The following is a 72,089-nucleotide window of genomic DNA, read 5'->3' on the forward strand; positions in this document are numbered from 1 at the left end:
TGACCTTTTCCTCCTTTTCCTCCTTTAATATAACTCCAAGTGACTTTTGGGTGATCCAAGTGACTTTTGGGTGATCTCTAAATCCAATGGCTGAAATAGATTTAGATCAATAGCTGAGATTAAATGCTCATTTAAATCTCACTTTCTATTTTTTAATTCACCCCACTTTAATAAAGACCCACTTAGTCATTTATTTCCAAAGTCACTTTTCCTTTCTAATTTTTCATTTACTTTAAAATTAGACTTAGTAACTTTATCACTTAAAGTCACTTTTAAATTAGATTTAACTTTATAAAATTATAAAGTCACTTTAGGAGAAAAATTAAATTATTTTGGACACTTTTCCTTAGGCCAAAGATCAAAGCCTAAGGGAACCACCTGTCCTCCGGTACCAAATTTCAACAGAGGAAATGGACGAGCCTCCTTGGGGAACTCGTTGATCCTTATAGATGCCAAGTGTAGAGCTAGTGGAGTTAACTTGGAGACAAACCTCCAACAAAATCTCATTCAAATATCCATCAAAATATTTCCAAATGTGCATTTACTTCCAACTAATTTTCTTTTCCTAGTTAGCAAATTGAATTTCCCTTTTGTAGCAAAGTGACTTGATGACGTCATGTGCCAAATAACTTTCCACTTGTACTTTGACTTAACTCTTTACTTGAGATAATTTTCCAGTCATTTTCTCACATGGATTTATTTATTTCTCTCTATTTATTTAATTTATGGGCTAATTTATTCCCACATTTTCCACTAAACTTAGGAAAGTGGGTTTTGAGGGTCTAGAACTTATTTTTTACGCCTCAAAGTATGTCTTGGTAGAAAGTTGGTGAGTAGAGGTAATTTTGAGCACACATACCCCATACAAATTCTCTAGACTATACTTGTTACAATTTACATTCAGAGTTTATTAAAAATCTCGTCCCACGAGAAATTTAAAAAATAAAAAAACTAACCCCTAGACCTAATCAAATTCTACGAAATTTTGCGAGTGATCTAATATGGTAATATACAATGACTCTAAATAATAGGATTTGGGGTTATCCTTGGACAAAAAAAGCTCAATTAATTATTAAGTCCTCTAAAGTACCTAATAATTAACCAAGTGAAAAAAACCTCCCAGAGTAAACTCACTTCATGACAATGTCCCAAGTTACCTAGGGCTATTACATGACTCAATTCATCACACTAGCATCACTTTACGTCATCCCCGCAGGGCTTGTGGAATTTGAGTACAACATGAGAAGAAGACGAGAAGAAGAAATTAGAGTTAAAAAAATTTGATGATGTAGTGAACTCTAATGGTACATGAAGCGTCTGACATATCCTTGGGCATGGGGTCTTCCAAAAGAATTTAAGTAATCTTCAATGGTCAACAGGGCTCATCACTAGCCCTAGTTTGGAATTAGCTTTAACTTGGGGGCTTCTTGAGGGTTTCATGTGCCTTGTTATTGTTGAAAATAATTGTTGGAAACCCTTATCCTTTCCTTGGCCTTTGGCCACCCCGTCACTCAACCCATTAAACAAACCCTAGGTCATGGGCATCATTTAATAGACCTTTATAAAGAAAGTGAATTGTCTCCTATTAGAGCCTTGAGCATAAATGGTGTTTTTCTTGAAGAGGGACTCATGAAGTCACCCCATACCCTAACCTTTGAATATCTATTAGGTGACCTCCACACATACCAGGACTCCTATTGCTGAAAATCCTAAAGAGCAGGGGGTTTTGGTTGTGGTGACAATTAGCCACTACCCCATTGTTGTCTCTTGGTCTAGTTCTAGCCTTGTAGGGTGTCCCTCTCCAAGGCCTACAAGATTTTGTGGCAACATTAGGCACATTACAATTTTCAGAGATAAATGAGGGAGGGAGATTCCACATGGGCCACCTCCAAGAATTTGATGAAGATCTTGTTGAAGGAAGATAATGAGATAAAAAGATCAACAATTACTTTGTTAAATTTTTAATAACCATTTTCCATCAACATAAACAAGATGAAGAAGAACAAATCAGTTAGTTTAGCATGCATGCATCCAGGTTCCACCAATAGTCATCCTAGAAAAGAGAACCGTCCACATTAACAAGTCCTCTTTAAGGGTTTGTTCTAGTAAGAAATTTATAATGCATAAAACAAGAGATATATAAGGCAAGAGAAAATCAGTCTCCATAATGTGCAATGACCCAAATAAGGTATCATTTCTTCTCTAAATAGGAGGAAACCAAGTGCTAGCCTCTAGAATATCCCAAAGGAAGTAAAATCCCTGAAATGCAATAAATCCATGATACAAGGTGAATAGATTAAGGTTGAACCCCAAATGAGGCTTCACGAATGAGTAAAATATGCCAAAAATGCCCGGCGTCCTGCATAATTTCCCTCCAAAAGTCACACATGTGAGTGAGTGAGTGAAATATGCATGACATTATCTTCCAAAGTGGTGTGTAATGCTCTAAAAGTCATGTCTCTCCATGAAAAGGTGCAATGTCTCATCAAAGGGCATGTTTCATCATCCAAAAGTCACATCTCATCATGGAGGTGCAAGTTTCTCATCATACTAGGTTGGCTCCAAAAGTAACCATGCATCATCATCAAGTGAAATGTGTCATCATAAGTGCAACATCCTCAAGTTACGGCATGATGTCAGTGAGGGAGAAGGTGCCATGACCCCTTTAAAAGTGTGTGTTATCAATATCATGTCCATCACCATCAAGAGAAGGCTCAACATCCATTAAGAAGGTACAATGTCACCATGTGCATGCCATGCCTTCTCCAAGGGTTGTAAGGTCACCAAGAAAGTTGATTTCCCTCAAGAATGATCCAAATAAATCATCACTAAAATTGGAAAGTGTTTTCAAGAACCATGTAAGGAGAGTGTAGTCTTCTCCAAGGGTTGTAAGGTCACCAAGAAAGTTGATTTCCCTCAGGAATGATCCAAATCATCACTAAAATTGGAAAGTGTTTTCAAGAACCATGTAAGGAGAGTGTAGTCGTCATCATTATGCTAAGAAGATCCTCTCCATCATAGTGTATAATTATTTGTTTGTGCTGATATCATAAATACATTTAGGGAACACACTCCACAAACAACATAACAAGTGTGGCATGTCATATACAACGGTCATTAGCTTAGATACACCAAGAATCCTCATTAAACTTCACAATAGCTTAATATTCAATACAATTTACCAATTCTAGATAAGGTACAACCATCACCTACCCTTATCACATGCAACAAAACCCAAGGAAGGAAATAGGTTCTGAAAAGCACATTAATGAATCTTTGAAGTCTAAGACGAGTATAGTAGATGGGGAAGAGAAGATTTTCGTTGGTTGTCTTACATAGTCAAGTAAGGTCAATGAACATTCATCCCATAGGTGGCTTTGTGGAAGATTTCCCTAATGTTGTCAATTACCCTTTCCTTGGCACCGTTTCTTTCCATGCATTTACTTTGCCTTTTAATTTTCCTCGCCCTTCCAAGTTTGATTTGGGCATCTTGCTTTTCATTTCATAATGATTGTACATAAATATACATTTATAGTCCGGTTTACTAGGTTCATTGTTCATATGCAATTTATTTCATGGAGTATCAGAATACTTCATTAGTCCTTTTTTCATAGATGCATTCAATGCATAGGACTAGGGATGGTGGACTCACATGAGGAGGCATTACTCAATTTGCCTTGGATTTTGTGGCATTATCTATCCATTTTATTACTCTTTTGCATTTGACATTCATAATTGTTCTTAACTTTCCTTTCATTAGCATTAGCGTCAAGCTTACTGGCCCCAATGAGATTGCAATTAGAGTTACTCAAATTGGATAGAGATGAAAAACAACGTGTGGCATGGATCAGGAAGACAAAAGAATACTGTGAAATACATGATGTTCACTTTGGGCCAAGTTGAAGGTGAGCTACTATAGTTGGGCCAAGTTGAAAGATGATTCCTTTAAGAGTTTTCAAGTTATGATAGAGAATGATTTGCTTGCAAAAATTACTACAATTCAACAAAAGGTTGATGCAGATGGGTACACTCACAAATGGGAAGTGTTACACAATCATATTGCATGAGGTTAACTCTCGTAATTTTCATCACAAGAATGAGCTACAACACAATGAGGTTAACTCTTGTAATTTTCATCACAAGAATGAGCTACAACATAATACCGATGGAGCTTTTGATGGATTAGGGATATGTATCTTCAATTTTCTCTTCGATATAATACTATATTTGGTTGAGTAGATTGATGTTCATGCTTGATGATCACCCAGGGGGCTTCACTAGGGGAGCAAAACCATATCACGTGCATTCATATTGGGGGATATATATGGAGGAAAAAATGACATAATATATTGAGCATATAATAGGGGGTAAAGGGATTTATATTAGAAAGTATAAAAAATGGAGCTCAAAGTTAATAAAAAAATATGAAGGGGTACAAAAAATGTTAATGAAAAATGGATACCTACAATATCTAATGAAATAGGGGTTTTATAAATTGGGAAGGTGTATTGGGTTTGTATTGGTAGGAGTTTAAATAATTTGATTTTTAGAGGTATTTTACAATATGTAATCAAATTGAGGGTATTTTTTAGTATGCCACGAATGCACATGCTATGTCAAAGGTTCATTGAGTGAAGCCCCTGTGTGATCACCCTTTTGGTGCACTTTTTTTATGGTCATGGAGCTCGTTACCTCATCATTTTGTATGGGTGTACTTGTTTGTTTTGAGTAGAGGATGTTACAGTTTGTTCCATGTATGATGTACCTATACTTGTTCATTTTGACTAGAGAATGTTACAACTTGTTCCATGTATGATATTTCTAGCCCCCAAGGCTTGTATACTTGGAATGAGTAGTGGCTTATGTAGTAAATGGTCGTCATACGTGGTTCTCTCTTCATGGTTGGATATCTTTGATTGATGAAACTTTGTAGTTATGAGTTTATAATTTCACTCGATAGTTGTGAGATTGTCTTCTGTGCTACAATATATCATTGTGATTAATTCATGATTATATTGTTTATTGTAACACTCACGATTTTGATTGTCTTATGGTAGGGGTCACTAAGAGTTACCATTTGTATTTTCACAGTACAAGTTTTTATGAGGTATACTCCTTTTTGAAACAAAATACATGTTAAGGCACTTTATACTATTTTATTTTGTAATGGCAACATCCCCTTCTATATAATGTATTAACATCCTATTGAAATATTACTTTATACCATGGTGGGCACATATGTGGAGATGATGTAATATTATTTAAATTTTTTAATAGAGGTCACCCCTTATATTAGTTGGAATAAGCATATGGTGATGGCATATTAAATTAAGCATTATTGATGGGCCATCCCCTTCATGTTAGGCAAGATAATATATTTTATTCTTACATTTGCCGGAATCATGGAGCTCTCATTTCTCATGCAAAGGCAATGACATACGATATGGCATGAACATTAATATCATGTGAACCCAAACATGTAACTACCTTGTAGGAAGTTGTGGGATGAGTCAATATTTGTATGTCCTATCATTGGAGGGAGGTGAAGTCACGGTTTTGGGAGAAAATGTATGGAGTAAGCCGCTTCCTACTCTTTGAACCATGGCATATCATAATGACCCCTTTTTTTACTTTGGGGCTGCCTTCATATTGAGCCGTAGTTGCTTGCCTTGGCCATGCTTGATGCCTTGTTCCTTACCTTGTGTAAACCATATCAAGGGTGCATGGCATTTATACCATTTACGAGGATTCAATTCTATGTTGGGATTAGTTGATATTGGTCATGACCCATGTTATGAAGGTTGTCATATGATCATGAAAGGATGAAATTATTTAAGTCGCCTTCTCAATTATGTGAGCTTTGTTGACTTCTTTGTTGGCTTGAATTGGTTGGCATTCGTGTTATCTATCCTTGTGAGCCTTCATTTCAAGTGGGCCAACATTTATTTATTAAACGTTCACTGATGCTATGATGTGGTTTTGGATGTCCCATTATGTGGATATTCAAATTTATACATAGTCAAACTTTAAAAGATGGAGATTATATTCCACTGAAGGAGGTTGTTACCTTCCTTACTATTTTGGAGGTGGTTTTTAGTTAACTTTATTATATTATTATTGTTGAATGGTTTCATGGAGTTGGTTAAGATGAGACATTATTATATAGTTTTCAACGGGGATGATGATTATTTTATTGTTTTTCCTAGGAGAGAAGTTGATCCCAACTATTCATTTCTTTACTTATAGAAATATAATATTTTACTTAATTTCTTGGAAAACTAATGGATTTATGAAAACAATTGTTTTGTTTATTGTAAAAAGTGTTGAGCTGAAACCTTATATATAGGTTTGCTCTCTCCTTCATTTTTCTAGTTGGAGAAGGGGGTTTTCCTCTTGAACATTTGTTGAATATCTTGAGGATGTTCCTTTTCGATATTAATTTTCTGAATATGGAAGTTGGATTACAATTACTTCAGGTGTGTGATGAAGGCTTAAATATGATAACTTTAATTTTTATCTATAAGAGTTTTAGTGGAAGAATTTAATTGTGATTAATTTTCCTTTCAGAACTTTTATGTTTACTATTAGAAAGTGTGGGAATGAGTGCTATGTCTTCTTAATTAGAGCTTGAAATGCACAATGAGAGAGTCCAACCACCTGGGTTTTTAAGCATGGCTAGATATACCTACTCACACTGAAAGAACCTAAGGATTCTACCACTTCTATGTTGTCATCACATTTTTTATCTTAAAGAATCAACCTCTTGACACCTAGGTAGCCAATCTCCATTCTCTGAGAAATGGAACTTGGTTCCAAAGCATTCTGCAAGCATAAACCTGATGGAGAGTCTTAAACATCTTCTCAAGTTTCAATTTCTTCATGGATTTAGTTTCAAGTTTTGATATAGATGTATGTAAACCACTTTTGCATCCCCATTCGTCCTTTGAATTTCTTGTATTTCACAGGAATTATGTTTCTTTGATCACTTTCTTAATTAGCCATCAAATTCTTGGTCAATCTTAATATCCTTTCTACCAAAGTCCATGGTATCCCATTTCTTAAAATCCTAGTGGTAAGAAATTTGATGTCCAAACTGGAACCAAAAAGATGGATGAGATTATCAGTATAAAAAATCTAGCCTCTTCTCAGCTTCAGTCCCTTGATGAATGTAATCATGCCACTGGGTTCTCATATTGCCTCATAAATGAGGATGCTCCATGCAAAACTCTTCATATACCAAGCTTGCAAAGGAACCAACATTCCCCTTTCCTTGAGATATATATTTAGGTTTAATCCCATTTCAGATAGTGATAATATTATATTGAAAATGGCCCATGTGCTATATTTTGGAATATGGCCCACATGGTACCAAATCTGCCATAATGGGCACAAAACCCATGTTCTAAAATTTTCAGATTCATCCTCGTTGCCTCGTAAATCATGCCTGAAGTTGAATGTCTAGAAACTTTGTCCACAGTTGAGGGGCCCTTTCCAATCTGACTAACACTGCGATAAACAATCAAATCATGCTACAGTGATGCACCAAAGTTTAAGAATAAGCAACCTTCATTAGATCAGCTCTGTTTACAAAGGGCAGCACACAAAGTTTGTTGCCATCAGCTATCTATCCCAAGCCAATTACAAAAATGACTGATTAACATCCCCAGCTCTTTTTTAAGTCTGAATATTTGTACAGCTCTGTTCTAACTCTGAATATTTGTACAAAGAGAGCATTGGGTGGATCAAAACCAATCCCCCAATATCATATTTGTATAACTATGTGATACGTTCAAGATAGAAAAATTATAATATGGAAAAACAAATTGGATCTCCTGCTTCCCAAGAATACAAATACAACTTAACAAATGGTTTCTATTATTCAAGGTAGCTGATATTTGCTTTCCCTTGTTGTCTTGACCACTGATATGGTGTTTTCCTCACATTTGTGTCCTATTTTTTTTTTTTTGGTTTTTTTTGTGCATTTTGGGCAAATTGGCGTTAAAGAACCAAGCATATCTTTCAAACTGTTCAGTATTTTGGAAAATGGTTCACGATGTAACCAATTTGCCTTACTAGGAATAAAAACCATGTTCCAGAATTCTCAAATCTGCCTTCAGCACCTTGGAAATTGTGCCCAAAGTTTACTCTCTGGAAACTTTGACTTGTAACATTCTTATGTTTGACTGGGTGTGATCTGAATAACATACAATTATTTTAATACCTTTGGCTTCAAAACCCATATCACAAAATTTCTTCTAGAAGCGCACACATATGCTAACTGTGATCAGGTACCAGAATTGAGCTGTTGGTACAGGAACTAGACTAAACAATTCATCATAAGCATAATCAACTTAAAATTCATTTAATCTATTAGAGGCTTAGGAATTAATGAAAACGAAAAACTTTTACCATGAAATACGTACTAAAAGTTTTACGTTCAAAGGGGTGAAAATATATGATAAGATGGTTAATGTGCGCTTATGAGTGTGGGTCATAAGCAATATCATTTGAAAAAGGATACAAAATGGGAGCTCAACAGTCCCATATTTCATTTCCTCTGTGAGCCCCATTAGAGTTATGTTCAAGTCCCTTTTTTAGAATAATCTTTTTATATTGAGCAGAGATCTATTGGCTTTTTGAAGGAAGATTCGGCCTGAACAATTGTGCAACTTACACAAGTTGGCGGATATGCAGACAATGCTCTTCCTTCATGAAAGTTCGCAGTAACTTGCATGCCATCTGTCAAATATATAGCTCATTTGCCAAAAATGTCCTTCGGAATCCGTGTCCCCTCCCTTCCTTCGTGAAAGCTCACAGTAACTCGCATGCCATCTGTCAAATATACAGCTCCTTTGCCAAAAATGTGCTTTGAAAGGACCCCTCCCCTCCCGTCTCGCGACCCCAAAGCCCTCCCCTCGATTTTATTTTTCTGCAAACTAGTGCTTTGCTGCATCACCCAATCCAGACAATCTTGAAAAACTTCCACTGGGTTGTCAAACTCTGTTTTACTGCTATAATGTGATGGGTTGTTTTGATAGAAAATCCCACCCGGCCACGAACTTTATCCCAATGGTGACCCTCAAATGAGCGGAACATGTTTTTCTAATGCACTTCTTCCTATACCTAGCATCACTAAATGTATACCTTGTTGAACCATCCAAGGCATCAACTCTGCAGTAATATCTGCCCTTTCTAATGGTCTAGTCGTCCAATGAAGCCAATGAGTTGCACATCAGGGCACACAGGCAAACTAAGCTCTTTTGGCAATGCAGTTTTACTTGCAGTCTTTCCAATTTCAAGTGTTTCTATAGGATAGTTGACATAACCATCATTCTCCAGATGGACATCTAGTTCTGGGTTCCAATCATTATTGTCAATGTCATTCATGATTCCATTCTCCTTTACTACTTCATGTAAGCCACACCACCTTCTATTGTTTGGCATTCCCAGGCATAGCCATGGCATAATGCAACAATTTGATGGGCAGTTTTTAGACCAGCCATGAAAATTGTAAGATTCCCTAATTTACTCATACATGAATATAAAGCTCTAATTTATTCAACAAGAATGTAAGGTTCTGATTTACTCATACATTTTCCTTTAACAAATATGGAAACTATTTTGTGAACTTAAAGAGAATTCGTAACATCAAAATTTCATTGCTTCACTGTTGAGTACTCACCTAGCTTACTATGGTTGAAGATGCCTCAGAATTTGCTCCTGTTCCCGTTCCCGTTACCAAAAGACCAAAACCACCTAGCCAAACTGGGTACAACCTAGGTACTCAGTCCCAAAGTGCGGCTCAATTGACGCAATCTGGTCCCCCGTGCCCAAAAACTTAAGAACAATTGAACTCTTCCTCTCAATAAGTAAGATTCTCAGAAATTTCCCTTTCTCAGCCTCCTCCCCTTCCTCAAGATTTTCTTCCCCCTTTTATTTCTCTGCCCACCGCCTTCTTCCCATCTCCATGTCATTATTTTTGTTACGTGTAACTTTTTATAAAAATCAAATCTCATTTGATTTTATGGATTTTATTTTATTTTTAAATATAATTTGTAAATTAAAATTAACATTTTCTTTTAGTTTAAGGATATATATATATATATATAAGGTGGTATACATATTACCTACATAATTTGATATATATGATATTATGGTGAGGTATTAATTCATTACCTTAATTTATATCTCTTCCTGTAGTAACTAGCCTATATATAGTGCGATACATGCAGGTCCATGCATGCATAGCTATCGTATGGAGGTGTCGTATGTATGCTAATATTCGTATTTTATTTATAGTTGTAGATGGGTCATTACAAAAATATTCAGGTGTTCTCCTCGAATAGGATCATAGAGCTTAAAATAGTCCATATAGTGCTTTGGAAAGTCTAGGAATTTATAATCATCCGATGGCCCACATCCCTGGTGTCCGATGTGATGAATCACAAGGATAGATCAGGTGTACTTCATAAGGCCATGATCCTGATAATATGCCTGAAGATAGATAGGAAACAACGCAGTGTGCCAGTCATTTGTGACGAGAACCAAGTCACCCAAACCACCAGTTTTATACCAAGGAGCATACTCTACAACTACCACTATAATATTCATAATGTTTGTCCCAGCCATTGGAGGGGGCTTTGCCTCTCCCTGACCAGATGCTGTAGTAATTTTAGGTTTAGAATCAGTTTGAAAATCTGACTTTCGTCCTGCCTTTTTCTCAGAATCATAGATATCTTCACTCTTTGTTCCAAGCACGCTTGGCATCATCAAAGTTGTTGACAAAAGTGATTTTGGTGAACTTCTGGAGGACGACACAGAACGCCGTCATGAAATTTCCAATGCATTAAACCCCTTCATGCCAGGTATAGACAACGGCAATGTCTGGTATTCATATAAAAATTCTGCAGATATTGTATTTGACAAATTTTCCAAAGACTCTTCAGAAAACAATTCTTGCACCTAAGTCATTTCTTCATTTTTCCGAGTACTTGGTCACCCTCAGAACTATTATCCTCATTAAAATATTGGGTTTTCTTGGATGAACCACTTAATTTATCTTTAAATGACGAAACAAGTTTCCTCCATTCTCCAATCTACCAGAGGAGCTCCTTCTGCAATGCCAACACCTTCTTGCTCTGTTGTATGGTAGCTTGCAAGGATGCTTCCGAAATCTCATCTTGACTACTGGGTCCTTCATTTTGAGCATTTATGATAACCCCAACTTTGTTCTTGAAGAATTTTGTTGAATAAAGTGGTGAGGAGAGAGCCGCCTTGAATGTCTGCTAGAAAAAGCTCAAACTGATCCAAAATTGGGGAATTTTCCGAAAGTGCTAAAACCATCCAGTGGATCAAATCAAGAAAGTGTAGATATGAAACTACAAGGTCTATCTAAAGGCACCATGGTTTTTGGAACGCGGGAGAAGAAAATGAGAGTGACCCACGAGGAATGAAACTGAATTTGAACAGAAGGAGAAACATGCAAAACAATCAGAATGTGTAGGGGCAATCTCAGATAAGTTGGGCAGAATGTTATTTGAAGTGTTAGCACAACAGCTTGCAATATAGCGAGGAGGGAGGTGAGAAGTAGAAGAACCCACTTTAAATGTGGCTGAAGAAAAGGCAGAAATAGAAAAACCCAAATCAGATTCTCTTGTAAAACAGAAGGGAGGAGGAAAATTCACAATAGAAAAGAAATGCCAGAGATTGGCATGACAATTCACAATGTAAATTTGCTCACATGAAAAGTAGTAGCTGCTAGGAAATGCTAACCGAACTAAATTTTGATGCTTTGTCCTTTGCCTATCATGTTTTGTACTGTGTCATGGAAATAAAGGGCATCCTCCTTTAGGTCCATATGGGGTGAAATCCAGCTAGCATAAGACAAAAATCGAGCCTTTGTGTTGAGATGTTTGTTGCTCTGCAATGATTGTAAGATGGATAAGAAATAGTTAAGATAATAGGCATGGTATAACAGTGGTCAATGAAATGAGGTAGCGAGATCGATAAAATAACAAGCGTATGAGAACCTGCCTATTAATAAATCTCCTTTATCCCTAATAAATTAAATAATCAGAAGTGTTTTTACTTCAAAATTTGTTTAGTCACTAATACTCACTGATATGATTGTTGGATCTGAATACCATCAAATTTGGAGTTATGGAGGACTGATCAGAAGTGCATGTAGTGCGTACTTGTACTTGTTTTCGTATAAGGCAAAAATATTTGAAAACAATGATGTGACTGAAGAAGGTTAGAGCTGATGGAGCAAATGCTGATGTTGATATAGATTTATTGTTGTTGTCCTGAACTGAAAGGAGTGAAGCCTGAGCTGTATACATGCTTAGAAATTCTAGAAATGTTGAAACCAAAGGTCTGTAAGTTGATGCTAGAAAGATATTGCCACAAGAATGGCATCCCCTTTTTATTGGCACATTGCTAGAGACTACAAACTATTGTTAGAATCGTGAACAAGATCGTCTTCACCGTAACCCAAATATTAGCACATTTGTCATTGTCATTGATGTCATTGTTGTAGTGCTAAGTGTATGTTGTCATTTCTGGTTGAGTATAAGTTGTCTAGTTTGATGTCATGGATGAAGTCGCACATTGAGTAGTCTATCTTTGGAGAAATTTCTTCTTCAATTCCTTAGGCCAAATGAGAATCAAAAGTGTACAATTGTCTCGCCTACTCAAAGACCTTTCCAATGGTATATGGCACTTTGCTCAACTCCTAGAGAATAAGGATAGAAATCAATTTGAAGTGAGGTAGTTCAAGAAAGGTTCTAGCTTTGGTCAAAGTTTTGTATGGTAGATTGAAGCACGATCCAGTATGGACTAGCCTAGTAGGCTATGGAACAATATAGACTTCCCTGGGAAGCAGGGATTAGTATGAGGTCGGGGACTAATAGGCTTCCTCAGGAAAGTGGGGATCAATATGAGGTTGGGTGCCAATAGACTTCCTTGGGATGCAAGGACCAATAGAAGGGCCCATAAGCGAGTTTTCGTATGGAAAATTGAATAAGACTAAAACTTGGTTATAATGGAAAAATCGTGATTTACTGCTATCCTAGCTTTCCTTAGTCATGTCCACTAATCCATGATTAACGCTAATTAAACTTTATTCAGTGGCGACCAGAGAATATTATGAAAGCTTAATTATAATGAGGTATCAGATCCCTTGGGCTTCTATGATGTGGCAAGTCCACATGGATGACAAGTGGCAAACTTGATGGCATTGCAACCTCATCGCATGACATGTGGCATGTAGATTTGGCATTTTTATTCACCCAAATGGACATTTGGAGTGTTGTACCTGTTACTCGAAGGCAGTTCTTGCTGCGAAACTACGCTGAGAAACCAACTCAACCAGTCTTTAGGTTCAATCTAGCCCTTGAACCAGAGGGGGCCCCCTTAGGTGTTACGAGGCCTTTTTTAACGTTGTTCATTATCACTAGACTGTAGCATTTGAAGCACAATGACCAGATCATTTATTTGTTGTAGGTGGTTCCTAATGAATATCTAATCTCTGCTCAGAAATAAAGCCCTCTCTTGCTGAAACTTAATCAAAGTGCCAACATCTAATTCTGACAGAAAAACATAGCTTAAAGGATTTGGTGGAGGAATAGAAGAGAAATCAGGTAATTAAGTATTCATACGAAATACTTAATCAACCAAATATAGTAGATGAATGTATAAAATTTATGTAGCCAAACAAATATACATTCAAGAGATGACAAAAAGCGACAATTAAAGATGCAGAGGAGCTATTTCAAACAGATTATTCAATAAGCTTATCTCTATAATGATGATAACTTCGCGGTGGGCTGTCAGGGAGGTTGATACTCTAACCTAACCTTGCCCTAGCTCCTATGTTACCCTGAACATATGCAGAAATAAAGTATGAAAGCACTAGAAAAACATACAGAGAAAAACAAATTCTGTCATGAATTGGAGCCAGAATACTTTAATTAAATTCTTGTAATAAAAGTCTTTACAAAAATGGCAGGGTTTTGGCATCAAAAGCCAGCGCTTGCTTATTACAAATGATGGAATATATAGAATAAATCTCTCTGAAACTGTTACAATATTTCTGGAATAAAATCCTAAACAATATACCAAAAATAAAAGAAATCTCTAGATAATTGCAGGGAATTTGGACTTCTGGGAAATCTTCTGCCTCTAATTCAGGGAATGGAATTTTTAACTACTGACTTTTCTGCTTAAAATATGGAGTTGTTTGATTAGTTCTCTATTTGAAATAGTGAATTCAACCTCCTACTAATGCCTTCAAAACTTGAGCTTTTATCTTTACTTGCCACCTATCTTTTGACTGACATTTATTTTATGCCCTGGAATCTGGGATTATTGCTAATTTGGATGTTTAATTTGACCCTTGAATTAATTGAATACTCAAATAATACTGAAGAAGATTGACCTCTTATCCTTGTTCACTATCTCAAACTCCCATATCTTCTTTTGCTATGCATTACCACTTCAGCACTAATGCAACCAAATTGGAACACCATGTCCTAGTATCTTCTCGTTGAATGGAGAATTTTGAAGGCCACTGAGTTGTATATGCACCATCATCTTGAATCATAAGCCAAAGAAAATCACTTTCTTTCTTAATGGCAGTTTTATCTATGCTTTCTGATATAATAATTAAAATTATCCTGCATTCTTTTCTTCTTAACCTGGTAGCAACTAGACATTTTGCTACAAAAGTAGCTACGGTTTTATAGTGATCTCTGTATAAATGGTGGTATTATTTTCTCCCATCCATTGTGGAAATATTCAAAAGTGGTGCAACAGAGTTTGTGCCCTTCAACAATGGAATACATTACATTTCTTTTGGATAGAGATCATTTCTCCAGTTGTGCCCTGACACTAAGACCAAAACCACAAGAGTAGATGTATCATCCTCGTAGTTTGAATTCTCTTTGAAAACTCATCCTCTATGTAATTTTTTTGATTACCCCTGCACATGAAACAAATATATTAAAAGAAAACTATTTCTTTTTTATGTTCCTTGTTTATAGCTCACCAACAACTCCTTTACTTTATCTCTGACTTGTGATTTCTGAAAATTAATTGTCCAACAAGTAATGGCAATTTTATCACCATCCATGTCAGCATGAACCAATTTTTCCTCAACCTTGGTCAACTCCTCCATCTAAATTTTGCGTTTTCATTCATTTCACTTTGTGCACAATATATATGCTCTTACATCATGTTTTGTCTACTTGCAATATCTTCTATAGAGAGCAAGAAATTTTTATGAGATTCCTATCTAATTTAACTGATGGGTCCAAAGCCTCCCCTGGCCTTTGTAACTTATATTCAGAAAGCTATGATGAACATTTTATTTGATTTCTATAGCTTTCGATATCTTTCCATATTCGATCAAGAGCATAAAGATTACAAAGAAGCATTCAGACTGCATGAGCACTCGTGTCTTTATAGCTATTTAGAACCTCTACAAATCTAGTAAGGATCATATATGGATTCAGCAAGATTTAATGAATAATTCAACCATTTATTCCATGCCTCAAGACCGCCATATAACTTTGAGTGTTTCCTTGGATGCAATGCAACAATATGAAGCATCTTGATGTTTGATGCCTAAATGCATCGAGCTGAAATTTCGGTTTTCACCAATGGTCCTTTGCTTCATGGCAAACAATTACTAGAATTGCTTCTGAGAGTTATGTGGTCATCATGTCTCTCAAACAATTCCAAATGACACTAAATGTCCCTTCTTGAAATTTTTCCTTGTATTGTTCAATAGATCAAAAGAAACCAACTGTAGCAGAATAATATTGTCCCTTTTAAAGGTCTAAAAAAATCAATGTCATTTTACAAAGCTCCAAATAGGTTAACAACACATAACAATTTTTCGTTAGTTGCACACTTAGGCCTGAAACCTGGCATTGGATTACTCCTTATTGGCATGCTAAGAAAGTCATTCCTTTACACAACACTCTTGGATGCAACTCTCTCCATAGTGAATGTGCACAACTTTAATACACATAGTTCTATCACCAACAACCAGTAAAATAAAAAAATGACAACATCACTCTTGTGTGCAGGAACTTACCAACAATAACCATTTCTTAAACATTTCCTAGAAGTCTGAAAAACTAGTAGTTGCCAGTATTTAAAACCCTTGCCTCCAAATTCTCTCAATATAGTACTGAGTTATTCATTGCAACAATTTCAAGCTAATAAATCCGACCACATAAATGAATTGATGGATCCACCTTCTTCAGAGCCTAATATGAAAATGCTTTAAGTTCTCGTGAGCAAACCTCTGACTCAACAACCACTTGCTCATTAAGAAACTCCAAAATCCCACTTAAAATAACAGGTCCCGTTACCCACCATTTTGTGGGTAATATCCCTAGGATAAATTTTTTCTCCAAGATGTTCCTTAGCCGGTAGCCAACAACCACTAGCTAGCTCATTGTGCCATTTTCTCAGCCCCACCTGAGCTAGCCATGTGGTCCCTCACCCATCTGCCATGATCGTATGTTTGAAGGTGGGCCTCCCGAATCTATAGGTATGCCATTTGGAAATTAAGTATTGTAGTTTGCTTATCATGGACAATTTTGGGCATGGATTAATGGGGGAATTCGGCAGAAAGAATGGGTTAGGTCTGTGCTTATGTCTCCTAGACCCCTTTTAGGAATTAACCTTGGATTCTAGTCCCGTGGGATATCTTTTATTGACCATTTGGTTCTAAGAATGATATTTCACTGGAAACTTTGATTTTGGTTGTGTGGTCCCACTCCCTTGTCCGCTTGTATTACCCTCTTTCCATTTGTTATTGCCCCATCCATTATTTTTCCTACCTCGATCCACATCTGTCCATTGGGTCCACATAGGGTTAGCTTGCCCCTTCCTCTTGCCCACACCTTGGGTCATGGCTTGAAATGAAGCTCGAAGGTTGATGCAGCTGAAAAGAAAGTTAAAAGCATATATGGCCACATTCAACAAGAAAAGTACCACAAAATGCAAAAGATGGTTGGTACAAAAACAATTTAGCACATGGACAAAAGCCAATACATGAACTCTACCCCATCACCATGGCCATCACCCTAGTTCCTACAGGTTCTATCAGCCTTCTCCATCGTGTAAGAACCCACGATTGTCGCAACCCCTGGTGGGCGATGAACCGCCCCACCTTAAAAGGGGGGAATTCACTGATATATCTTATACATCATGCTCTAACCCCTTGAGCCCTGAGCAGTTAATCAAAGAAAATCATAAAAAGGAAAAAGACATACAAAGAAGGGTGGAAAAATCAAGGTCGCGACACCTCATGTACCACGATTTCTCCCTCCTATACATTATAAACGCAAGTATGGACTTCCCTCTCATTAGCTACCCTTGCACCCCATCATGTGACCCAAGGCTGCCCCTTCGCATCCCTTGCTTCACTCACCATATCTATCACATGCCACCACCTTTGGAAGGATGTACCTTAAATATTATCCTCTTTAGAAGTAGAAACCCCTAATAAGATACTTGGTTAACCCTATTTGGAGTTTAGGAGACATTGGCACATCCCGAAGACCATTATGGAGTGGCAAGCCATTATGAAATCTCCACCTGTGATCCATTTTACTTGATTTCTCTAATGACTTGTTGTACTGGAAGGTTAGGGGACGCATTAGATCTTATGCGAGATTGCAAATGGTTTCCATTTGGGGTTTGGTCTCGCTATACGGGGTCCTAATCCTTTAGAGGGCTACATTGGCAGATATAAGGTGAGAGTTGAGATCCATAGGCCTCTAGAGTAGTGGTTTTCACTTCGTGGATCCCCACAACCATCCAGAGATTGCTCGTGGTTCAATTATTGGACGAGGAGGATGCACCCGAATCATCATGACCAGTCGGCCCCAGATGTACACCATACACTTGTGAGATGATCCAAGACTTGTATGATGATATGGCATCAACTACACTATAATCCTAGCCCTTGCAGGTGACCTGCAGGAATCTTCGATTTGTTTGGAGACCCATGAGGACACTTGTGTGCCCCCACGTGCCATTTGGAGCACCACAGGTTATTACAAGGCGCCAACTCCTTGTCCATTGCTTTTGAGGGTCTTATTCTTCATTGTGGCATCCATGGACCTCATTAGGCCTCTTAGAGGGCCCTACAACATACATAGATTATTATTTGACTCCTTGAGAGGCTTACATTTTCATTTATGAGCTAGTTTTGTGGGCTTGTCACTAAAAGTTGTATTATTAGCACATTATTTTATTTTTGGGGCTTATGTAGGCCAAGGAGGTTAATTTGAACTCCTAAGTTGTGTATAAATAGGAGCAAGTCGAGTTCATTTCTCATCATCACTTTGGATTAGATCTCTCTCTTCTTTAGAGAATTTCACACTTTTTTCTGGAGGATCAATTGGAGCATTTATGGATGAATTTTGATGTATGGTTATTGGTATATCTTCTCTTGGATCTTCTCTATTGTCATTTGTGAGTGGTTGGATATACTCTACTGCATGTAAGTACGAAATTTTGATGTTATTCTTGTTACTTTTGTCATCAATTTTGGATTGGGATTTTTATTGTTTTAGGGCTAATTGTTATATGCAAATTATTGCTTAATATTGTGGGATTGTCTCTATTATAACGTTCTCTCCATGTATGGGCCATGTAGTGTGAGTGAAATACCCTAGGGGTAAAATTGAACGTTAATCCATTCCTCTTGTGCATTTGAAGTATAAAAGCTGGAAGATTGCTTTCACTTGACCTAGAGGGTTTATGAAATAATTTTGAGGCCTCCTTGATCAGGAATGAGGAAATATTACACATAATCAACATAGACTCCATTCTACCAAGGATTAAGGCACTGATCTACCAAGGGTGGTCACTAAAACTCTTATTCTTTCACCTTCTCCCAAGTCTAGCCACATTGGGGTGCTTAGGGCATCAATTTCCCGACAAGCTAACCACTAGAAAAATTCAATCTCCTAGGGTATCCTGGGTTGGCCTTTCCTCTAGCCCTCCTCCAAATTTGAAGGCATTCCGATTGTGGAATTGGGAGAAAAGCCACGCCCTAGCTCCGGGACCAAAACTTGCCCTACCATCCCTAAGGCTAGCACTTCCTAGGGTCAAAGCAACATCATTAAGAAAAAATGCTTTATTTGATCCTTCCCACCTTGTCGAGGGTAAAAATATCGTTGATTGTTCCATACCTTCCTCATACCCTAGACCAGGTCCACTTGGCCCTGTGTCGTCCTGCTCCTTCAAAGGACCATTCTTCAAGAACCATTCGGGATACCAATTCTAACAAGGATTTTAGGGTGTGAGGAATGCCTTTCAAAGCTTATTCCGATAAACCTAACCCCCAAAATCCTCTTCCTTTCCATAGAAGTACATAGTACCTTACTTAAAAGGCGAGCAAGCTCCATCCTTTAAAACCTTCTGGGAAAGGGCCTGGTTCACTCATATGCATTGAATTATCATCCATTTGTGTTAAATTGGCAACTAGGGCCAAACTCCATGTGGATCAGCTTATTTATGACAGCTGATATTTTTATTGGATCCCTCTCGTCGAGAGGTGTAGGATTGATCCAAAGATCATCCGATTCCGATAAGTATTTATGGAGATATGAATTTATTTTGTTTATATAATTATTACCAAGCCGACCAGCAACTTGAGTAGGCTCAGAAGCCCAATAGACGTGTCTATTCATCATCTACGTTCTAGTATAAATTGGTGAGGATTTGAAGTCATTTTAACACACATTCTTGGTGTGTTCTCCTCCTCTCCACGTCTTGGGTTTTTGGAGAAGGAGGGACACCTAAAATATACATTTGCTGATGCCCTAGCCGCAGTAGCTGATGCCCTAGCCACAGTTCAGTTGTGCCCTAGCCACAGTGCAGATGATGCCCTAGCCACAGGCTTATAAGAAGATCTAAATGCAGATAAGAGGAGACTTATGTGCAGCATGAATAATCCCCTATACTGCTGTCCTAAAGAGGCTCCTATCTGCGGTGCTAAAGAGCCCTATCCACTGTTCCAAAGTGCCCTAACCGCAGGTCAAGAGATGCCCTAAATCCGCAGTCTGTTGAGCCCTTATTCACAGCTAAACAGTGATCCTATTCCACAGCAACTGGAGCCTAATACGCAGCTAAGAGGAAGTTCTATACATAGCCAATACGGAGGCCCTAATACGCTGCCTGTAGCAGCCTAAACGCAGTCTACACACAGCATATATATACGCACAGCCTGAAGCACTTGTACACTGTCCACGCTGGAATGAAGACGCAGTCCACCCTTGGTATGACAATCTTCGTATTACATGGATAAGGTATGACTATATGCTGTTGTGGTATGCCTGTAGAATACCTGGTATAAGGATGACCATATCATGGATCTATTCTATAGATCACATGCCTATTTATAAGGAAAAGCTGTACCCAAGCTACTACAATCTAATAATCATTGTTGCAGTAATGATAAGGATATCAGAGATGGTCATCATGCTGTAGAACTCATTGGAGACCTGGTTGATATAATGAAATGACTGTCATAATAGAAATCTCTGTATAGCAATGAGAGCAGTAAACCAGTCATTGAGTACACATTAGATGGGTGCAGATCCTTGATGTTGAGATCAACACTGTGATATTTGGGTACAGCGTAACATGATGAATGGGCAGCGTGAAGATCATGAGCAGCATGTAGGATGCTGTGTGTTGGCGCTATACTGTAAGGTACAACAAATGAACGAGATGCAGAATGATGATAGGTGAAGGAGTCACCTTGAGAATCAGTTGAAGCAGAATGTCTTCAACTGATCTCATAATTATACGAAATGATCTATGCTAGATCTAGATAAGTCAAAGTATTGACTGCTGTTGTAAATGTACTCTCTCTCTCTCTTTCTCTGCTGAACTTTGAAGATAAAAGAAGATTTGATCAAAGGGTTTCCCCACACATTGTGGGGTTTGTCCCTGGCTCGCGCCATATCTTGTGTCCTCTTGTCTTGGCTTGTCTTCTGCGTTTTGTATTTATGTTCTATCTGCAGTTTATCGTAATGCTGATGTGATTGCTAACAGTGAAAATTTAAATAAATTGCTCAAGCATAGAACATACCTAAAATTTAACATGGTATCAGAGCTGAGGTGAAGACAATGCCCAAGCAAGAGTGAAAGAGCAATCACCAAAGGCAGTTGGGACAAGACAGAAGGATCAATGGGTTCCCCATAATTCACCTAGGGTGAAGTCAAAGCAGAGAATGTTATCAGAATGGCACAGCAGGAGTTTCTGATGGCCCATCTAATGATCCCTTCATTGGGAAGTTCGGATCTAAGGGTGGAAGGAAAGGCAGATGCCTTGTTGAAATAAGTTCGGCCGTTATGCGAAGGAGTGTCCGAATGGCAGGGACACATCTCTTGATGAAGATAACAATCATTCCTGGGCGATTAAAGGAATGACTGGTAATGCAGGTCATCAAGGAAATGGTCGACTCTTCCACGAAAGCAAGAAACCCTAAAATCTCTTCTATGTACCTGATCGCAAGAAGAACCTGGTGTCCATCTGAATGGAAGTCGAAGGTTACAAAGGTACGTGTTTGAAAATAGATATTTTAAAGATACTTTTGAGTTCAGGGTTGTATCAAGTTGCAGGAAGTCCATTGGGGACCATGTCCATTGACTCAGCACCGGAGGTCTGTGAGTCAGATGGTGACTTAAATGCCTGAATTCAAAAGGGAGCATGCAGGTACTTGTCTGAAATGTACTGAAGGAAAATATTATAAGGGGACCATTCCCCTCATGCAGCAGGTCCACAGGCTTGGAACAACCCGAGGAGTTTGAGACTCATGATCGAGAATCTCATGTAAACAGGTGGAAGAAAGCCCTCTATGGCTTGAAGCAAAACACCTCGGGCATAGTATGAGAGGATTGATAGCTGTCTAATGCAGCTGAGACTCACCAGGAGTGAAACTGATCCAAACCATTACTCGAAGGTTGTGGATGATAAACCTCTCATACCGGCACCTATGTCTGACAGGTGCAGACCCTCTCATTTATAGGAGATAGAGGGAGTTGGATTCTGAATGTGAAAAGATAAGCTGCAAGCCTGTGACTACCTCAAGGGTCTTAACTTTCAGAAGTTATATGGTAGTGATGTCGGACCTGATTTGGGAAATGCCTCTGAGTTTTATAAACTCATTCGCGTTGATGTTCTTGGAGAACCTCTGTCCGGACATCTGTGTTGCAGTTAGCATGGTGAGCTCATATTTGGTTGAGCCTCACTGGATTGGTGCCAAGAATCTTCTGAGGTATCTTCAGGGCACAATCTCTCATGGATTGAGATACACTGCCGAAAAGATGAAATTGCATTATTATTCGAATGCTGAATGGGCAGGCAGTGTGGAGGATCACTTAAGCACTTTTAAGTGCTCTTTCTCTTTGGAATCTGCCTCGATACCCTGGATGAGCAGGAAGAAGAAGTCGGTGACTCTGAGCACCACTAAGGCAGAATACATTACTGATAGTATGGCCTTCTGTGAGGCAGTCTGGTTGCTGAAGCTCTTCAGTGAGCTGTTTGTACACATGATGAATACCACTGTGATTCTCTGTGACAACCAGAGATGGGATTCGATTATTGAGGAATCCTGTATTCGTCGATTGCTCCAGCCGATAGACATCATCTGGGATATGGTAAGTTGATGATCTAGGAGGCTCCATCGAACTATGATGATGTAAAGGACAGAGCCCCGAGGAAAGATCAAATTTGTGATTTTCCTGGACGACTTGGAGTCATCGAGAGACCTTTGAAGAAGGGTCCTACATGTTGCATACATTGAGCTCTGGGAGCTCTGGGGGGCTTGCAGTTCTACTGAAGCAACATACGACCACAGGGTGACTCACCCTCCCCTGGTGGTGCGCACTGGAACAGGATGATTCGCTCTCCTGTGTAGCAGGATGATTAGTTCTCCTGTGAGGCCTGGATTGATGTGTTCTCCATGGCGGTTGTAGCAGGATTGATGTGTTCTCCTGTGAGGCCTGGATTGATGTGTTCTCCATGGCGGCCTGGATTGATGTGTTCTCCATGGCGATTGTAGCAGGATTGATGTGTTCTCCTGCGAGGACAGGATTGATTAGTTCTCCTGTCGAGGCATCCTACCCATGCAGTCTGGGACTCATGGGAAGTACCTCTCATCTGATCAATGAGCAGGGAAATGAAGTTAGGGACCATAGTAGTACCGATGGACGCATCGTTGTATCTACCGTACTCCCTATGCTAGGATGACCTCCATTGATCTGGGATCAATGATACTGGTCTGGGACCAGTGGTAGGAGTTGTACATACTATGACGCTGACTTCGGGTCAGCTGGTAGGAGTTGTACATACTATGACGCTGACTTCGGGTCAGCTTAGACTGGTCTGGGACCAGTGGTACACACTCCGAGACTGACTTTGTGTCAGTGCAGTACTGGTCTGGGACCAGTGAGAGTGGTACATACTATGACGCTGACTTCGGGTCGGCTGAAACTGGTCTGGGACCAGTGGTACATACTCCGAGACTGACTTCGTGTCAGTGCAGGACTGGTCTGGGACCAGTGAGAGTCGTACATACTATGATGCTGACTTCAGGTCGGTTGGGACTGGTCTGGGACCAGTAGTACACTCTCTGAGCCTGCGGTACTAGTCTGGGACTAGTGAGAGTCGTACATACTATGACGCTGACTTCGGGTTGGTTGAGACTAGTCTGGGACTAGTGGTACGCACTCTGAAACTGACTTCGGGTCAGTGGAGAATGGTATGAGACATTCTCGATCAATTCTTCTTCTTCATAGTTCAACAGAGCTGAGCAGAGCAGAGCTAGCAGAGCCAGCAGAGCTAAGCAGAGCAGAGCTAGCAGAGCCAGCAGAGCTGAGCTAGCAGAGCCGAGCAGAGCAGAGCTAGCAGAGCCAGCAGAGCTGAGCAGAGCAGAGCTGAGCAGAGCTGAGCAAAGCAGAGTTAGCAGAGCCAGCAGAGCTGAGCAGAGTTGGGCAGAGCAGTGCAGGGCACTGATGGCCGAGATTGTACAGTCGGACTTATGGATCACTGGATGGAGTTCTCCCTAGTTGAGAGGGAGTGTTAAATTGGCAACTAGGGCCAAACTCCATGTGGATCAGCTTATTTATGACAGCTGATATTTTTATTGGATCCCTCTCGTCGAGAGGTGTAGGATTGATCCAAAGATCATCCGATTCCGATCAGTATTTATGGAGATATGAATTTATTTTGTTTATATAATTATTACCAAGCCGACCAGCAACTTGAGTAGGCTCAGAAGCCCAATAGACGTGTCTATTCATCATCTACGTTCTAGTATAAATTGGTGAGGATTTGAAGTCATTTTAACACACATTCTTGGTGTGTTCTCCTCCTCTCCACGTCTTGGGTTTTTGGAGAAGGAGGGACACCTAAAATATACATTTGCTGATGCCCTAGCCGCAGTAGCTGATGCCCTAGCCACAGTTCAGTTGTGCCCTAGCCACAGTGCAGATGATGCCCTAGCCGCAGGCTTATAAGAAGATCTAAATGCAGATAAGAGGAGACTTATGTGCAGCATGAATAAGCCCCTATACTGCTGTCCTAAAGAGGCTCCTATCTGCGGTGCTAAAGAGCCCTATCCACTGTTCCAAAGTGCCCTAACCGCAGGTCAAGAGATGCCCTAAATCCGCAGTCTGTTGAGCCCTTATTCACAGCTAAACAGTGATCCTATTCCACAGCAACTGGAGCCTAATACGCAGCTAAGAGGAGGTTCTATACACAGCCAATACGGAGGCCCTAATACGCTGCCTGTAGCAGCCTAAACGCAGTCTACACACAGCATATATATACGCACAGCCTGAAGCACTTGTACACTGTCCACGCTGGAATGAAGACGCAGTCCACCCTTGGTATGACAATCTTCGTATTACATGGATAAGGTATGACTATATGCTGTTGTGGTATGCCTGTAGAATACCTGGTATAAGGATGACCATATCATGGATCTATTCTATAGATCACATGCCTATTTATAAGGAAAAGCTGTACCCAAGCTACTACAATCTAATAATCATTGTTGCAGTAATGATAAGGATATCAGAGATGGTCATCATGCTGTAGAACTCATTGGAGACCTGGTTGATATAATGAAATGACTGTCATAATAGAAATCTCTGTATAGCAATGAGAGCAGTAAACCAGTCATTGAGTACACATTAGATGGGTGCAGATCCTTGATGTTGAGATCAACACTGTGATATTTGGGTACAGCGTAACATGATGAATGGGCAGCGTGAAGATCATGAGCAGCATGTAGGATGCTGTGTGTTGGCGCTATACTGTAAGGTACAACAAATGAACGAGATGCAGAATGATGATAGGTGAAGGAGTCACCTTGAGAATCAGTTGAAGCAGAATGTCTTCAACTGATCTCATAATTATACGAAATGATCTATGCTAGATCTAGATAAGTCAAAGTATTGACTGCTGTTGTAAATGTACTCTCTCTCTCTCTTTCTCTGCTGAACTTTGAAGATAAAAGAAGATTTGATCAAAGGGTTTCCCCACACATTGTGGGGTTTGTCCCTGGCTCGCGCCATATCTTGTGTCCTCTTGTCTTGGCTTGTCTTCTGCGTTTTGTATTTATGTTCTATCTGCAGTTTATCGTAATGCTGATGTGATTGCTAACAGTGAAAATTTAAATAAATTGCTCAAGCATAGAACATACCTAAAATTTAACAATTTGTGACTCCATACACATTGGGTCTCCTCTCATTGGTGAAATTTCGTAAATAGAAGGGAGCCTTAGCTGAGGTGACAATGGGCTAAGACTCCATTTGTTGCCCTTGGCCTAGCATTTTCCCTTTAGGGATCCGCTTTAGGTTCCCTGCTAGTTTGAGCGGTAACATTTTGGCGTCGTTGTCTGGGACTCAAGACGTGTTTTGTGTCTCGTATGACATATCGACATATCATTATTGAAGACTCCACTAGAAGAACAGAACCCTAGTTCTTCATTGAACTTTAAAGTTAATGCGTGTAGGGTGAAGCAAGCATATATCAAGGCACTTTAATTCACCCTGGTGACTCCATTATAATCTTAACATGCAAAATCATAGAAATGGATATTTATTTTAGTCTTATATTTGAAAAAATCAGTAACCAAGAGATTTAATAGCTGCAAAAGAAAGCAGTGAATGTGAAGAATCTTTTCAAAAGATGTTGGAGAGCTTGGATATGGAATTCATACTCAGGTTTTATAGGTTGCAAGAAGTACAACTCGACATAGTAAGGTGTGCTTATGAAAAGGATCCTAGTCGTCTCCTTGATCTTGCTCACATAACTTGTGCTGTGAATATCCTCGATAACATCATCATTAGCAATTTGAAAGGGAATACCTCCTCTGAGGATGACGAAGAGTTGGATCCCACGATCCTCCAAGTCACACAAGAAAGAATGGATGAATATAATGGGTCATGCAGGGCGGTAGTAAGTGAATATAATTCTAATGAAGTTTTCTTCTGCTGAAATGTTGAAGAAATGAGGCTTCATAAGATGAAATGTGAATAGAAAGAGAACCCTACTAATGCTCTCCTCCTAGAAGCATACTACCGGAATCATGTAACAAATACCTTAGCCGTTGTTCTTCAAGAGAAGAGAGAAGAAGAGAGGTCTTGCTTGTCAACCAACCAAGATGAAGATGACCTTGAGGACCTCGGTGATGAGCAGGAAGATGAGTCCTCATTGGGGTTGCAGGGTGGACAAGATGATTTTGAAATCACGTGTTGAGGACAATGAAGTTATGGAAAGTAAGGCCGAGACTAACCTTAGCTTTCTCAAGGATATCACTCTTGATGACTCTCCTTTGAAAACCTTGAGGAAGGTTATCCCGTGAGCTCCTTGGAGAATGACATTGGAGATTATTTATGCATTGAAGAGGAGATGGTTGGGCCCCAATTCAATTGTGCTCCTATTTATGATACTGACAAGGAAGATGAGAGTGAGATTAGTTTTTCCTTTATCTCGGATATTACTTGCGATGCCATATCAATCGATGCCTTTGGGAAGGAGAATTATTCTTTTCCCTTCCATTAATAAGGATAGTTGGAAGTGATTGATTCTCCTTTTAACGAAAGCCCAATCTTCGATGCTTGTGATGAGGAAAGAAATGAGGCTCCCACCTACCCACCTTATGACTATGTATTCAAATCACTTGAGCCTTTAGATTGTGGGGAAGGAAATCTCATTGAATATAATACTTTGCCCTCCCTTTTGCCTTTCCCTCTTGTTCACCACCTTGAAGTATTGCTCAAGTAATTCCCTCATCTCTTTTGACATGACCTCAAGTGACCATGCCCCTTTTCCCCTTTTTGAATATGGTGTCAAGAAAGAACCCTTCATTAAATATACTTTATCCCCTTTGAACCATCCTCAAGATTATGATCACTCTGCGAACTCCTGTCTTCGATGTGACCATCACATTGAGCGACCTATTTGTTGCACTCCTTTCTCTCACCTTGTGTTCCCCTCTCATCACAGTCATGTGGCATCTTAAAAGCATGATATTGTAGGCAATGATTGTGAGGAGTTTTTGAGAATGATCATTCATTCCACCATTCTGTACCTTGAAGGAAAGTTTGGGACCTCTAGATTGACCAGTTTTCTTTGTCCTAGGACTTCCCTTTACTTCGGATGAAGATCTTATTTTCTCTCCTACCCGCTTCATCTGCCATGTGACTATGTCCACATTCGATTTGGGGGCTGCTATATGAGTAATCATAATGGCAAGCATATGTATATTGATGTGATGATATCTTGGTTGCATTGGCTTTATGATTACACTTAGCATTAGCATTAGCATTCGCATTATCACATGCATGTTACAGTAGGATGCATTGCATATTGATTTTCACATTAGAACTAATGGCATATGATATGTCTCATGGTAGATTAGTTGGACTTAGAATAAAATTTGCATATTTTTATTTTTATGTTGGTTTTATGGCCTAACATATTAGCATGTGCGATCATGAGACGTCGCGAAAGCATGTTGCCTTGTGTTTTTCCATCTATTATATGTGCATGTGACAGGTCTACGACAATTAAGAGATTGTTGGAGTTCTCATGACCTCCCGTTAGAGCAGCTTCGCCCAACTCTTCGAGAGATCACGTCCTATTTTGAGCTAGATGTTACCCACCTAGGAGAAACAAATTCTCCAAGATCGTCCTCAACCGACATTTAGCAGCCACTAGCTAATCATTGTGCCATTTTCTCTGTCACCTGAGCCAGCCATGTGGTCCCTCGTCGATCTGCCATGATCATATGTTTGAAGATGGGTCTCCTGAATCTAAAGGTATGCCTTGTCATTTGGAAATTAAGTATTGTAGTTTGCTTATCATGGACACTTTTGGGAATGGATTAATGGGGGGATTCAGCAGAAAGAACAGCTTAGGTCTGTGCTTTTGTCGTCTAGACCCCTTTTAGGAATTAACCTTGGATTCTAGTTCCGTGGGATCTCTTTTGTTGACCATTTGGTTCCAGGAATGATATTTCACGGTAAACCCTGATTTTAGTTGCGTGGTCCCGCTCCCTTATCTGCTTATATTACTCTCTTTCCATTCGTTATTGCCCCATCCATCATTTTTCCCGCCTGGGTCCACATAGGGTTAGCTTGCCCCTTCCCCTTGCCCACACCTTGGGTCATGCCCTGAAATGAAGCCCAAAGGTTGATGCAATTAAAAAGAAAGTTAAAAGCATATATGGCCACTTTCAACAAGAAAAATACCTCAAAATGCAAAAGATGGCTTGGACAAAAATATTTTAGCACGTTGACAAAAGCCAATACATGATCTCTACCCCATCATCATGGCCATCACCCTGGTTCCTATAAGTACTATAGCCTTCTTCATCATATAACAACCCATGATTGTCCCAACCCCTGGTGGGCGATGATCCGCCCCACCTTAAAAGGGGGGAATTCATTTCTTTATCTTATACATCATGCTCTAACGCCTTGAGCCCCAAGCAGTTAATCAAACAAAATCATAAAAAGACAAAAGGCATACAAAGAAGGGTGTAAAAATCAAGGTTAGGGAACCTCATGTACCATGATTTCTCCCTCCTATACATTATAAACCCAAGTATGGGATTCCCTCTTATTAACTATCCTTGCACCCCAGCATGTGACCCAGGGCTGCCCCTTCTCATCCCTTACTCCACTCTGTTGAATTTCCACGACCTTGGGTCTAGGTTAGAGTCTTAAAATCACTAACACTATCAAACGAGAATCTGAACCATAAACTAATTTGCACAACAGAAATATAAAGCAGTAAATCACATATGCACAATATGCACAGTTTTAAACAAAATTGTATAATAATGTTCAATCACTAATCTTCGTTATATTAATCAAAATCTGATAAATACAAGATTCTATGGTTACAAGATACAATGACAAACTTGGCTGCAGCACTTCTATGTCATATCTTGTCCTGCTGGTCCATTGCACCCGTATTGCTCACTAGTAGTGCCTTATTCCATCAAGGCCACTACACATCGAGACTCCAAGAGGGTTGCAAGTCACGTCTGCTATAATGAACACAGGCTCATTAACTGTTGTCTGGGTAGGCCTAATTCTCGAGCTCCAATCTCCCAGGCTAGCAACAACTTTCATCCATCTAAGTGTTACACTTCGACACCATCCTTCACCCAACCTTCAGCGGCTCTTCGTCCTTCAAGATAGCTCGTCTAGGGTTACTTTGGTTAACCAACACGTTGCCCTCCAATAGTCCTATGGCACCCAATCTCATCACTATCAGATCTGCATCTAAGATGACTTTTCCTCACCTCGGAATGTCATACAAATGGCTCCAATAGACTACAACAAATTTGATCCAATTATGATCACCAAACTGTGACCCAACACATAACAAAACACTATTGTTTGTGAATCCTGCACTACTGCAATTTCTAGGGCTGGTTAGGGCACAAAACACAGTGCCTACCCATCCTCAAATCTGGCCCAGAATTGCCCCTATGAAATGTGGTTGTCCTTCAATGGGAGGTTGCTCCTCCACGCTGCTCTTTTAGGGAAGATTCAAGCCCTTAAACACAGACTTATCCTCCTAAAAGACAACAACATCCTACAGGTGTATAGATAGCCCTGTCACAACTTGTTACAGGGACTTTCCACCCACCAAACAACCTCCAAACTAACTCGTTGTCCCTGCCTTGGCTGTGGCCTAGAGGAACAGGGCTTGGGCCCTCCCACCAATAGCTCTATCTAAAAAATGGATCCCTGAACAGACCTTAACCAACGTTGTTTCGGATCCTCTTTTGCTGCGGTTAGGGCACATAATTCTTCTCTCCAATGAGTTTTGTTTCTAAGGTATGTGATGCACAAGATTGGATGCTCAAAATGACTCCATATCACCTTGTATATATACCATAAAGAAGGGCTCTCAAAACGTCATATTTGAAGCAACACGTCCATTGGATTCTTCAAGTCGACCTACTTGACAACCAATAATAATTATGTCAACTTCAAAAATTCGTCTCTCTAACGACAACTTGGATTCGGACGATTTTCGATGTGTTGGAATCGTCTTTCCGAACACTATCATCTTCATCCATCACATGTCGTGAATCCATCATGGTTTTTCCCTAAAACATGATGGGTGTCAAAACCCCATACTTAGGTTTCAAGCCCACAAGCTGCGCTTGTGGTGCTTTTCCTTCCAAACCCTGAACCCTAGGACTTGGAGTACCTCATGTTGACCACTGGGATGGCACTTGATGATTATATGAAAGACTCCATGCCCAAAGATGATCCAAAGGACACTTGTACCATTAGATCTCATCAGTCGACATAGTTTTTTAACTCTACTTTTATCTTCTCATCATCTTTCTTATACCAAGATTCTACACTTGCGGGGAATTGTAATAAGTGATACTAATAATGATGAGTTTTGAGTCTATAACAGGTCTAGGATGTTGAGACTCAATCAACAAACGAGTACACCTTAGAGTGTTTTTTTAAGTTAGTTAATTATTTCTTCTTTTTCAGAGGCAGATAATTTTTTGAGTTTTTTCACTCACTTTTTACCCCAAAGCTAGGGTGACGATTTGAAGGTTGAGCCCCTAACACATCCTAGTGTCTTTAGTCTATGTATATTACCATACTAGATCACACAGAAAATTTCGTGGAATTTGGTAAGGTCTAAGTAGTCATTTTTTAACTTTTTAGATTTCCTGCCAGTCAAAAATTGCAAATAAAATTGTATTTAAATTGTAATAAGTGTAATTTAGACAAGTTGTATGGGGTATGAGTAATAAAAATTACACATCTCACCCTCAACTTTCGACTATGACACTTTGAGGGGTTAATAATGTGTTTTGGACCCTCAAAACCCACATTTCATAAGTTTAGTTGAAATTGTGGCATTTAATTAGGCTAGAATTAAATAAAATAGAGAGAAATAAATTATTCCATGTGACAGAATGACGTGGAAATGACTTGGAAATTATTTTAAGTCAAAGAGTTGAGTCAACAAACATGTGGAAGATGACTGAGCACACTACATCATAAATATACCATGATTTCATGAAATCGAATTTCTAGAGATAAAGCAGCGGTTGCACATGTGGAAAATCAAATTTATTAGAGGAACTCATGTACTAAAGGAATATTCTACGAAATATTTAGACTAGGGATTTTGTGGAGCCTTCTCTCACTGTTAGCTCGAGTTGCTTCTACACTTAACACTTCACATGGAGGATTACGAGTTTCACTTGAGGAAATCCCACAGCTCCTCGGGATTTGCGCAGAGCATCTTTGGGATCTGATTGTTTTGGTTCACTCATAGATATGTTTACTATGCCATATATGGAATTCGATTTCCCTTTACGTGCCCATATGGAATTCGATTTTGCTATGGTGTCTCTATCTTCTCCACATCGATCTTGACTTATATTTCCTTTGTTCAGTTCTCACCTGCATTATTCCTTGGGATTTGCTCCCAAATCTCTATATAATGAGGCTATGTGTTCAAACTCTGTCATTTTATACTTGCATACTTTCTTAATATAATCAAGACTTGGGGGCTATCTGGCTGGTATTCTCTTAGCGTTATGAGGTGATGTCCTTTCATGTTATTGTTATTATGTGTAATTCCTTTTGCATATTAAATTAATATTAGTTTGTACTTGTCATTTTGCTTGGATTGATGTGTGCAATTTATCTTGCACATATCATTGATTTAGAGTATTATTCTAGGGATAAGCTTGCTAGTTCATTTTAAGAGGAATGATTGGTCTATCTTATTCATCATCTTGCTATAATCCTTTGCAAACTAATACTTGTTCAAATGTGTAGTAAATATCTTGTGTATTGTGTGTAGGAATCCATTTGGAAGTGGGACAAATCTCAATTAGATCAATTCACTCCTAGAGTCACAATGATCTAAGACTCAACCATTTTTTCACTCAAGTGTTTCATCCAACGAAGAGCAAAAGGGAGTTTTCTTACTCTATAGTTACTTGATCATCCATTTAAATTTAAAATATTTCTTTGATTCTAGTTCTTTCAAAGTTATATCTTATATTCAAGACTCATTTCTAAAGTTAGAAAAGTATGGGCGTTCACTCCCATTACCTGAGCTAGTATTTTGTATATTAATTTCTAAGTTTAGTTTTGGTTTCTTTTTCTTAATTTTACACTGACAATTGGTTTTGTGTTTTGCATCACATAGGCTTGAGCATTGGATAACAAGGATCTTGAGGAGAAGCTTTGGTAAACTACTCACTCGTGTTTACGCATGACCTCCTTGCTGGGCCTTTTGAGCCTTATGAATCACTTTTCGAGAGTTTGTTTTCCATCTTCAAATTTTTTGTTGTTATATTTTAGGAAGAGAGTCTAGCATTATTAGATTCCTATCTTTGTAAAGATCTCTCACACATTATGGGAAACCCTCTTAGAGGCATTTGCGCTAATAAAACATAAAAAAATTGTTTGAGGGAGCTTGGCATTTTTCCCATGGCATCCCCCTTCCTCATTTAGAGGAGGGATTCTTATGGGTGGTCTAGTTTTGCTTCTAGTTTTTCTTAGCTTTCTAGCTTTTAATTTCATATCTTGCATGCTTAAAATCAACACATTTCACTCCACATGCAAATTTTTATTAATCTTGTATTTAAATTTCTACATGCATAAGCTTCCAAATTATAAACTTGAGAAAATCTCATATTATGTGTAAACACTTCATACTTTGACAAGTTTTAATTGTTTTATAATTTCCTGAAGTATATGCTTCATTACACGGTCAATTTATGCTATGGAAACTATTGAAGTACGATAATTTATTTGAAACAATTGTAGTTTAAAGCAATCTATTCCATTTATTTGCATATTTTCCATTCAATGGTGCAAACACATATGAGCTTATTTACATTCTAGCTTCTTAAGTTTTTCAAACTATTTTTCTTTGAAACATTTGCATGTAGCATTAGTTTAATTTGGTGAATTAATACAATTTGCACTTCATCTAAACATTTTAGTATAGGAAGGCCCCAAGCCTCATTAAAATTTTTACCTCTAACATAAGTTGGTTGAAGTAGACATCTTAGGGACCCTCTACTCCTCTACTGACTTTTTAATATGAGATCCATATCTTTGGGCGAGGGTGATGTCTGATGATTGAAGAGTTAAATTGTAATCTTGTTATAGAGATAATTGATAAAATTAACCAAGAGCACTTTCCATTACATTTACTTTACTTATCTCTTGATAGTTTGAGTTTTCATATGCAAAGTCTATTCCAAAATAAAATATTGTAATCCTTTCAAACAAGTGTTTTATTTTCATGCTTCAGGTCTAATTTCATATTGATGTCTTGGTTTAACACTTTCTTTCTTTTACATTTCCAAGTTAATTACTAATTTTTGGATTTTGGCAAGATATGTTTCACGTGTTTTTATTCATAAAGTTGATTATCTCAAAAGCATTTTGTATCTTTCATATCTTGTACTAAAAATTTTTGTTTACATTTCAGGGTTACTTTGTTTTCTCTTTTAAGAGCATTGCATTTTACTTTGAACAAATATATCTTTAAATTGCTGATCAAATTCCTTATCAGGCACTGATTTTATGGTTTTTCTCATGTTAATGATTGGCATTGTTATTTCAAGTTGCTCACATCATATTCGCTCATGAATCCTTAATAGTAATCCATTTTCACTATAACACTCTCCTAGAAACTCACATCTTTTAACAAAACTTTTCATTAAGGACCACCCCCATAAATAACCTAGGAGATAGCTCAAACGGTGAGTCGGGATTAGTTTGACAACGCCTTCTCTGAGTTCCCTACCACCAACCACACCTTGTGGGGTTGAAGGATTTTCTCACTGACTTGTAGGTAAGTGTAGGTGGTAGGTGATAACATTTTTGGCGTCACCATGTACAAGCTTTCATGTACCTCGGAAATCGACTAACCTTTTGGTTTGAGCATATTTGAACTTTAGATTTAGATTCTTGCTCAAGTGGTGACTCCACTCAATCCAAATTTTGCAAGAGTCTCTACTATGAGAAATTGAAATGTTCTAGTTAGCCCCTCTCTTGATCCTAAAAGGGTTTTTAGAGAGAGGTTGAATAGACTTTTTCATAGTAGAACTCTTGTTAGTATTGGGCAAGAGGTTATTTATGATATTCATGTGTTTTTTCAAGAACATGTAAAGCCTGACATCATGAATGATATTTTTTCTCCTTGTGACTTCACTAATATAAATGGCTATCTTCACAATATCCTTGATAAGGCTATTGAAAATTTGCCTTCCTTTCAAGGTAACAATGCCATTAGTGCTACATCACATGTGAAAAAATTTAATGTTTGTATCTTTAAATGGTGTAACACTGCTATTTATGAAGATGTGAAGATAAGAATTTTTGTTTTATCTTTAGAAAAGGATACTTTTGATTGACTCACTGAGAAACCTACTAACTCATATAACTCTTTACAAGTCATTATAACTGCATTTTTAGATAAGTTTGGAGAGAAGAAGGAAAATAGGTATTTGATCAATGCCATTAGCAACATGAAGAAAAATGATAATGAAACCATGGAGGAGTTTAACAAGAAATTCAATGAATTAGTAAAAGCATGTATGCTATTGTTAAACATGCCGATGAAATTTTTTTATGCTCATATTTAGTTGCTTTTGGTGTTGATAATGCCTATGAGTTGAGGTAGGAGTCTGCAAATATAAGTGTAGCTCAATCTAAAGCCTTGAAGATAGAAAGGGCTAGAAAGCAATTGGGAAAATTTGAAATTCTCGGTTTCAATATAGAGTCCTCAAAATCAAATTATTCCAAAGGCAAGGCCAAGGAAGAGACTACACATGATTTTATTAAAGAATTAACTCAAATCATCAAGAGCATGGAAGCGAATCACATTAAAGAAATCATATTTAAGTGGTAGCCTTCAAGAAAATGAGCATCAAATTTTGGTGGTAGCCTTCAAATGGACTTATCATATGCCACCATCCCCATGCTTGATAATATCTTTGTCAGACTTGATCGAGAGTTAGAGAAAATATATCATGTTGAGGATCCAAAGAAACCCAACAATGAGATTATCTATAGATCATGCAAGACAGGAAGTGATGCAGTGTTGACAAATTTTCTTCCCCCTCTAACAAGACAAATTCAAAACAAAGAAATTAGGCATAGCTCAAAAAGCTTGGGTACTTCAAATATTCCATCAGAGCATTTTCATGACAAAGCAGTAGGATTGACAATAATTGCTTCATAATCACCATCGAAACTAATCAAGAAGAAAATAAAAAAACGAAAAAGAAAAAAAAGATATAAAAAATGAACCACCAATTTTGAGCAAGATCAAGCCTCAACGCATCAATAGTCAGAAAAGGAAAAGGAAGAGGTTTGGTATATTTGATGGCCACAAACAGGTTAACATTGGGGTAAGTCATAGTCTCAAGATAGTCGGAATTGAACAAGGCACATCAAAGAAAGAACATATGGATTTCATGTGAGTAGGCAGGTTCTCAAGATGGATTTCATCAAAGACATCTGATGCCATGGGTTATCTTTTTGTATCATATTTCTAACCTTATCCCTTGTCATTTTTGTTTAATTAGTTTTATTTCTTGAATAAATATCATTTATGCTCTTAGAATAAATTTCAATTTCTTCATTTCTGTACTTGATTTCATTTGATGATATTTTGAATGGACACTGTTGATATATTTCTTTCGTCGATGGATGTAGATTCTAGGTTCTTGCACAGTATCACTTCATATCTAGCATGCATCCCCATATGGAGCTAAATGTTGACCACTGGGATGGCACCTGATGATTATATGAAAGACTCCATGGCCAAGGATGATCCAGAGAACACTTGTACCATCAGATTTCATCAGACAACAAAGTTTTTTAACTCTACTTCTATCTTCTCGTAATGTTTCTTGTACCTAGATTCCACACCCTGCAGGGAATTGTAAGAAGTGATACTAGTAATGATAAGTTTTGAGTCTATAATAGGCCTAGGATATTGGGACTCGATAAAAAAATGAGTACACCTTGGAGTCCTTTTTTATCTGGTTAATTATCCCTTCTTTTACAGAGGCGAATATTTTTTTGGGGTTTTCCATTCTTTTTACCCCAAAATCGGGGTGACGGTTTAAAGGTTGAGGTCCTAACACATTTTAGTGTCTAGAGTCAATATATATTACCATACTAGATCACACAAAAAAGATCATGGAATTTGGTTAGGTCTAGGTAATCATTTTTTTTAAGATTTCTCGCGGGTCAAAAATTGAAATAAAACTGTAGTTTAGAGAATTTGTATGGGGTATGAGTAATAACAATTACATCTCACTCTCAACTTTCTACTATGACATATTTTGAGGGGTTAGTAATGTGTTTTGAACCGCAAAAACCCACATTTCCTAAATTTAGTAGAAATTGTGGCATTTAATTAGGCTAGAATTAAATAAAATAGAGAGAATTAAATTATTCCATGTGATAGAATGACTTGGAAATTATCCTAGGTCAAAGAGTTGAGTCAACAGACACATGGAAGATGACTTAGTGCACTGCATCATAAATATACCATTATTTCATAAAATCAAATTTCTTAGAGATAAAGCGGCAGTTGCACATGTGGAAAATCAAATTTAATAGAAGAACTCATGTACTGAAGGAATATTCTATGAAATATTTCGGAATATTTAGACTGAGGATTTTGTGAGGCCTTCTCTCACTGTTGGCTCGAGTTGCTTCTACACTTAGCACTTCACATGGAGGGTTACGAGTTTCACTTGAGGAAATCACACAGTTCCTAGGGATCTGTGCAGAGCATCTTTGCGATCATCATCTGAAGTGGTGACACTTGGTTCGAGTTTGATTTGGTGTGACTAGAGTTATCTCATTGTTTTGGTTCACTCATAGATATGTTTATTATGCCATATATGGAATTTGATTTCCCTTGAGGTGCCCATATGGAATTCGATTTTTCTTTGGTGTCATCTATCTTCTCCACATCGCACTTGATTTATCTTTCCTTGAGATTTGCTCTAAGTTCGGTTTTCACATGCACTCTTCCTTGGGATTTTCTCCCAACTCTCTATATGATGAGGCTATGTGCTCTTATATTGTATCATGTTATGAGCTATTGAGCTTGAGAAAACTCTGCCATTTTGTACTTGCATAATTTTTTAATATAATCAAGACTTTGGGGTTATCTAGTTGGTGTTCTCTTGGCGTTATAAGGTGATCTCCTTTCATGCTATTTCTATTGTGTGTAATTTATTTTGCATATTGAACTAATATTAGGTTATACTTGCCATCTTGTTTGGATTGATGTGTGCAAGCTATTTTGCAGATATCATTGATTTAGAGTATTATTTTGGAGATAAGTTTGCCAATTCATTTTAGAATGAATGTTTGGTTTATCTTATTTATTATATTTCTCTAATCCTTTCCAAACTAATATTTGTTCAAATGTGTAGGAAAGATATTTTGTATTTTTCATCCAACGAAGAGAAAAATAGAGTTTTTTTACTCTATAGGTACTTGATCATCCATTTAAATTTAAAATACGTATTTGATTCTAGTTCTTTCAAAGTTATATCTCTTATTCAAGACTTATTTCCAAAGCTAGGTAAGTATAGGGCTTCACTCTCATTACTTGAACTAGTATTTTGTATATTAAATTCTAAATTTAGTTTTGGTTTCGTTTCTCTAATTTCACATTGACAATTGATTTTGTGTTTTGCAGCCCATAGGCTTGAGCATTGGCAACAAGGAGCTTGAGGAGAAGTTTTGAGAAACTAGTCACTCGTGTTTATGCAGGACCCCCTCACGCTATCCAAACATTGATTTCTAGGGAGACCGTAAGCACTAGAGAAAGAGTTGCAAACTCATCTAGGACGTGGGCCTTTTGAGCCTTGTAAATCTCTTTTGGAGATTTTTTTCATCTTCAATTTTGTTGTTTTTATATTTTTGGGAGAGAGTCTAGCGTTGTTAGATTCCTATCTTTGTAAATATATCTTTCACATTGTGGACAACCCTCTTAAAGACATTTTTACCCGCTTCAAGCGCTAAAAAAAAAAAAAAAAAAAAAATAAATAATTGTTTGAGGGAGCTTGGGATTTTTCCCATGGCATCTCCCTTCCTTATTTAAAGGAGGGATTCTTTTGGGTGGTCTAATCTTGATTCTAGTTTTTTTAGCTTTCTAGCTTTTAATTTCATATTTTGCATGCTTAAAATCAACACATTTCACTCTTCATGCAATTTTTTACTAATCTTGTGTTTAAATTCCCACATGCATAAGCTTCCAAATTGTAAACTTGATAAAATATCATTTTATGTGTAAACTCTTCATACTTTGGCAAGTTTTAATTGTTTCATAATTTCTTCAAGTATATGCTTCATTACTTGGTCAATTTATGCTATGGAAACTATTGGAGCACTATCATTTATTTGAAACAATTGTAGCTTAAAGCAATCTATTCTATTTTACTTGTTTATTTTTCATTCAATGGCGCAAACACATGAGGTTATTTACATTCTAGCTATGAAACCAGATTTGTCCAAAATATGCCACGTGTCTGAATCCCACGAATCCGACACAATTCGATGGGAATTCGAACCCAAAAATGGGACACGACGTGTCTTAACGGAACACGATCGAATCTCGGTCATGTTCCGTTATGACACATCGTGTCCCTATTTTGGGATTCGAATCCCAAAAATGTTAGGGTTTATGAGGTTTATGAGGGAGGGTTTATGAGGTTTGTGAGGGTTTATGAGGGTTATTTTTGTTAGAACCGTACTGGCAGCTATGTACCCATAAGGATTTTTCAAGACTCTATTTATTTTAGTCCTTGTCATGATTGCACTACCAAGGAGTGTTATCAGGACCAGTTGATCCACACTGGTACAGATGTTCAGTCTTCAAACCAGTAGCTGAACCAGATCAGGGGGCTAGTTCAGACCCATTCACAACTGGTTTGGTACTGACACCAGCTGGTTCACACCAATTCACACACTAATGGACTGTGGGAACACCAGTGGTTCCGGGGAGGGGAATGAAAAATAAGGGGAAAAGAGAAAACCCTTCCTCCTCACTCCCAAACCCTGAAATGCACAAACTTTACATATTGGTGCCTAATGGTTAAGATATGTATGCAAGGATAATTTTAGGGGCGAATGTTCGCCCTTTGACGAAATTAAGGGGTTTTAAATTTTTAGTGGGCGAATATTTTGTATCATAGTACATTTTTACAAATCACCTCAAATAGCCCACCTTATTTTAAGGGAGAGGGTAAAAAAGGTAAATTTAGCCCTTGAAATTAGGACTTACAACCTTCCATTCGCCCATTTTCAAGAATAGGTTTTATTTAAGTGAATCCATTCGCCCATTTTCAAAAATAGGTTTTATTTAAGTGAATCCTATGGGCCAAATGCCATATTTATAAAAGAGGTATGGTAAATTAATAAAAATATAAATAAATGAGAGGTATGGTAAATAAATAAAACATTTTTTATATTTACTCCATAAGTCACTTTATATACATTTAAGGGTGTAAACAAATAAAAATATAAGTAAAGTGGAGGTATGGTAAATAAATAAAACGTCTTTTTATACTTACTCAAAAGGTATGGTAAATAAATAAAAATATAAATAAACTAGACGTATCGTAAATAAATAAAACCTCTTTTATATTTAGTCCATAACCCTCGTTCTATTTATGAAAGCTCAAGAAAGAGGTTTTATTTAAGTGAATCATATGGGGCAAATACCATATTTGTAAAAGAGGTATGGTAAATTAATAAAAATATAAATAAACGAGAGGTATGGTAAACAAATAAAACATTTTTTTATATTTACTCCATAAGTCACCTTATATTTACAAACACTCAAAAAATGGGTTATATTTAGGTGAAACCTATGGCCAAAATACTATGGGACAAATGCCATGGACTAGATTGTTATTAATATCATGCAAAAAATAATTATTAACCCTAATATTAGAATTAATAAAAATAAAAATGGCACATGGTATTGACCCATGGTATTCACCAAAATGGCACATGGTATTGACCCATGGTATTCACCTGGAATGTAGCCTATTTAAATGGGGGAATTAAACCAGCATGTAGCATATGCTAAGATTCACTAGGACTTTATAAAGTTTTATTATTTAGTGAAAGACTCGCGAAGATCTTACAAGATTTTATAATTGAGTAAAATATTCGCCATGCCTGGTGAGAGATTCGCCAAAAAATTATATATACATATTATATTATTGATAAAATCGCCTTCCATTTTTCCTATATACCATGGAGATTCACCCATTTATTATATTTATAAATTTAGGGGGGGTTCTTAAAATTTTCCCTGTATGTGTGTGTGTGTGTGAATCATTAAATTCTGCATATTTTGTGTTTTTTTTAGTAGACTGGTTCACGGGCCTGTTTTGGTTCTGTACCAGTCTGACTGTTGGTTGGTTCTGGTTCTAATAACACTGACTAAGTGTGGACAGAATCAGATTACTGAAGTCGAAGTATATATTATATTATTTTAGCACAGCCTTAGATATCATCAAATCTTTACCATTAGACATGTTATCTTTTAACATTGCATTCTGCCACCAATGTCTCCACTGCCAGTGATTCTCTGTATGCATGATTTGTCCATGCTATTGACATTATGTGGTTTAGAATCTGATGAGTAAAACTGTTGGGAACCTATCTACATTACAGTAAAACTAACATCTAGATGAAGATCTATGTTTGAAATCAATGAATTTGTATCATTAATGAGAATTTGTGTAAGAAATATCTAATTTTATATATATATATATATATATATATATATATAAAATAATATATAACAAATCTTACGTGTCTTGTTCCGGGGGGTCAACATGTCTGAATCCAACACTCAAATCCCCGTATCCTACGAATCCTAAATTCCCGTGTCAGGTGACTTAGCATTCTAGCGTCTCAAGTTTTGCAAACTATTTCTCTTTGAAGCATTTGCATGTAGCATTAGTTTAATTTGGGGAATTAACACAATTTGCACTTCATCTAGGCATTTTAATATAGGAAGGCCCCAAGCTTCATTAAAATTTTACCTTCAACATAAGTTGGTTGAACTAGACATCTTATGGACCCTCTACTCCTCTACTGACTCCTCACTATGAGATCCATATCTTTGGGCGAGGGTGAGGTATGAGGATTGAAAAGTTAAATTGTAATCTTGTTGTAGAGATAATTGATAAAATTAACCAAGAAAACTTTCAATTACATTTATTTTACTTGTCTCTTGATGGTTTGAGTTTTCATATGCAAAGTCTATTCCAAAAGCAAATATTGTAATTCTTTCAAATAAGTACTTTCTTTTTATGCTTCAAGTCTAATTTAATATTGATGTCTTGGTTTAGCACTCCTTTTCTTTTACATTTCCATGTTAATTACTAATTTTTGGGTTTTGGCAAGATATGTTTCATATGTTTTGATTCATAAAGTGGATTATCTCAAAATCATTTTGTATCTTACATATCTTGTGCTAACAATTATTGTTTACATTTCAGGGTTACTTTTCTTTCTCTTTTGAGAGCATTGCATTTTACTTTGAGAAAATACATCTTTAAATTGTTGAGCAAATTCGTTATAAGGCACTGGTTTTATGTTTTTTCTAATGTTAATGATTGACATTTTTATTTCAAGTTGCTCACATCATATTTTCTCATGAATCCTTGAAAGTAATCTATTTTCACTATAACACTCTACTAGAAACTCACATCTTTTAACATAATTTTTCATTAGGGACCACCCCCTTTAGCTAATCTAGGAGATAACTCAAACAGAGAAAGTCGGGATTAGTTTGATAACCCCTTCTCTGAGTCCCCTGCCACTAACCACCTTGTGGGGTTGAAGGCTTTTCTCACTGACTTGTAGGTAGGTGTAGGCGGTAGGTTATAAAACCTTCCAAGCTACACAATTCAACACTCTCTCTTAGCGAGGGAGGTACTTCCAAGACTAGGAAGTATCTCGTCATCATAATCACTGCTCACAACACTTTCCCAACTCTTGGCGCTCACAATCGCAGAAATCCATATACAGTGAACTGCGCCCTTATCAGAAGTGTTGATGTCACTCATGGAAGCAACCTGTTTCTTCTTCTTATCCTGTAACGTCTTGCACTCTTTCCATGATTCCTTCTTGGCAGTTATAGGATGTTAATTTTAGGTATGTTCTATGCTAGAAAAATTTATTTCAATTTTCATTGTTAGCTCAATATCTTTTTTATATTAGCAATCATACCAGCATTAAAGTAAACTGCAAATAGAACATAAATATAAATTGTAGAAGACAAGCAAGACAAGAGGACACAAGATGTGGTGCCAGCTAGGGACAAACCCTAATGCGGAGAAACCCTTGATCAATTCTTCTTTTATGTTCTTCAATAGTTCGGTAGAGAAATAGAGAGAGTACATTTAGAACAGAAGTCAACACTTTGACTTTCTAGATAAGAGAATAGATCATCTCTACATGAGATCAGTTGAAGACGTGCTGCTTCTCGTCCATATGCTGCACCTCATCATATTGCAACATCATACCATGTTCATGAGCTGCACCATGCTGCTTTACTGCTGAGTTGTACGCTGTACACAACTTGCTGCTCTTAATCATCATCATGCTGCTGCTCTAGCTGTCACTGCTTATTAGATAGGTCACCTTAAACTGTCCTCATGAACAACCTCATCACTACACTGGTTGGGGTACAAACTCCGTCTTGCTACAACACCCTATTCACACCCATCAGATTCAACACAGCCTCTTGATCAGGCATAATAGACTGCGGTATTGTCTCCCTTCCTAGCTGTTGTCAAACGCTGGAATATAAGGCTAGAACCAGCCCCCATACTCACCCAACAGTCCACTAAAAGGGCTCAGTCCATCCGCAATGTCTTCTGTGCAATCCGCTGCCCAAGACAGAGATAAACCTTGCAACAAATGCCCTTACAAACAGCCCAGAAGTAGACTCCTGTAATGTGGCCTTAATGCTGGTTCATTTGCACTTCAAAACAGTCATGAGAATGACCCTAACGTCCTTCCCTTCTTCACTGAAGTTGAGTGCCTTTTCTTGTTGCATACAAACCTCTTGGATTGTGACCAGACATTGTATCGGTTAGGTGATTTTCAAACCTGTGGCAAGGGCTCTTTTAGATCTTTCTTAGACAATGGATGGAAGGTTCCATATATATCTTCTTGCTGCATAAACAGGTCTCCTCTAAGACTGTGTATAGATCCTCTTTCTAACTGTGAATGACGAGTCTCTTTCTCGCTGTGTATAGGGTCAATGGACAGCAGATTCAGGCCTTCATTTAGGGCCTATATTAGCCCTCCTTTCATCTGCGGATTGAGCCTCTTGAGATAGCGTATAGGGGCTTATTTATGCTGTACATAAGTCTCCTCTTTTCTGTGTGTAGATATCCTCATAAGCCTGCAACTTACTGCGTCTAGGGCATCATATACTTAGCCCAGCATACTCTTAGTGTCTCTCTCCTTCACCAAAAACCCAAAGACGTGGAGAGGAGGAGATCACATGAAGAGTGTGTCCTTCAAATGACTTCAAGTCCTCTCCTCTTTATACTAAAACGTAGATGATGAATAGACATGACTATTGGGCTTCTGAGCCTACACACATTGTTGGCCAACTTGACAAATTTCTTATAACACAAATAAATTCATAACTCCATGAATACTTGTCGGAATCGGATGATCTTTAGATTAATCCTGCATCTCTCAATGAGAGGGATCCAAGAAAAATATCAGCTACCATAAATATGAGGACCCACATGGAGTTTGGCTCTAGTTGCCAATTTTAACACTCCTCAACTAGGGAGAACTCCATCTACTGATCCATATGTCCGACTGTGCTATCTCTGCCATCAATGCACTGCACTGCTCTGCTATGCTTTGATCATTTCTGCTCAGTTCTGCTTAGCTCTGCTCAACTGAACCATGAAGAAGAAGAATAAATTGAGAATGTCTCATACCATCCTCCACTGACCCGAAGTTAGTCTGGAGTGTGTACCACTTTCACTGGTCCCAGATTAGTCCTCTATTGACCCGAAGTCAGTTTCAGAGGGTGTACCACTCTCACTGGTCCCAGACTAGTATCATTGATCCCAGATCAATGAAGGTCATCCTAGCAGAGGGAGTACGGTAGATACAACGATGCGTCCATCGGTACTACTATGGTCCCTATCCTCATTTCCCTACTCATTGATCAGATGAGAGGTACTTCCCATGAGTCCTAGACTGCATGGGTAGGACGCCTCGATAGGAGAACTAATCATCCTATCCAGTGGATGCCACGGAGAACTAATCATACTAGTCTACAGGAGAACGAATCATCTTGTTCCATAATCGCCACGGAGAATGAATCATCCTAGCCCACAGGAGAACTAATCATCCTGTTCCATAGTTGCCACGGAGAGTGAATCATCTTGGCCCGTAGGAGAACTAATCATCCTGTTCCACAGTTGCCATGGAGAACGAATTATCCTAGCCCACAGGAGAACTAATCATCTTGTTCAGTGCGCACCACTAGGGGAGGGTGAGTCACCCTGTGGTCGTACGTTGCTCCAGTAAGTACCCCAAGCCCCCAGAGCTCAATGTATGCAACATGCAGGACCCTTTTACAAGGGTCTCTCGACGACTCCAAGTCATTCGGGAAAATCACAGATTTGATCTTTCCCCGGGGCTTTGACAAAGTGTAGCGACCTGTACATCATCTCGTTGCGATGGAGCTTCCTCGCTCATTGACTTACCATATCCCAGATAAGGTAGTATCTGATGTCTGTTTGCTAGAGCAATCATCAAATACGAGATTCCCCAATAATCGAATCCCACCTCTAGTTGTCATAGAGAATCTTAGTGGTATTCATCATGTGTACAAACAGTTCACTTAATAGCTTATGCAACCATGCAGCTTCTGTGTATTCAGTCTCGGTGGTGCTTATAGCAACCGATTTATGCTTCTTGCTCATCTATGATATCGAAGCAGAATCCAAAGAGAACCAGCACTGAGAAGTGCTCTAGTGATCCTCCACACTGCCTGCCCAGTCAGCATTCGAATAAACATGCAGTTTCATATTTTCGGTAGTGTATCTCAATCCATGAGAGATTGTGCCCCGAAGATATCTCAAAAGATTCTTGGCACCGATTCAGTGAGGCTCAACCAAATATGAGCTCACCATGCTAACTGCAAAACATATGTTCGGACGGAAGTTCACCGAGAACATCAACGCGAATGAGTTTATGAAACTCAGAGGCATTTCTCAAATCTGGTCTGACATCACTACCATATAACTTCTGAAAGTTAAGATCTTCGAGGTAGTCACAGGCTTGCAGTTTATCATTCCACATCTGGAATCCAACTCCCTCTTACTTCTGCAAATGAGAGGGTCTGCACCTGTCAGAAATAGGTTGTCCTCATAAGGTGTCAGTATGAGAGGTCTATCATCCACAACCTTTGGGTAATGGTTTGGATCGCTTTCACTCCTAGTGAATCTTAGCTTCATCAGACAGCGATCAATCCTCTCATACTACGCCTGGGGTGTTTTGCTTCAAGCCATAGAGGGCTTTCTCCCACATGTATTCATGAGATTCCTGATTATGAATCTCAAACTTCTCGGGTTGTTCCAAACCTGTGGACCTGCTGCATGAGGGGAATGGTCCCCTTATAAGATTTTCCTTTGGTACATCTCAGACATGTACCTTCATGCTCTTCTTGAATTCAGGCATCCCTGTCACCATATGACTTACAGACCTTCGGTGCTATGTGTCAATGGACATGGTCCCTAGTAGACTTCCTGCAACTTGATACAACCCTAAACTCAAAAACATCTTTGAAAATTCTATTTTCAAACACGTACCTTTCCATCGATGAGTGCCACTGTGAAACCTTTGACGTCCATTGCTGAAATGGACACCAGGTTCTTCTTGCGATCAGGCACATAAAAGAGATTTTGTAAATGAATTGAGTTACCCTCATTCAATTGAGGGATAACATTACCTACACCCCTTCCAGGATAGGTGGCATCGGCTCCAAGTATAATCCTACGATTGTTTCCATCTCTACCAAATTAGAGAGTGCACTCATCTATCTGATGAAGTGCCTTGAAGCACTACAATCAATAAGCTAGATTCTCAAAGAATCTGAAGGAGAGGGCCAATACAAGATAACGCTTCTTTATCTTATCAGAAACAACATTTGATTCTTCATACCTGGGGTTCCTTGCTTTCTTTGAAGAGTCAACCATTTCCTTGATGACCTGCATTCCCTGTTATTCCTTTGAGCATTGAAGATGTCCCTAGAATGATTGTTATCTTCATCAAGAGATGTGTCTCTACCATTGGACACTCCTTCGCATAATGGCCAAACTTATTGTAACCAAGGCATCCTCTTTTCCTTCCACCCTTAGATCCGCACTTCCCAACGAAGTGATCTTTAGGTAGGACATCAAAAACTTCAGTTGATTCTGATAATATTCTCTACTTCGACTTCACCCTCGATGAATTTGAAGAGGGATGAGGAATCCACTGATCCTTTTATTCTTTCCCAACTGTCTTCAGTGATTTGCTTTTTCACTCTTGCTTGGGGATTGTCTTCACCTCAGCTCTGATACCATGTTAATTTTAGGTATGTTCTATGTTAGAGCAATTTATTTCAATTTTCACTGTTAGCTCAATATCTTTTTCAGATTAGCAATCACATCAGAATTAAAGTAAACTACAGATAAAACATAAATATAAATCGCAGAAGGCAAGCCAAGACAAGAGGACACAAGATGTGGCGCCAGCGAGGGACAAACCCCAATGTGGAGAAACCTTTGATCAATTCTTCTTTTATGTTCTTCAATAGTTTGGCAGAGAAAGAGAGAGAGATAGTACATTTACAACATAAGTCAACACTTTGACTTTCTAGATAAGAGAATAGATCATCTCTACATGAGATCAGTTGAAGACATGCTGCTTCAACTGATTCTTCAAGGTGACTCCTTCACCTATCATTGTGTTGCATCTCGTCCATACACTGAACCTCATCATATTGCAACATCATACCATGTTCCTCAGCTGCACCATGCTGCTTTACTGCTGAGTTGTACACTGTACACAACTCGTTGCTCTTAATCGTCATCATGCTGCTGCTCTAGCTGTCACTGCTTATTAGATAGGTCACCTTAAACTGTCCTCATGAACACCTCATCACTACACTGGTTGGGGTACAAACTCCGTCTTGCTACAGCACCCTATTCACACCCATCAGATTCAACACTGCCTCTTGATCAGGCTTAATAGACTATGGTATTGTCTCCCTTCGTAGCTGTTGTCAAACGCTGGAATATAAGGCTAGAACCAGCCCCCATACTCACCCAACAGTCCACTAAAAGGGCGCAGTCCATCCGCAATGTCTTTTGTGCAATCTGCTGCTCAAGACAGTGATAAACCTTGCAACAAATGCCCTTACAAACCGCCCAGAAGTAGACTCCTGTAATGTGGCCTTAACGCTGGTTCATTTGCACTTCAAAACAGTAATGAGAATGACCCTAACGTCCTTCCCTTCTTCGCTGAAGTTGAGTGACTTTCATACCTGTGGCAAGGGCTCCTTTAGAGCTTCCTTAGACAGTGGATGGAAGGTTCCATATATATCTCCTTGTTGCGTAAACAGGTCTCCTCTAGGACTATGTATAGATCCTCTTTCTGACTGCGGATGACGAGTCTCTTTCTTGCTGTGTAGAGTGTCAGTGGACAACGGATTCAGCCCTTCATTTAGGGCCTATATTAGCCCTCCTTTCATCTACGGAATGAGCCTCTTGAGACAGCGTATAGGGGCTTATTTATGTTGTACATAAGTCTCCTCTTTTCTGCGTGTAGATCTCCCCATAAGACTGCGGCTTACTGCGGCTAGGGCATCATCTGTAGCTAAGGCATCACTGCGGCTAGGGCATCAGCGACTGCAGCTAAGGCATCATCTACTTAGCCCAACGTACTCTTAGTGTCTCTCTCCTTCACCAAAAACCCAAAGACGTGGAGAGGAGGAGATCACATGAAGAGTGTGTCCCTCAAATGACTTCAAGTCCTCTCCTATTTACGTAGATGATGAATAGACATGACTATTTGGCGTCTGAGCCTACCCAAGTTGCTGGTTGACTTGACAATTTGTCTTATAACACAAATAAATTCATAACTCCATGAATACTTGTCGAAATCGGATGATCTTTAGATCAATCCTACACCTCTCGATGAGAGGGATCCAAGAAAAATATCAGCGTCCATAAATATGATGACCCACATGGAGTTTGGCCCTAGTTGCCAATTCTAACATAGGAGCACCATTACTCACCACTAACCACGTGCTCTTCTTGGGTTGCAGAGTCTCCCTCTGAATTTGCAAACGCTCTTTCGAATTAAACTCCCTCTAAGTCTCTGGAACCTGGACCTTCTCAGGAAAGTGTACCTTCTTCTCGAGACCCTATACCTTCTCCTCTGAAGCCTGCACCTGCTCTTTCTTCTCTGGAACCTGTACCTGCTCCACATGTTTCTTTCCATGATCCATAGGCTTGGCCATCAACCTATAGAGACGATTCTCCCTGACTCCAAGTACAATCCCATCAGAGTTAGACCCTATGAGCCGGAGTCTTGCCTTCCCATCTTGGAACAAGACCTCAAACCCCTTCTTCTCCATCATCGAGATGGAGAGCACATTATATATGAGTCCTGGTATAAATAGTACATCCTGGACCTGCATCATAAATCATGTCTCCATTCTAAATGGCATAACACCTGATCCTCGGATCTCCAACTGACTCTTGTCACCCAACACCATGTGCAACTTTGAGTCCCATCCAGCTAGAGTCTCAAAAATATCTTGTGACCCTGTCATATGCTTCGTCGCACCATTGTCCACGTACCATCCATCCTCTTTGATAGTACTCTGCGAGAAATGAGAAATCATAGAAAACTTCTCTTCGTCTTCCAATCTTCTAGCAAGCTCATCCATCTTTGCTCTTTTGGCAATAAGGGTGGCCTGCTTCCCTTTTCTTTTCTCATCATCTCCCTTCTTCTTCTTCTTCAGACATCTTCACAAAAAATGACCCATCTCGCCACAGTTGAAACACTTGACTTTAATCAAGTCTTTCTTTTGCTTACCCTTCATTCGTGATGCAAGTGCCATGTCATCATATGAAGCTTTCTGCTTCCGCTAAAGATCCTTGTCTCGCAACTCTTCCTGAACGAAGTCATCAAACAACCTATCCGCATCTGGCAGCATCTCCCTTGCAACAATTCCTTTGATGAAGGGTTTCCATTCCTTGGTGAACCCTTTCAAGAGAATCCTTACCATATCTCCATCTAAGACAGTCACACCGATGCTAGGAAGCTCATCTTTGACTTGAGACAATCTTGTCAAATATGAGGTCACATTTCACCCTTTAACATCTTGGTGGACTTCAACTTATCCTCCAATATCAATACCCAATTCTCATTCTTATTTTGGAACAAATTCTGAAGAGACACCCACATCTCATGCGCGGTGCTCTTCTCGGACAAATGAGGTATTAGGGCATCCTTCACACCATCTAGGATGATCAATCTTGTCCTCGCATCCAAATCTTACCATATTTCCAACTCCTTAGGGTTGGTTGGCTTCTTGATCTCTTTCTCTGCAAAATCCCAGATTCGGTTGACCTCCAATACCAACTTGATCCTTTCCTTCCATGGACTATAGTTGGACAACCCCTCCAACTTATCCTCATACCAGATGCCTGCATGCAACTTCAACATTGTAGTGAACCCTTCACTCACAATGTGACGAACTTCCTCTCACGAAGTACTTCGTTGTGCACAACATTGATTTACTTACTTCCAAAGTCACTCAGACACACTCTAATACCACGTTGAATTTCCACGACCTTGGGTCTAAGTTAGAGTCTTAAAATCACTGACACTACCAAACCAAGAGTCTCAACCATAAACTACTTTGCACAACGGAAATATAAAGCAGTGAATCACATATGCACAATATACACAGTTTTAAACAAAGCTGTACAATAATGTAAAGTCACCAATCTTCGTTATATTAATCCAAATCTGATAAATACAACGGTATATGGTTACAAGATACAATGACAAACTTGGTTGCAACACTTCTATGTGGTATATTGTCCTGTCGGTCTGTCTCACCCGCACCGCTCACTAGTAGTGCCTTAGTTCATCAAGGCCACTACACATCAATACTCTAAGAAGGTTGCCTTGTATCATTGCTGCAAGTCACGTCTGCTACAATGAACACTGGCTCATAAACTACTCTCTGGGTAGGCCTAATTCCCGAGCTCTAGTCTTCCAGGCTATGAACGACTTTTGTCCATCAAAGTGTTGCACTTTGACACCATCCTTCACCCAATATTCAGATTCTTTTTGTCCTTCAGTATAGCTCGTCTAGGGCTACTTTGGGTAGCCAACACGCTGACCTCCAACAGCCCTATGGCACCCAATTTCGTCATTGTCAGATTCGCACCTAATATGACTTTTTAGTTTTCCTCACCTTGGAATGTCATATAAATGGCTCCAACAAGCGACAAGAAGTCTTATCCAATTATTGTCACCAAACTATGACTCAACACATACCAAAACACTATTGTTTGTGACTCATGCACTGCTGCAATTTCTGGGACTGGTTAGGGCACACAACATAGTCGCTAACCATCCTCAAATCTAGCCCAGAATTTTCCTTATGAAATGTGGTTGTCCTTCAATAGGAGGTTGCTCATCCACGCAACTCTTTTAGGGAAAATTCAAGCCCTTAAACACAGACTTAGCCTCCTAAAAGACAGCAACATCCTACAGGTGTATAGACAGACTTGTGGCAGCCTCTTATGAGGATTGTCCACCCACCAAACAACCTCCAAACTAACTTGTTGTCCTTGCCTTGGCTGTGGCCTACAAGATCAGGGCTTCAGCCCTCCCACCAACAGTTCTGTCCAAAAAAATGGACCCCTGAACATACCTTAACCCACGCTATTTCAGATCCTCTTTTGTTGTAGTTAGGGCAAAAAATTCTTCTCTCCAACGAGTTCTCTTTCTAAGGTATGTGATGAACAAGATTGGATGCTCAAAATGACTCCATATCACCTTGTATATATACCATAAAGAAGGGCTCTCAAAACTTCATATTTGAAGCAACATGTCTGTTGGATTTTTCAAGTCGGCCTACTTGACAACCAATAATAATTATGTCAACTTCAAAAATTCATATCTCTCTAACGACAACTCAGATTCAGACGATTTTTGATGCGTTGGAATCAACTTTCCTAGAACTATCATCCTCATCCATCACATGTCATGAATCCATCATGGCTTTTCCCTAAAACACGGTGGATATCAAAACCCCATACTTGGGTTCCAAGCCCACAAGTTCCCCTTATGGTGCTTTGCCCTCCAAACCTTGAAACCTAGGGCTTAGACTGCCTCCCAAGCTACATAATTCAACACACACCATATTTGTCACATGCCACCACTTTTTGAAGGATGTAACTTGAATATTATCCCCTTTAGAAGTAGAAACCACCTAATAGGATACTTGGTTAACCCCATTTGGAGTTTAGGAGACATTGGCCCATCCTGAAGCCCATTACGAAAGGGCAGACCATTATGAAGTTTCCACCTGTGGTCCATGATTAGGTAAGCTCATTTACTCTATTTCTCTAATATCTTGTTGTATTGGAAGGCTAAGGGATGCATTGGATTTTTTGCAGGATTGTAGATGGTTTCTGTTTAGGGTTTGGTCTCCCTATACAAGGTCCTAATCCTCCAGAGGGATACATTAGCACATATATTGTGAGATTTGAGATCCATGGGCCTCCAGAGCAGCAGATTGCACTTCATGGATCCCCAGTTGGCCCCAGATCTACACCATACACTGGGCAAATGATTCAGGACTTGTACAAGGCTGTGGCATCACCTACATTATCATCCTAGCCCTTGCAAGTGACCTACAAGTATCTTCGATTTGTTTGGAGACCCATGAGGACACTTGTGTGCCCCCACATGTCATTTTGAGCACCACATGTTATTACAAGGGGCCTACTCCTTGTCCATTGCTTTTGAGGGTCCTATTTTTCATTGTGGCACCCATGGACCTCATTAGGTCTCTTAGAGGGCACTACGACATGCATAGATTATTATTTGACCTCTTGAAAGGCTTACTTTTTCATTTATGAGCTAGTTTGGTGGGCTTGTCACCAAAAGTTGTATTATTAGCACATTATTTTATTTTGGGGCTTATGTAGGCCAAGGATGCTAATTCGAACTCCTAAGTTGTGTATAAATAGGAGTGAGATGAGTTAATTTATCATCATCACTTTGGACTAGATCTCTCTCTTCTTTAGAGAATTTCACACTTTTTTCTGGAGGATGAAATGGAGCATTTATGCGTGAACTTTTATGTATGGTCATTGGTCTATCTTCTCCTGGAGCTTATCTATTGTCATTTGTGAATGGTTGGATATACTCTATTTCATGTAAGTAAGAAATTTTTATGTAATTATTGTTACTTTTGTCATATACGTTGGATTGAGATTTTCGTTGTTTTAGGGCTAATTGTTGCATGCAAATTATTGCTTAATATTGTGGGATTGTCTCTATAAAGTTCTCTCTATGTATGGTTCGTGTATGTCTCTATAAGCCATTCCTCTTGTGCATTTTAAGTATAAAAGCTGCAAGCAGTGTTTTACAACCAGACCGAGTTGACTCGGAAACGGCCTGGTCAAACCGAGTCGAAAAAAAAAATTACGACCAGGCCAAGTAACCGGCTAGGTTGGCCGAGTCAGCTATGACTCGGCCTAGTCATCCAATGACCAGGCCGAGTCATAGCTGACTCGGTCAACCAGGCCGAGTCCGTATTGACCAGGCCGGGTCAATAAAAAGCGGCTGGGCAGCGTAAATCATGTTTTTTTTTTCACTTTTTTGGTGTTTTTTGGTAAAGTTAATAGGGTTTGTGGATTCCAAAGGGTAATGGTAAATTGTTAAATGCTTTTGGGGTCCATTTCCCCCTCCCAAACTCTATTTAAGACGACCAAATGCTCTCATTTCACTCACAGCAGTCTTATGCATTTGAGTGAGAGTCTTCTTTGAGAGTTAGTGAGCAGTTCTTGAGCTTGTTTTGGAGCAGCAGTGAGGAGTCTTGGAGGAGCATTGTAGCTGGAGTGAGGAGCTTCTTGGGCAACCATTTGGAGCAGCATTGAGGAGCTGATTCTTGGAGCAAGCTTGAGGAGGCAGTTTGTGCCTGGAGGTATTTTTTTCCACCCTTACAAATCTGTTTTTGCTTAGTAAATTTTAGGTGCATATCAAGAAAGCTTAAAGAGTGTTTTTTGTCAAATAAATGAACATTGAATCAATTTTTTTTATTTTTTTTTCATTTTCAGATTGTTTTCCTAGTCAAAAAATGGCACCTAGAGCAAAATATCCTGCTTGGGCATATGTTGAAATGGTTGATAGTCAAATGCAATGCAAATTTTGCCATAAGAAAATTAAGGCAGGTCCTGGGGGGATTAATAGGCTGAAACAACACTTGGCAGGGATTAAAGGCCAAATTACCCCATGTCCCTCTGATGAAATTGAGGAGATTAGAAAGAATTTGTTGGCCGGCTTTGAAAAATTTAAAGAAGATAAGGCTAGGCAACAAGAGATACAGGGTGAGATTGGGAGGAAGAGGGAGATACAAAGAATGATGGCTACCAACCCCCACTATGATTTTGAGGGTTCTTCCTCTATCCCTCAAACTGAGGCATCCAACCCTTTCCGTTATGTTCCTCCCTCTTTTGGTTCAGTTCAAGATAAGGGAAAGGGTAGAATGAAGGGTAATGTGACTATCAAAAGTTATTTCACTCCCTCCTATCCATCAGATGCACATGGTCCTGAAGTTAGTAAAGGTCAAATTCAGCCCACCTTAGATGACCATTGGAAGAAAGAATTGAGGGAGACTGCTTGTGACTACATAGCTAGATGGTGGTATGATGCTAATATCCCCTTTAATGCTGCTCGTTCACCATATTATGAGCCTATGTTTGATGCCATACATGCTGCTGGAAAAGGCTTCAAAGGCCCTACTATGCAAGAGCTAAGGGGGGTTCGTTTGCAGAAAGAAATTCAATCCATTAATGAGTATTTGCAAGAGTTCAAAGACTCATGGGCAAGAACAGGGTGTACCATCATGTCAGATGGATGGACTGATCAAAGAAACTGTACCATCATAAACTTTCTTGTCTTCTGCCCACAGGGAACCATGTTTTTAAAATCAGTTGATGCATCTGATAAGGTAAAAGATGGCCACTTGTTGTTTCAGCTATTGGATGAGGTTATTGAGGATGTGGGGGTGGCTAATGTTGTTCAAATCATCACTGACAATGCCTCTAACTATGTTCTTGCTGGTAAACTGTTAGAGGAAAAACACAAGACCATCTTTTGGACCCCATGCGCTGCACATTGCATAGACCTCATGCTTGAGGATATTGGAAAATTAGATTGGGTCAGAAACACTGTAGATAATGCCAAAAGCATGACAAAATTTATCTACAATCATACACTGGTTTTGAGTCTCATGAGGAAACACACTGGAGGCAAGGATATTATTAGGCCTGCCATCACTAGATTTGCTACACATTTTTTGACATTGCAATCTATGCTTTCCCAACATAGAAACTTGCAAAAGATGTTTTCCAGTGATGAATGGAATCAAACCAATTGGTCTAACAAACCAGAAGGCAGAGAATTGAAAAGGAAAGTCCATGATGAAACTTTTTGGAGAAAGTCAGCAGAGATTGTGAAGCTTGCTGAGCCACTGGTTAAGGTGTTGCGGTTGGTGGATGGGGAAAGGTTGGCTATGGGCTTCATTTATGAGGCTATGGATCAAGCAAAGGAGCAAATAAAGACAACATACAAGGATAGAGTGTCAAAGTATGGGCCCATTTGGGCAATCATTGATGAAAGATGGAACAATCAACTCCATCGCCCTATACATGCAGCTGGGTATTTTTTGAACCCACGGTATCATTATAGAGCTAAGGAGTCAGGAGCTTTGAGCGGGGAGGTCAGAGATGGACTGGTTGATTGCATTGAACGCATGATCCCATCAGAGTCTGATCAGCTGCAGATACATCAACAGGTCACATCCTTCAGCAATGCAACAGGTACCTTTGGGAAGAACCTAGCAAAGATTGCAAGAGAAGCAGATGAGCCAGGTAAACAAAAATTTCAATTTTCAATTTCTTAACGGTTTTACAGTTTTACTTTTTTTATTAAAGACTAAAGTTTGTTAAATCATTTATAATTTGAAAGTTAGATATAATTTGTAATTTTGTTGAGCTTCAGCCTTCATCTAATTCATAATTCATTACACTCCTATGTTTTTTGCAGCACAATGGTGGGAGGCCTTTGGTGGCCAGTGCCCTCAATTGCAAAAGTTTGCAATTCGTATTTTGAGTCAAACTTGCAGTGCATCTGGGTGTGAGCGCAATTGGTCTGTCTTTGAGAGGATTCACACAAAGAAGAGAAACCGTTTGGAGCAAAAACGGTTGAATGATCTAGTTTTTGTCCAATACAACCTTCGGCTCAGACGGAACCAATTGTTGAACAAAAGACCTGATTCAGATCCCATTGTGTTGGAAGACATTGATCCAACATCAGATTGGGTAGTGGAGAGTCGTGCACCAGAGTTTGATCCTGATGAGGATCTTGATGAACTTGACCTGGGTCTGGAACATCAACTTCAGCCTGTTCAGTTGAATGCAGATCCCGATCCACCAGCCTCAGTCTCACAGCCAGCAAGGACTCCGAGGAGTAGGACTCCAGTTGTAGGTGCTTCCTCTGCTCAGCCACGACAGAGGCGCAGCCGCATATCTACTCTATCTCAGCTTGCATCTGCTAGTGGTACTGGCACCACTTCTACAGTTGCAGTTGGAGACGATGATGATGAGGAGGCATGGGGCCCCTTGTCTGACTCTGATGATGATGATGAGTCTGATCCAGAGATTGGTCGATATGATCTTGGCTCCTCTGGCAGTAGCCAGTAGTACTAGTATTGGAGTCTGGTCAGCATCACAGTTTACTTTTGTTGTAGAGGCCATTTCTAGCCTCCTTGGTTATTTGTATTTTGTTTTGAGTCTTTCACTTTGATCATGTATGACAGTTGACTATGTAGCCATTGGGTACCATTTTGATATAATGGATTGGTTCATGAGCCTACTTTGATCATATGTTGTCTTCCATCTATATTATAATGCTATGTGTTTGGAAACATGAATGAAAATCTTTAAAATTATGTTTAAAATATTTAAAATTATGTTTTTTTATAAAAAAAATAAATATTTAATGTATTTTTTACAACGACCGAGTCATTGAAATCGACTAGGCCGAGTCATTACCGAATCGGAGTCGGAGTCGGAGTCGATCCTCGGCCTGGTCGGAGTCCTGGTCGGAGTCGTAAAACACTGGCTGCAAGATTGCTTTCACTTGACCAAGAGGTTTTGTTAAGTTATTTTGAGGCCTCCTTGACTCAGAACGAAGAAATATTACACATAATCAAGATAGACTCCATTCTCCCAAGGATTAAGGCACTGATCTACCAAGAGTGGTCACCAAAACTCTTATGATTTCACCTTTTTCCAAGTCTTGACACGTTGTGGTGCCTAGGGCATCAATTTTCTGACAAGCTTGCCGCTAAAACATTTCGATCTCTTAGGGTCTCCTGCACTGGCCTTTCCTCTATCCCTCCTCCAAATTTGAAGACATTCCAACTGTGGAATTGGGAGAAAATCCAAGCCCTACCTCCGGGACCAAAACTTGCCCTGCCATCCCCAAGGCTAGCACATCCCAGAGTCAAAGCAACATCATTGAGTACAAATACTTTCTTTGATCCTTCGCACCTTGTCTAGGGTAAGAATATCGTTGATTGTTTCATACATTCCTCATACCCTAGAGTGGGTCCACTTGGCCTCGTGTGGTCTCGCTCCTTCAAACGACCATTCTTCATGAACCATCCGAGATACCAATTCTAACAAGGATTTTAGGGTGTGAGGAACTCCTTTCAAAGCTTACTCCCATGCACCTAACCCCTAAAATCCTCTTCCTTTCCTTAGAAGTACATAGTATCTTTCTTAAAAGGAACGCAAGCTCCATCCTTTAAAACTTTCTAGGAAAGGGTCTGGGTCATTCATATCCATTGACTTATCGTCCATTAGTAACTCCATACATATCGGGTCTCCTCCCATCAGTGAAAGTTCGTAAATAAAAGGGAGCCTTAACTTAACTGATGTGGCAGTGGGCTAAGACTCCATTTGTTGCCCTTGGTCTAGCATTTGCCCTTTAGGTACCATGCTAGTTTGAGCAGTAACATTTTCGCGTCGTTGTCGGGGACACGAGATGTGTGTTTTTTTCCTTGTACGACATATCGGCATATCAATATCGACGACTCCACTGGAAGAACGAAGCCCTAGTTCTTCATTGAACTTTAAAGTTAATGCTTTTACGGTGAAGCAAGAATCTATCAAGACACTTTAATTGACCCTGGCGCCTCTATTATAATATTAACATGGAAAATCATAAAAATTGGAGATTTCTCTTGGTCCTATATTTGAAAAACTCAGTAACCAAGAGATTCAAGGGTTGCAAAAAAAAGCGATGGAATATGCAGAATCTTTTCAAAAGATGTTGGAGAGCTTGGATATGGAATTCATGCTCAGGGTTTATAGGTCGCAAGAAGTACAACTCAACATAGTAAGGTGTGCTTATGAAGAGGATCCTAGTTGTCTCATTGACCTTGCTCACATAACTTGTGTTGTGAATATCCTGTATAATCTCATCAATAACAATGTGAAAGGGAATACCTCCTCTGAGGATGACGAAGAATTGAAACCCACGAGCCTCCAAGTCATGCAAGAAAGTATGGACGAATATAGTAGGTCATGCAAGGAGGTAGTAACGGAATATAATTCGAATGAAATTTTCCCTACTTATATGATGAAGAAGTGAAGCTTCATAAGATGAAATGTGCATATAAAGAGAACCCTATTAATGCTCTCCTCCTACAAGCATACTACCAGAATCATGTAACAAATGTTGAAGAAAGTATAACTAGGTTTGGTCTTCATGACATTGTAATTATGATTTTTATATAAATGAATTTATTATCCCTTACTACATGGGTTTCATGAGCAAGAGGTTTATTTACTAGTAGCTCCCATTGAGAGCCTTAGAATGTCAAAGAGTCAATGTCATGCTCTTCTTGAGCCTATACAAGTCTATAGAAAAATCTAAACGCCCTCCAAAGACGAGCACAATCCTCTTGAAGAAAGCAACAAACAAAACGATGGAAAAAGCAGTTATGTCAGCCTCAAATTGTATATTGAAGAACAATCAAGTCAACTCAATTAAGGTGACACATCTATTCATGAATACAAGCCGGCTTACATACATGACATACCACTATATATACCCAATAGGGTCCGCACAAAAGTGAGAAAATATTACTCGGATTTTCTCTGTGATTCTTTGTGGGTATAGTTACAGGATCTCAAACTATTCAATGATAATTACAGTGAGTAAGACCTCGCAATCTCAGAAGGTATAAAGTTCTTCATATGGACAACAAAAAGAAGATCTCAATGACTCCGTAGTAACTCAGTCTCGTTATAACATTGAAGCATATATCTCACACTCACACACTCTGACACGAAATACAATCTCGACATTATTTCTGAGTAAATGCATAACTATGATCACTGATATAATATCTCCTTCGGCACAATTACAGTCTTGGCTTAACTATGGGTCACAACATATTTGTTATGATGTGGTTACTCAACTGTGATATTCTGTCTTGGCATAATAAACAATCCCAACATACCTATGATGACAAAGATATCAATACATGGAGGCAACATAGTCATAGACTCGGCATACAAATAATAAGGTTAAACTATGTGTCAGCAAGCATTATGAATGTTGGTGATCATGATTTCAGTCATGATCCTCAAGGTCATAATCTTAATAAAGATCTCGATAGAGAAGAAGTAATGGCCTTGTTGCATCAGTAATGACAATATTAAAGATGCAGTAAATATGGCTTCAATGTTGCAATAGTAATGATGATCTCAACATCAAGAAAAGGATTGGTGTCTTGGTCTTGGAGTGGCCTAGTAGGTCGAGGGTTGCAATCTTGGTATTCGTCAATTTGAGTCTCTATAAGAAGAATTTTGTCCTAGATTCTTCAACATGGTATTAGAGCTAAGGTGCTAAAAGAAAGGTCAGCAAAAGAGATATACAAGGATCAACCTTCAGGAAGGGAATCAAAGCAAAGTTAAAGATCTTTGTCAAGATTGAAGGATTAGTCTACAACAACAATCAAGAAGCAGTGTACAACAACAAGATATTTTGTCTCCACTGTCATCATCAACAGCCAAGCAAGGCCCTCATCAAAGTTGTCTATAAAGCAATGAAGCTTAAAGGATCTCAAAGTCAAAGACTACATCATCTCAAAGAAGTACAAGTCATAGAAGTAGTCTTGATCTAAACTACAAAAGAAGAGAAATTGAAGGCGATAAGGCATGGATGTCTTCAAAGGATCATCTCCTTGCCCTAGAAGAAGACCATCTGAGGAAGCAACAAATCATCCTCAACAAAAGGGAGCAACCTTTTCTATTAAAAGGCTTTCTCACTTAAAAAAAGATCATCCAAGAAGAAGCCCTCACACATCTTCTTCATCAAGTTTGGTTAAATGTTTTCATGATTGCAAGGACATCGATAGGTTGGATGGGTTATCAAGATTCCTTGCATGAAGAAGGAGAATAGTCATAGTCCTCTAAGAAGTTGAAGTCATTAAAAGGTCCCCTTTGAATTTATGAAAAGGGATACTTATAAGATCCCCTCATATAGCAATATTGGAGACATCAAAGAAAATGTGCAATGAAGGTCACATGAAATATGATCTTCATGATAGTAAAAGGGTATCAAGGAATGTAGGATATCTTCATAAGATCCCATCTACAAGATCTAAGTGGCAGTGGAGGTTGATGTCCACAGAGAATAGGATATTGGTGTCTCCTTCAGGTCGTTGCCTAAAAATATCAATGAGATTGGTATCCCCTACAGGTTGGTGCCTACAAACAAGTGGGGATTGGTGTCCTTAGCAAGTTGGTGCCTACAAATAAAGGGGATTGGCCCTCTACTATAGGTTGGTGCCTACAAAGCTATATGTAATTTAAGTTGGTGCTTGGATATCCATTTAATTAAAATAAGTTTTATGGTTTTCCCCTTGATGGGTTTCCACATATATCTTGTGTTCAAAATTTATGTATATTGATTGTTGTATGGCTTTGTTTCATACTACTTTAAATTGTTAAAATAGTGTTTTATACTAATTCCCTCTCAATATAAACTTGATTTCCAACATAAGAAACCTTTCGATAATGTAATCTAGAAACTTTGGTTGAAGAATGAAGAGTTGGATGCTTGCATGTCAAAACTAGCACACTACATTTTCTTTCTTAATGGAGTATTGATGGGAAATATTGGGGTGAAAAATGCAAGGGGGGGGTCATCTTTAGTATCAAAGAATTTAGAAAAATATAGTTTGCATGGGAATTGGTGAACGCGCAAACAAAAAATTTAAACCTTTTGTTGTGTTTTGAAAATTGAAATTGCTTGCCAAGATAACAACATAAACCATAAAATTAATAGGAGATTCATCCCTACTAAGTAATCATAATAAATGTTTTTAAGAATCCAAGGGGTGAATGCATCTTTGACAACTAGTTAGGTTCCTATGTTGATCCAAAAATCTGACAAAGCTCTTTGAATTGGTCCATCTTAACCATGTATATAGTGCAAACAACTCTATGGCAGATGAGAGACTAAACAAAACAATGAGAGAAGGCACTGTGAAAGAGCATGACATAGAGTGAACCTCCATTTTCCACAAACACATTCAATGAATCAATTTTATATAACCATGGGGGAGGGTGGGCAACACCATAAGAGGCTTTGATTTTGATTTTTCATATCACTTTAATGAATGAGGAGGGGAATTTAAGGATGTTCTCTGAGTACATGAAAATATCCTATTCTCTCCTTCAAGTTCAATAAGACATTCATTCTCCCAATAGGTGTGAGTTAAAGTATCCATCATTTCCTTGTCAATCTCTCTTTTAATATGGAATATATTAGAATTCTCATCAAGATAGGGGAATCTACGTAAGCCCTAGAATTGAATTACTTGAGGGTGAATGATTTTTTATCCTTCTCATGGAACTTAGTTAAATTGAGATACTTGCCTCCTTTCCCTTCAAATTTTGGTTTACCCCTTAGCCTCACCTTGCTAGGCAGATTCCCTAGCTTTTAAGTTGTATTTGAGCTTCTAGATTCTTTTTTCCATGGTAAATCCTTGGTTTATGTCATGCCCACAGGGTTCAAGAAAATCTTGAAGACCTCTATTGAGCAACTAGACAAAGTGAGAGAATGGAAATGCCACCTATGATTTTCCCACTTACGCAATCAATTTTTTTTTATGGAAAGCAAAACTTGCCACTCTTGCATGGTCCTTGTTACCCACCATTTTGTGGGTGATATCCCTAGGATAATTATTTTCTCTAAGATGGTCCTCAGTTGGCAGCCAACAATCCCTTGCATCGACCAACTAGCTTGTTGTGCCACTTCTCCTCCACCTAAGCCATCCATGTGGTCCCTCACCAATCTTTCATGATTGTATGTTTGAAGGTGGGCCTCTTGAACCTAAAGGTATACCTTGTCATTTGGTAATAGAGTATTGCAGTTTTCTTATCATGGACACTTATGGGCATGGATTAATGGGGGGATTCGGCGGAAATAATGGGCTAGGTCTATGCTCTTGTCCCCTAGACCCCTTTTTAGATATTAACCTTGGATTCTAGTCTTGTGGGATCTCTTTTACTGACCATTTGGCTTTAGGGATGGTATCTCACGGGAAACCCTGACTTTGGTTATGTGGTCTCGCTCCCTCATCCACATATATTACCCCCTTTCCATGCATTATTACCCCATTCATCATTTCTCCCATTTGGGTCCACATAGGGATAGATCTCTGCTTCTCCTTGCCCACACCTTAGGTCGAGCCTGGAATGATGCTCTGAAGGTTGATGCAGCGAAAAAAAATGTAAAAGCATAATTGGCCACACTCAACAGGAAAATGTACCAAAAAATGCAAAAGATGGCTAAGAAAAACACATTTAGCACGCGGGAAAAAGCCAATAGATGAGTTCTACCCCATCATCATGGCCATCACCCTAGTTTCTACAGGCCCTATATGAGCCTCCTTTATCATTTAGGAACCCATGATTGTCCCAACCCCCATTGGGCAATAAACCACCCTACCTGAAATGGGGTATCCACTGGCATGTCTCACACATCATGCTCTTACCCCTTGAGCCCTTAGCAGTTAATTAAAAAAAACTTATAAGAAGGCATATAATAAGGGTGGAAAAATCAAGGTCAGGGCACCTTATATACCATGATTGGTCCCTCCTATACATTATATACCCAAGTATGGGCTTCCCTTTTATTAGCTAGCCTTGTACCCCAACATGTGGCCCAGGGCTGCCCCTTCTCATCCCCTACTTCATTCACCTCTCTATCACATACCACCACCTTTAAAGGATGTACCTTGAACTGATTGTCCCCTTTAGAAGTAGAAATCACCTAATATGATACTTGGTTAACCCCATTTGGAGCTTGGAGACATTAGCACATGCCAAAGCCCATTATGGAAGCGCAGGCCATTATGAAGTCCCCACTTGTGGTCCATGGTTGGTGCTCCCTTTTTCTCGATTTCTCTAATGACTTGTTGTACTGGAAGGCTAAGGGAGACATTGGCTCTTATGCAAGATTGTAGATGGTCTCCATCTTGGGTTTGGTCTCCCTATAACGGGGTGCTAACCCTCCAGAGGGCTACATTGGCACATGTAGGGTGTGCATTGAGAGCCATGGGCCTCCACAGTAGTAGACAACACTCATTGGATCTCTAAGGATGTTCAGAGATTACTCGAGATTGACCTATTGGACGAGGAAGATGCACCTAGTTCACCTTTTCCCAACCATCCCCACAGATGTACCATGCACTTGGAAGCTAACCCAGGGCTTGTAGAATGATGTGGCATCACCTACACCATCAACAGAGCCCTTATAGATGATCTACAGGGATATTCGACTCATTTGGAGACCCATGAGGTTATTATTGTGCCCCCACACCCCCTGGGAGCACCATAGGTTTATTGTTTGGAGAAGAAGGGGCCAACCCAATGTCCATCACTTTTGAGGGTCTTATTCTTCATTATGGCACTTATGCACCTCATCATGCACTCTTGGAGTGCCCTATGACATGTATTATTTATCATTTGACCTCTTAAGAGGCTTATTATTTCATGTGTGAGCTATTTTGGTGGGGTTGTCACTAAAAGTTAGGTTATTAGCACATTATTTTATTTTTGGGGCTTATGTAGGCCTAGGAGACTAATTCAAACTCCTCATTAGTGTATAAAAACAAGTGATATGAGTTCATTTTCTCATGATCACTTTGGATTGGATCTCTCCTCTTTAGAGAATTTCAAATTTTTTTTAGGATGAAGAATTGGAGCATAGATGAATTTTGATGTTTGAATTGGAGTATTTTTATCTTGGAGCTCCTTTATTGGCAAATGTTGATGGTTGAATATGTTCTATTACATGTAAGTACACACTTTTAATGTTATTCTTGTTTTACCTTTGTTACATGCATTGAATGGGATTTTCGCTATAACAGGGCTAATTTTTGCATTGCATAATTGCAAATTTGTGGAATTATTGTTTCTTTATAGCATCTCTCAATGTTTGGGCCATGTATGTGAATGAAATCTCCTAGGGATAATCCAATCGGGGAATTGATCTTGATAAGCCATCTCCTTTTCCAGGCGAAGTATAAAAGTTTTGAGGTTTCTTCCTCTTGCCCTAAAGGTTGAGCGAATAAGTCCTTAAGGCCTCCTTGACCGAAATACAAAGTTATTTCTCATAATTTTCCTAGACTCCATTCTTCCCAAGGATTAAGGCACTGATCCTCCAATAGGTGATCACTCAAAAGGATATTTTTCTTCACCTTTCCCTCTCTCTTCTAGGTCTATCCAAGTTGGGTCACCTAGGGCATTATTTTCCCGACAAAATAGCCCAAGAAAAAGTTCGATCTCCTAGCCTCTCTACACTGGTGTGTCCTCAAGGCCTCCTATAATTTGGAAGCCATTTTGACAGTGGATTTATGAGATTACCCAAGCCCTAGCTCTGAGATCAAACTTTGCCCTAGTGTTCTCAAGGCTAGTGACTCATAGGATCAGTTTGACACCTTTAAGTGAAAATTATTGCTTTGATCCTTTCCCCCTCTTTGTCTGAGTTAAGAACATCATTGGTTTCCATATTCTTCCCCCTTAACCTAGGCTTGGTCCACTTGATCCTGTGTGGTCCCACACCTTTGAAAAGTCAGATATTTAAGAACCATTCGGGAAGTCAAGTTCAATAAGAATTTCAGGATTGGAAAACTCATTCATAAGGCATATTCCTCTAAACCTGACCCTCAAATCCTAACCTCCTTATCATATAAATTTGTGTACCTTACTTAACAAATAAGAAAGCTCTATTCTTAAACCCCTTCTAGGAAAAGGATTAGAAGGGTTGCTTTACATCCATTGGTTGATTCATCCTTCACAAGTGACCTTCTATGTACCGAGTGTCCTCCCATCGGTGAAATCTTGTAAAGAGTAAGGGGTCTTAGCTAAGGTGACATTGGGCTAAGCCTCCATCTTTTCCCTTTGATCTAGTAGTTTCCCTGTAGGAGTCCCTTTTATGCCCCCTGCTAGTTTGAATGGTAACAACCCCAACAGAATAAAGCTCCCCAATCGACCTTCAAAGAAATCAAGCATATGCCCATCATTTGAAGTACTATGAAATTGAATTTGATGCAACATTATGTGGGTTCATGTTGAAGGTTAATGAAATGAAATTTGTAGTGAATTAGGAGGCGCATTAAAGGATGCTTTGTTCTACTACCCTACTCACCAATTCAAGCACACGAAAATCTCCTATTCTCTCCTTTAATCTCAATGAAACATTAATTCTCACGATAGGTGTGTGTGAAGGTATCCACCATTTCCATCTCCATCTCTCTTTTAGTAGTTCGTATATTAAAACTCTCATCAAGCTAGGGAAATATGCCTATGCCTAAATTGAACTACTTGAGGGTGAATGATTATTGATCCTTCTCATGGAACTTGGTGAAATTGATATGCTTACCTCCTTTCCCTTCAAACTCTAGTAAGCCCCTTAGCCTCACATTGCTAAGTAGATTCCCTTGCTTGTAAGTTGTATTTGACCTTCTAGAATTTGTTTGCATGTTAAATATTTGGTTTGCATCATGCCTGTAGGGTTAATGCAAATCTTGAAGACCTCAATTGAACAATTAGATAAAGTGAGAAGAAAAAATGTTGCCCACAATATGGACACAAGCAATCAAATTTTTGATGGAAAGCAAAACACACCAATCTTGTATGTCCCAAAAAAAATAAAGCCCAAAATTGGGTCGCCTCAAAGAGTTCAAATATATGCCCATCATTTGAATGATTAGTAAATTTAAGTTCATGCAACATTATGTAGGCTCATCTTGAAGGTGAATAGAATGACAATTGTAGTGAACATGCTAGAAGTATTTGTAATGTGCATTTCCATGTACGTCAACATCCTAATCCAACTACTAGGCAAGTATCAAAGTGCTCTAACAACCACAACATAACATTAGCTTCCTCAATTCAAATGGAATCAAAAGCTAGTTCCCAAAATGGGGAGTAAATATTGTTTAAAATATATTAATGTGTTTTTTCAGTTCTTTTCTATGAAAGTCGTTGGGTTTTCTTCTACAACCCAATATAGATCCATCTTAAACCCTGATCAAGCCCCCAGAAGGATCAAATTTCTTAATACGTGACATGGGATTAAATGAGAAAAAATATACATTAATAAATTTGATCACTCTACATGCTTGATATCTTTGACTTTAAGATGGATCTAGGCTAGTAGATAATGCAACAATGGATTTTGGATATACAAGATTTAGTTAAGGCTATTTAGTGAATACAATGATCTTCCCAGATGCTAATTTAACTTACTATTTATAGCATAATAATGCCTACCACTTTCTGGTACAATTTAAATTAACTATTCCACTCAAAACCCCATTGGACTAGGCCAATGTTGGACGTCCCGCACCAGAAGGTGTTTGCCAATCAATATACTGAAGTTTGAAACCCAGTTCAATTGTTTGGTGAGGTGTGGGTGGTTGTGCTAAGCTCAAGAGTAGAGTGGTAGAGCCATTGACTCAATCCAAGTCTCATTGGTGACATGTGGAAAATATGTCAATTCTCTTAATTAAAAAATAAAATAAAATAAAATTATTGCACTTAAAATATTAGAAAAAAAATTGATATCAACCCTTGTTTAATTCAAATATTTAAAATTAAATAAATGGTATATTTATTAACTTAAAAAAAGCTAAAATTAAATAAATTTATATTAATTTTAAAATTTATTATATTTTTACATGTTAAAGATTATTTTAGTTTAGTTTTAATTTAAAAATAAATATTAATTATACTTGATTTTATTCCAATTATAAATCAAAGGATAATTTTATTATTATTTTAATTTAAGTATAAAATATATCCCTTACTTGAATTGTAATGGAATTTTTGAATTGTAATGGAATTTTTTCTCAATTATAGGTCAAATGATATTTTTTTCCTCTTATCTTAATTTATGCTCAAAATACATGTCCTTTATCTTAATCATAAATGTTATAACTTTTGTCAAAATAATGCTTTATAAAACAAATTAATTGAGAAAAGGAAAGAGATAAATTTCCAAATAGAGAAGATATTATAAATATTTGTATAGAAATTGTGTTATTTCAAAAGATGCAATTTGCAAAGGCATCCTACAATTTAGAGAATGTAACTGTTAACATCATAAATATTTTTATAGAAATTATGCTTGTTGAAAGGATGCAATTTGTACAGGTATCTTACAATTCAAGTGGAGCCGCAAGTCCCTACCTTGGAAGTGAAGATCAATGCTCAATATTTCCTTTATTGTGCCTCCCTCACTCCAAGCCACGTAAGAAGACTTTTAATACATTGATTTGCATGAGCGGACATCAATTTTTCACTTTGAAAGAGCATGGCTTTTGAGCTAGACCTTTCTTTAAATGTTGCATGGGGGAAGGGAACAAGCATGAATAGGTGCCTTGATGTTGGAAAATAAAATTTGTCATTTCCTTTCTCCCTGATGCAATGAGTAGAGACAATATGTATCACGACCATAGTCCAGCTAGTAAGAGAGCATGTACCTTCATTTCTTGGATCTTTCCTAACCTTTGAACCAAGGAGTGGGTAAGGCCATAGGGATGGCACCAACCTTGAAACCTTGAGACCACATTTCCCCTGCATCACCCTTAGTAGCATGTGCTTATGGAGGATACCTATTTGTACGTTGTTTCTTCACCTTTCATTCATGGTAAAATGGGGATAGGGACCAAAACTCACAAGATCATCTCAATTAGTGATGATTTGAATGCTAATGAAACTTTAGTATACACCATCTCCTACCAATACTAATCTAGGGGAGAAGCAAGACTTATTTACCTCAATGTTTTAAAACTCCGACTCCGACTCCGACTCGGCCGAGGGTAGACTTCGACTCCGACTCCGACTCGATATTGACTCGGCCGGCTCGATTTCAATGACTCGGTCGTTATAAAAAATGCATTAAATATTTATTTTTTATAGAAACACATAATTTTAAAGATTTTCCTTCATGTTTCCAAACACACAACATTAGAATATAGATAGAAGACAACATATGATCAAAGTAGGCTGATGAATATATCCATTATATCAAAATGGCACCTAGTGCACTGTCCAATACATACACGATGATGATATAGAGATAAAAACAAAAACACATAACCAAGGAGGCTATAAATGGCCTCTACAACAAAACTCTGTGACCAGTACTACTGGTTACTGTTAGACTTGCCAACATCATCTGGCTCAGTGTTACTTGGGAGCGGGAGCGAGAGCGAAAGTGGAGAGCGAGAGCGAAAACGGGAGCGGGAGTGACATTTCCAAAAGCTCCTGGTTTGGGAGCGAATCCCAGAGGAGTTCAACAACCAATGTCACTAACATCAAGGTACATAGAGGGATTGGTGCTCTTGATTAAATGCAAGTCCCATACCCTAATACATGACAAAATTCAATGGAAATATTGCAATCCTCCAATCCTGAAATCCTGAAAAACTGATAAGTCTGCTAGATTTTGAATGAAATTTAAAATTCTACTTTCTCCATATGAAATCCAATGAGGTCGGAACCACTCTCAAACATCCTGAGTCATTTCATGGTAATGTTAAAAATTTAAGTAAAAGGATGAAAACGAAGATTAAGGAGAATGTGACTTTTACTTTAAGAATTTAACATTACCATGAAATTTGAATAGCATATCAATACTAAGAGAGGGGAATGGACCCCAAATAGCATTTAACTAGTTTAGAAAACACCTTGGAGTCCCCAACACTCAGCTAACAGTTAATTTTTTTTAAGAAAATATGAAAATCTGCATTTTTTTGGGGGTTATAGGCCGCATTCATTGACTCGGCCGAGTTATTGCAAAATCGGCCGTGTTGACCTAGTCATGCAATGACTGACTCAGCCTCCCGTTCCGTTTTTTCTGTCGGGTCACAAAAAATCCCAACGACTCTGATCAACTCGGCCGTTTTTTAAAACATTGATTTACCTTAGTTCCATGAGGCCCATAAATGGTGTGTTCCCTAGCTTCACTTGCTTGAGACGTCGGTGTATTTGATGATCAAACACATCTTAGGAGCCTTCTTAACTTCCATTAAAAACCAAAATTAATTGATTTCATGGCAACTCTTCAATCAGTCCAAAAGTAATGGATATTGTCCATCTCAAAAATTACAGTTGACCTAGTGTGATTGTGTTTATTTAGGTGCTATTATCCAACTAGTGTTGTCTAGTGCCTAAATGCTTAATATCACACGTAATGATAGTCTCTGTTTAATGATTTTATTTAACAGAGCAATTCTACAATCAATTAGATGGAATTTACGTGTTTGATCCTCTCATGCACCACCACCAACTGCCAACAAACTTCAACGCTTTTTACATCTCATTATCAATACTTTCACTGACATACACACCTTTCAAAGGCACTGTAGATTCTTACTTTTCCAGTGAATTGCACCCATAAGCTAAACTCATGTCTGGTTTTCAAAGTGTAGTTATAACAATTTCGACCCAAACAAATATTAAAAATTGTTATTACTTGTTCAAGAAACTACACCCTTGAGTTGAACTCCCAATTACATGATGCATCCCTGAGTTAAACTCCAATTTGAATTTCAAAATGCAATTATGAGATCATTTTCCTCTAATCGTTACTTGGTTTTAATTAGATGGATGAATTGTATTGTATAACATAGGTTATACAAACAAACAAAAAAGAAAGAATAAGAAATTTGGTATATTGCTTGTAAGGTGAAGAAAAACAAATCCTTTTTTTTTAATTCCATGATATTTCGTATATATTTTCTAGATAATTGATATACTTAGTTTGTGCCACGTGTTAATTGAAAATAAATATGTATATTTACAAGGATAGTTGAAAAGTGTATCATAAATATTTTATTCCTTAAATAAAAAAGTAATATCCTCAAGTTGAATTAGGTATCATATCTTGTCTTTGAGGTTTCTGCGAGTTTCATTATTGCTTGGATTATCTTCCGGATCCATCATATAAGGATTCTTTTCCATCAACGTTTCGAAACAACAACGGTGGTTCATCTTCAGGATGTGAAAATATTGAAACACTGGTCTTATTTTTCTAATTATATATAAAGATGCTTAGCCGATAGATATCATTAATTTAATTATTCTTTTTAACTTTTAGGTTATATGATTATATTAATTATATTTGTTTTAATTTTCTAATTATATAATTAATTTAATTTAATTTTAATTAATTATTTCTATTTTAATTATTTTAATTTAATTTTTAATTATTCCTTATTTTAATTATAATTATTTCTTATTTTAATTATAATTCTTTTTAATTTTTTTTAATTATTATTTATTTTAATTAATTTTGATTATAATTATTTATTTATTTTGATTATTATAATTATTATAATTATTAATTTTAAATGTTGTAATTATATTGATTCTATAATTGTTTTAATCGTATAAATTTTAATTATTTGTTTAGTTTAATTATTATTTTAATTCATTATTAATTATTAATTTTAATTGTTTTGATTGTATTTATTTTGATTATTTCTTTATTTTTAATTTTTATTCTAATTAATTTTTAATTGTTAATGGTTATAATTATATTTGTTTTAATTTATTTATTAATTATGATTATAAATTTAAATTGTTTTAATATATTTATTAATTGTAATTATAAATTTAATTGTTGTAATTATATTTATTTCAATTTAATCTTAATTTTAATTATTATTTATTTTAATTAATTTTGATTATGATTATAAATTTAATTGTTGTAATTATATTTATTTCAATTTCAATTTAATCTTAATTTTAATTATTATTTATTTTAATTAATTTTGATTATGATTATAAATTTAATTGTTGTAATTATATTTATTTCAATTTCAATTTAATCTTAATTTTAATTATTATTTATTTTAATTAATTTTGATTATAATTATAAATTTAATTGTTGTAATTATATTTATTTCAATTTAATCTTAATTTTAATTATTATTTATTTTAATTAATTTTGATTATAATTATAAATTTAATTGTTGTAATTATATTTATTTCAATTTAATCTTAATGTTAATTATTATTTATTTTAATTAATTTTGATTATAATTATTTATTTATTTTGATTATTATAATTATTTTAATTATTAATTTTAAATGTTGCAATTATATTGATTCTATAATTTTTTTAATTGTATAAATTTTAATTCTCTGTTTATTTTAATTCATTATTAATTATTAATTTTAATTGTTTTGATTGTATTTATTTTGATTATTTCTTTATTTTTAATTATTATTCTAATTAATTTTTAATTTTTAATTTTTAATTGTTATAATTATATTTGTTTTAATTTATTTATTAATTATGATTATAAATTTAAATTGTTCTAATATATTTATTAATTGTAATTATAAATTTAATTGTTGTAATTATATTTATTTCAATTTATTTATTTATTTAGTTTTTATTTATTTATTTATTAATTTTAATTATATTTATTTTGATTATTTATTTGTTTTTAATTATTATTCTTATTAACTATTAATTTTTAATTGTTATAATTATATTTGTTCTAATTT

General features: G+C 37.9%; 2 pseudogenes; both read right to left on the reverse strand.

Moving 5' to 3' along the window:
• Window positions 1-8,952: 8,952 nt before the first annotated feature.
• On the reverse strand, window positions 8,953-11,404 carry LOC149241929 (granule-bound starch synthase 2, chloroplastic/amyloplastic pseudogene; annotated as a pseudogene).
• Window positions 11,405-15,350: 3,946 nt separating this feature from the next.
• On the reverse strand, window positions 15,351-49,180 carry LOC149241930 (acyl-coenzyme A oxidase 2, peroxisomal pseudogene; annotated as a pseudogene).
• Window positions 49,181-72,089: the final 22,909 nt, after the last annotated feature.

This window comes from Pinus tabuliformis, chromosome 8 (assembly GCF_031772625.1).
Source record: "Pinus tabuliformis cultivar Carrire ecotype Pingquan chromosome 8, CPIR1, whole genome shotgun sequence".
In the NCBI taxonomy this organism is placed as follows: Eukaryota; Viridiplantae; Streptophyta; class Pinopsida; order Pinales; family Pinaceae; genus Pinus; species Pinus tabuliformis.